The sequence below is a fragment of the Pteronotus mesoamericanus genome, unplaced genomic scaffold (assembly GCF_021234165.1).
Source record: "Pteronotus mesoamericanus isolate MK-2021 breed Mesoamerican mustached bat unplaced genomic scaffold, CSHL_Meso_final contig_25, whole genome shotgun sequence".
In the NCBI taxonomy this organism is placed as follows: Eukaryota; Metazoa; Chordata; class Mammalia; order Chiroptera; family Mormoopidae; genus Pteronotus; species Pteronotus mesoamericanus.
This window is the reverse complement of record NW_026555105.1, coordinates 24,189,097-24,261,185: the sequence shown is the minus strand read 5'-3', so window position 1 is coordinate 24,261,185 and position 72,089 is coordinate 24,189,097.

Genomic DNA, 72,089 nt, shown 5'->3' with positions numbered 1-72,089 from the left:
AGAGAGACTGAGAAGTGATGGCCAGTGGGGTAGGAGGGAAAACAAGAGGGTTCCAGAAGCTGAGAGAAGAAAGTGTTTCAAGAAGGTGGGAGTCAACTGCTGAGAGACCAAATCCAGACAGGAAAGAGCTCACTGGATTTGGTGACATGGAGGTCGCTAAGGGCACTTGATGGGAGTAGTTTCAATAGAGTTGCTGCAGATAGAGACGAAGTCCAGGGTTTTGGTGGTTCCAAACAGCGAACTGAACGATTACATAAACAGGGTTAGGTGAAGCATGCAATGTTCATTGAGAAAAGAACATTCCCCAAGATGTGGAAGTGAGCTATTCTTTGGTAACAGAAAATGTTCTCTTCCCCCCAAAAGATGCAGGTTTTATAGGGGGTGGGCTTTTTCTGAATCCCTTTATTTCATGGGCTTTTTATTGGTTATGAGTGAGGGGTAAATTCTTGTTTTGCCGGCTTTTTACTGTGCATGAATGACTGGTTATATAACCTCTAAGTTTCTGCTCATGTACTTTCCCATAATTCCTTTTGATTGCCCTCTTGGGATAAAACAGCAATGCTAATTTATTATAATAGCATGATAACTAAGTGGGATAAAACAGAAGTTAACTACAGCAACAGCAAAGGTGCACAGGTGTGGTCTCTAGCTAGGTGCTGTAAGGCATTTCTTGATAACCAGGATGCTGGCTGACGACAGCAGAATAGCACGATGTCTCAGGATTTCCTCATTTCCTAATCTATCTCCTGCCTCAAGTGATGGCGACAGATATGAATTGAAGAGGGAACGAAAGGTGAAGGAGTAGAGATAACTTTTCTGAGTTTTACCCTGAGGGGAGCAGAGTATTGGGCAGTAGTTGGAGGAGAGAGTAGGCGAAAGAGAGGCTATTCTGACCTCTCTAACAATGAGGAGCCTCTTCAGGGTGGGTCGCTTCGATGGGATATTCATGTTCTCAAAGACCTCATTCCTTCCCTCTGTCCACTCTGCCCTCCCAGGCTGGGGTCTGATGGCTGCAACAATCTGAGGTACCATGCCAGAAATCACTACACACAGAGGAAGACAGCCAGCTTGTGTTTGTGCTCTTCACTCTTAGGAGTGAAGAACATTTTCTCTAAAGGTGTGTGCTCGTGAATTTAAAGAGAATACGCTGCTGCCACGGTACAGGGGGGCTCGTGTCTGTCCACTCTTTAACGTTTCCTTGATGGTTAGACTCCAAGGTCTGGGATTAATGTTATGTGAAAGGGCTCTGACCACACTTTGGGCTGCGGTCATGCAGGCCACTTGTTTCTGCTTTAACTGTCATCTTGAGGCTCCACTCAAGCTGTTTCATCAGCCCCAAATTTCTTCACCCTACCTCTCTTCCGTGGGATTCTTGCTCAGGTGGGTCTTCCTCTGTGAAATCTTTCCATATTGTCCCACCAAAACTCAACCATCTCACGCCTGCTCCGGCAGTAACTGGCTTGTACCATCCAGCCCCATTTGGCCAGCCCCGTTATTTATCAGTCAGTCTCTAACTGGGTTGTAAATCCCTGGGAGGAGAGCCGCAGGGCTTTGCAGATGGTAGGTGTCCAGGAAAATCAGTTGAAGATGTCCTTGCTGAGTGTGGTTACCTCCTCCAGCCTTTCGTTTTGCTCTTGTTCCTAACTGCCCCATGGCTCCATCAGAATTTTTCCTTCTCTCTGTGTGTCTAGTTACGTGTGAGGCATCCCAGCTCCCTCTGTAACCACAACCAAATGTTCGGCGTCGTCTAGAACCTTTGCCACACTGGGGTCCTTCACTTGCTTTATTCTGTGTCACAGGTTCTATGGCACAAACTGTTTGATTTTGTTAGCATTCTTTTGTCTCCCACCCAGGCTTGGCTTCTGACTTGTTCCATTGTTCTGGAAACTGGAGCCATCCTGTATTTCAACTGGAAGTTCCTGCAGCATTAGTAATTTTTTTTGTCTTTGACTAAAATGATTCTAACACCAAATTTCAACATGGGTTTGTGTGGTTTCCGCCACTATTGAACAGTGCTCCAACGCTAGTTGGGTGTCCTATAATTCAACTCAATTCTGACATCAGATTCCACAGGTTAAAGGTTCAGTATCACAAGACTTTGCTCTCCCTTCATCCCCCACTTCAGATGCCATTTGCGAGCTCAGGCTGTCACCTGCGCTTTCACCTGGGCTTCTGACCAACTGCTATAGATCAGAGGTTTCATTAACCCCCTCCTGGGTTTGAATAATTTGGTAGAGTGACTCATGTAACTCATAGCAACATGTTACTTACTGAATCAGTGGTTCATTATAAAAGGATATAACCCAGGAACAACCAGGTGAAAGAGATGCATAGGGCCAGGTATGGGGAAAGGGTTCGGAGCTTCCAAGCTCTTTTCAGGCATGTCTCTCTCTCCAAATCTCCATGTGTTCACCAACCCAGGAGCTCTCTGAACCAACCTCCAGTTTCCTCCCTGGAAATTAGGGGGTGGAACTGAAAGTTCTGGCCTTCTATTCATAGTTGGTTTCCTCAGCAACCAGCTCCCATCCTTAGGGGCTTTCTAAAAGTCATGTCATGAATACAAACCCCCTTGTAAGAGAAAGGGGTTTGTTCTGAATAATGAGACATCTATTTCCCCTCTATGCCTCTGAAATGATTTCAACAAATGAGGACAAGAGACCAAAGTGTTATAATAAAAGATGCATTGACCTTGTCGTACAGGAAATCCCAAGAGTTTTGGGAGCTGTGAGCTAGGACCCATGGATGAAGACCAAATAGATATGAGAAATATATTTTGGCCATCTGAATGATCAAATATACATTTCCTATAAATCATAATATCGCACAGGTGAATAGTCAGCAGCCACCCACAACCCCTACTTGGCATGTACAGCTACTTTCTTTCTTTTTACATTGATTCTGCATAAAGCATATCAGATACAGCCTAGGGAGGGGCTTTTCCTTTCATACTTTATTAGACCCAAATTAATAGCAATACATGATGCACCTAACAGCTTTAGCATATGGTTCAACACCTGGTAGAAGAAATATCACTCATTATCCTCTCTTTGCTTCAGAATCTGATATTTTTACTGTCTATGTAAGAAAGGGCCAAACCTGTAGAGAATCTTTATGAGTTTGCCTGAGCCGAACTGATGACAATTGGTGGGAAGCAAAATCTCAATGGATGGAATAAATGCTCTGGAGAATGGCAGATTTTGAGCTTATTTTATGCACTAAAACAGGTATTTTCAATCTTTTTTCACTTTATAGCACACACAAACTAATTACTAAAATTCTGAGACACACCAAAAATATATTTCTTGCCAAGCTGACAGAAAAATAGGTATAATTTTGATTCATTCACACCAGATGTCTGCTGTTATGTTGGCAGTTGTCATTTTTTATTTGACAATCTAAGGAAAAAGAGGTCAGTGCCCCAGAGTAGTAGTCAGGTATTGCATGTTTTAAAAATGTTTGCAACACACTTTTTGCAGCACATCAGTTGAAAATTGCTGCATTAGAATAAAAGGAGAAGATGTAAGGAGATTTACAAAATTCATTAATGGTAGATTAAAGAGGCTGGAGAAAGCCAGATTGGGAAATCTCTGGGTTTGGATAAAAAGGCAAAATAGAGAAACACATACTTCTTTTACGTTGGTGGTTACAGGATAGTTAATTAACATGTATAGCACATAGAGATGGTATTCAGGGAACAAGATAACAAAGAAGGAGTTCCATGATCTCATGCTCTCATGGAGGCAATTGTGCCCCGAAGGGTCTGGAGAAGCTTACTCTGAAATTTCAAAGGTATGTTATTTTAGATGCAAAAAGATAACAGACAGGCTCACTTAAGGTAAAGGTTGACCTTTGTCAAGGAAGAGACAGGCCTTGGACATGACTACCCACCATGAATGTTCAGACCATTCTATGTGGTTACTTTCAGTCTCTGAGTTTGTAAGACCACCGTGCTGGCCCCCCTTGAGCTTGTCAGGTTTAGTATGTGGCCCCTTTTTTGTCCACATTACTCCTCCTTCCAGATTAATTTTATAATTGTGTTGAATTCCAAGAAACTCATGGTTAGGATTTTTCTTTTCTTTCCTTTTTCTTTTTTTTTTATCGGAATGGCATGGCAATCATGAATGTCTGAAGGGCTGACATCACTATGTGCTACAGACTAAATGTGTTAGTGTCCCCCCCACCCCAATTCATATATTCAAGCCCTTATCCCCAATATAATGGTATTTAGAAGTGGGACCTTCTGGGAAGAGATTAGGTCACAGTGACAGAGCCCTCATGAATGAGATTAGCAACCACTGGAAGTGAGATTGTTGATCACTCCCCAGGGAAGTGAGGACACACCAAGAAGGCAAATCAGGAAGACAGCTCTCACCAGGGATTGGATTGGCCAGCACCTTGACCTTGGACCTCCCAGCCTCCAGGACTGTGAGAAACAAATTTCTGTTGTTGAAACCGCCCAGTCTGGGGTGTTTTATTACAACAGCCTGAGCTGACTAAGACATTATGTAAAATACATTGCTTCCAAATCAGGAAAATACGAATCTGTTTACTCAGGTATTTCTGTGTACCTTCCACTAGAGTCATGGCAGATGCTGTTGATGCTTTGTCCTATGTCCGTTTGGCCCACCTAAGTTCACCTGTACAGGTTTTCAGAGGACTTAAACCTTCCCACCTCAAAACCTGCATCTCTCTTCTATGCCTAAAGTCTTTCTCTGGCACCATGTCAGCTTTGCCTTGCCTTCAACAAGAGCAACCCCCAAATGTGGGAAGTTGGGGCTCCTGGGCCAATCCACACTACTGGAAGCTGTGAGTCGGTGGGCCAGTGTTTCAGCCTCCCCATCTTGTGTTTGGATGACCTGAGCTGTGCTCCCTTCACCTTCCAGAAGGTTCCCATTGATGTAGCCCCAGTAGCCTACAGTGGTAGCTGCCTTCCTTTTTCTGGCTTTTCTCCCTTCCCTGTCTCATGTTTCCCACTTCTTTATTTGCTTTCTAAAATCACCTCCCAAGGAAACCACCTGAGTCTCAGTGTCAACTTTTGGTGGACCACAAACGAAGACTACAAGTTTCGCAGTTTTCCTCTTGGCAAGTTGTTGTGAAAGGCTTGTCATTGATGTGTTTGCATTGTCCTCATCATGAGCTTTGCAGTTGTAAGGCACCACTTGCTCCAGTGTGGTAAGATGTGTGGCAGGGGCCTGGTCCCTGAAGAGACCCTTTGGGTTGTAGAGGGGAGACCATGACCCTGGCGGCAAATGCCATTTTGACTCCGGCTGAGACAATAACAGCTCTCTTTCTCTTCTGTAACCTGCTTCGTGCCAAAAGCCCTGTAGAATCCTTCCTACTTAAGCCAAGCATAAAAGGACTGCAAGATTGTGATTCAGGGCCCACACTTTGTGAGGTTACTCCACCGGGCCCGCGTGCGTTAATAAAGTTTACCTTCCTTTTGCTACTCCTGGTGTTGACTGAGTCCTTTCCTGATCTGCCGCAACAGGGTTTCACGAACACTCCTGGCTCTGGCTGCTCGAAGTCACTCTGGTGGAAGGTACCTGACAGTCAGAATGTAGCTGGTGAACTCGCTACAAGAGTGAAAGTGTTTGAATGTCGTTTTCCTGAAGCTGTTCTGGGAAATGGTACAGTGTAGAGAGTCTGGCATTTTGTTTCTGTTTGTCTTTGCTAAGAACCCCCTTGTCTTGTTTTTAAAATATATTCTGTACTGAGGTCACTCTTCTCTGAGAGCAAGACTTTCTTCTCAGCTGTAGCCTAAGAAGCTAGCCCCCTGGCCCTATGCTTGCTTCTTTCTGTCCAGTTCTATGAGTCCTCATGGCTATAGGTTTAATTTCTGTGCATCTGCCCTACTCGGGGAAAGGCATGTGTGAGAGGGAAGGGCTGCGGTGGGTTGGCTCAGCCTCAGCCCGAGCTGTGTCCTGCTCCAGATCACAGTTGGGTCAGTCAAGGTCCTGACACCCCAGTGGGTGATGCCTGCTAAGAGCCCCCAGGGAGAAAGCTTGTCTAAGGGGGAGAAATGTCAACCAGACAAGCTTGGCCTGGTAGCACAGACAATTTGTCTCTTGCGTTTGTCTCTCTTGGCTGGGGGTGCTATGAACAGTAAAATGGAAAGTAGTTTTACCACATGAAACTTAAAAGTCTTTGGGATTCTAGCGAAACAGAAAAGGAGGAAGAACGGGTATTCTTCCTTTTGCTTGAGGCACTGTGGGGCTGTGCATTTGCAGGCATACCACAGCTTCCAGAACCTCAGCAGCAGTGACGGCAGGGGCCGTGGAGGAGGCCCTGTTCTCACCGCCCTGGAGCCTGAGAAAGGAATTCAGTAATCACGAATACGCATGAACATACTTGCTGTATTCCTGAAATCCTTAGGCCGACTAAAGGTGCTTTGCAGGGGACTAGATCCTGTATTAGTAGACAAGGAACACAGATGTTTCCCAAATCTATCTTTAATGCTCCAACTTTTTTTTTTAAAGAAAGATTTTATTTATTTTCAGACAAAAGGGAAGGGAGGGAGAAAGAAGGAGAGAAACATCGATGTGTGAGAGAAACATCGATTGGTTGCCTCTTGCATATACCCCCGTCTGGGGACCTGGCCTGCAACACAGACATGTGCCCTGACTGGGAATCGAACCAGCCACCCTCTGATTTGCAGGCTGGCACTCAAGCCACTGAGCCACCCCAATCAGGTCAGTGCCCCAATTTTTAACTCACATTCAAGACTGTCAGCTCTTTACTTGTCTAAGTGGGGACAATAAAAACAAAGAGGCATTTATAAAGGAAGCATATTTCCTCATCTGTTTTCTCCCCCTACCTCTGCTAATAAAAACACTTTGCTGTCATCACACTGAGCTTATTTTCAACAACATTATGTGTGGCTTTTGCTCTTGATGGGTTTCTGAAAATTTGCATTGTAATTCAAGATATTTTTGAAATAAAAGTGTGAAAATATGTCAAAATGGTATTACCTTTTCAAACATTTTGTAGGGCACATCATCCCTGAATATATTTTGTAGGGCCATATTCTCAGGTATTGGGTTTACACGTTTCAGTCACTGTTCATGCCACTCCTAGACCAATGCCAGCACCCTGTGCTTCACCAGGACACCGGCAGCCACCCCTCTGCCTTCCCCCTCCGCTGGAACTTTCTTTTTGCTTTGAGTATTGCCAGCCAGGGTCAGTTTCTGGGCCTGCTGCTCTGAGCACACTGTTCTTTTCCTCAAAGCCCATGGTGTGACTCACACACATTACAATGCTAACTCTCCCAAATTCTATTCTCGAACTTGTTCTCAGAAATTCTGTGTACTCATCCTGTGGTATTTTCTTGAAAGGTACATAAAGATTTGAATTGTTTTAATCTTCTGATGGACTGTGATTTTATGCCAAGACTAAGCTGAGAACAAGATTGGCTTTTTTTTATTTTTAAAGAACTTTAAATTTTATTTTTCAATTACAGTTTATATTCAATATTATTTTGTATTAGTTTCAGGCATACAGAGCTGTTAGACAATCATACACTTTACAAAGCGTGCCCCTGATATTTGCAGTATCCGCCTAGCATGATAGATAGTTATTGCTATATTATTTACTATAGTCCCTATTTTGTAATTACATCACCGTGACCATTTTGTGATTACCAATTTGTACTTCTCAATCCCTTCACCTTTTCCACCCAGCCCCAGCCAAACCCCCTCTCCTCTGGCAACTGTCAGTCTGTTCTCTGTGTCTATGTATTTGTTAGGACTGGCTTAATATCAGCTGTAATTGCTTGACTCGGGCAAAAATGGAAAATGCCAGAAAAATTTTAAATGAGTGACATCTGGAAAAAAAGTTAACAGCATAAAGTAGAAGCAAAATTGAATGGCAAATTAACAATTTGAATATAAAAATAGTTGGAAGTGATGTCAGAGCCCATACTCAGTAGCGTTTGTTTTTCATTCTATTGAATAAACTAAATGAGTCAAACCAGGATTGGAAATGCTGCATTTAAAGCAATCTAAAAAGTCATTCTAAAAATTCTGGTATATACTTGATCGTATTTTGCTTCTGGGTTTTCTGCCTGGGAGCAGCGCCGTGAGACTGAAAAAGGAGGGTGAGCCCTGGGGCAGGAGGGACCTGGAGTCTCACGGGTTAGGAGGGAGTCACAAACTCTCCTTTGTGTTAAATGCGGTCAGGTTCACACCGATTTGAGTCATAACTTAGGGAAGGAGACTTGTGCATGAGAGTGGAATGTCATCCCTGTGGCTCAAACTCAAATCCGAACCTCCACGTTTTTGGCAATGGTCTGTTTGAGATGGCAAAGAGGTCCCATTTAACCCTCCTGTAGCAATACTGCAGGATAGTCTTTAGCATTCCAGATGTTGAAAAGTGGAGTTTGTCCCCACAAGTCTTAAAGATTTGGGTGGTGGAGGTGGAGGTTCTGGACTACTACATATCAACATTTGCTTTTATTCTTTGTTAGTACCTCTGGATGATACGAAGTTAAGATGGAGTATTAGTGAACAAGGAAAAGAAACACACAACTCAGCAGAGCTCCAGTGAAAGAGGGTTTGTTATAATGAAACAATAGATGACAATACCCACAAAGGAAGCAGCCAGACCTCCTGCAGCAGCATTTAGAACAGTTACTTCTTCTCCCCCCTCTTTTTTTTTAAAAAAAAAATTATGATCATAGATTTTAAAATAATTTCTAATAATTAAAATTTTCTTGTAAAAGCAATAATGCTGTCTGTATACCCAGAGAAAATAGAATTTTTATAGAGGAGATAAGCATAAAGAAAATAAAAATGATAATTCTACCCCTTTCAAATTACTTTTACATGTACGTATATTTTATATATACCCAAATATAGTCATAATTTTTGAACTAGTAACCTCTCCCCTGCTCCATATAACAACATACCAGCATTATGAAACAACATTTGTCATAGCATTCCATTATGTGGCAAGAAGAACAATCTCGTAGCTAAATAAGTTGCTAGGGATAGAACATGCACAAAGGGTCAGCACTTTTTTTAGCTGTTTAAGCATGCAGCCAGAGTGGTTTTTACCAATTTACACTCCCAGTAAGGTCTGAATCTCCCAGCCTAGTATTACGTTTTTTCTAATCATTGCCCATTTGATCAGTGAAGTGATATTTAATTATTTTAATTAATGATTAAATTTTGTTGATTGTTATGAAATTAAAATGTGAAATCCTGGTTTTTATATAGACCCTCAAGAGACAAACGGAGGAGGATGCCTTTCCTAAACTCTTTTAAGACATTGTGTTGTTGGTCCCTTGGTTCTGTTTTCTTTTTCTTACTTGTTAGGGAATCCAGCTACTCCTGTTACTGAATTTACCTCCTATGTTTCTGGTAACCTCTGTGAATGCTGTTGTATTTACCTGGAATATTCTAAAGATATTTCCTTTGCAGGTGAGCCAGAGAAATATGTGGAATTTCACAGAAAAAGTGGAAAATGTAGAAAGTTGAGAATTTTTTTTCTGATCAGAACTTGTGTGTGAAATTGTTTTCATTCTGTGGACTCTGAAAAAGAAGATAACTATCAGGAAGGACTCCTGGTGGTTAACTGGGCTCAAATTTAAAAACCGAGCCTAGCAGCCACTTCTACATAGGGAGCTTCTGACAGACACCACACTTCAGGGGGAAGCCTGCAAGGCACTGCCTGCCCCATGCCCTGAACTGCGTGCCCACGCGGTGCTCCTGCAATCTGAGTCAGCCCTTTTTAAAAAATTACTGGAGTTGTACCTCAACCAATAGGACTGAGGCTTTCCCTGTCCAAACAAAGTTGTGCAGATACATCCAGAGTCTTCACTGACAAATCAGAGAGGTTCCATTCTGTCCAATCAGGACAGTGCTTTTTTGGATCAATCAAACTGTGAGGACTTGAAGTTCCCGTCCTCCTTTGCAGAGAAGACCAGCGCAGAGCAGAGTCGAGGAGACTGGCACGGAGCGGGGCGCCGCAGAGCTGAGCTGGGTGGGGCGCCGCAGAGCTGTCTAGCTGCAGCGGGGCCTGGCTCCAGAGCCACTTCTCCCCAGGGTCGCCTCGCCCCAGGGCTGCCTGACAGCAATGCTGTTCCACGGCGCTGCTGCTTCATAATTGAGCTGAAGCGCTATTGAGCTGTTCCACAGCAGTGGTGGATCACGGAATACAATTTCTCTCTTCACCGCACCCTAAACTGGGAATTCCTGTTTCTGTGTTGAATTGACACCGATCATCGACCATTGGTTGACAGTTATCTCTTTTCTTTTATATTACAAACTCCACAAAGATAACACTCATATTATTCCTCTTTCTGTCCTCAGGAATGTATTAGGCAACTTTATAAATTTTAAAAAGTCATTTTGTTTTAATTTAACTTCCCATTTCTACCAAAGTTATTACAGAGTCAAACAGTGTCACTTCCTAACTCTGAGGAAGTTAGCAGTCTTCTGCCAACCTCTCTCTCCTAGAAGCAAATCCTTCTTTTAGCTAATTATTTTTGTTATTTATCCCTATATTCCAAATAGCACACTTCCATTGATAGCCCTTGATCTTTCAGTTATAAACATTGTCTTCTTCTTATAGAAGATAGACATTTAGCCCTGGCTGGTGTGGCTCAGAGGACTGAGTGCTGGCCTATGGGCCAAAGGGTCGCCGGTTCAGTTCCCTGTCAGGGCACATTGACTGGGCTGGGAACTGGTCCCGGGGTGAGAGGGGAGGCCACACAATAGGCAACCACACATTGATGTTTCTCTCCCTTCCTTCCTCTCTGTCTAAAAACGAATAAACAAATCTTAAAGAATCTAAATAATTATTTTTAAAAAAAGTATCTTTGTCCTTCCCACATCCATCTTTACTCTTTCTGACCCCACCCTATCATTCCAATGAAGATATATTATAATTTTATATAGATCAATATCTAGAGTTAACATTGCCATGATCTGAAAATACTACTCACAACTGAGTCACGTAATAAACTATGATTTTTTTTTCCTGTTTAACTTTTGTTTTCCTAGAGTTAATAATTGCTTTGTTGTTGTTTGCTTCTGTTTCTGGCATTATGAATCCAACCCAAACTCTTCTTGAATTGTCTAAATCTGTCAATGCACTTAGGTGCGTCTGGAACTCATTTCCTTCTTCCTTAAAAAGGAAGTTTTTTAACTTCCCCCGCAGTTTTCCGCAGTTTTCTGACTGCTCCTGTCACAGAGCCATCGTCTTGAGATCTCCCTTTGCCTCTCCCATGCTGGGTCTCCTCTTTTTGGAGCCCCTTGCCTTCCCCTTGGTTTATGCTCTCATTTTCGTGGGGTACATGGTAAGGACAAATAAAAATTAAAAATAGAAGGCTAATCCTTTCTATTGAAAATGAGGGACTTTCTTTTTAAAAATTTCTTCTATTATGTGTATGTAAACCTCTTTACAAACTAAATAAATCTCTGGTCAGCTTTATGACCCAAGGACGTTTTCGCAAATACTTCTCTTTGAAACATAAATATCAAGGGAGATAGCATTCCTATCTCCCAGTTTCTGTGGGAGGGGAGGAACCTAACTTCTATGGGTGTCACTCTAAGCTGCAAAATGAGCTCCTGTCATAAAGATAGGACAGCTTAATTTTTCCTTTGGGTAAGCTAATTAGTACACATAGATATCCAGCCCAATTACCAGGTGAATTGGAGACGAACTTTGTGTGACAAGTGGTGCTGTGAAGTGCTCTTGTAACGGGGCACAACCAGGGCCCCCCCAAAGGGTATTTGTAACGGGGTCCAGAAATTGGAGTGTCCAAGAAAAATATATTCTCCTCACCCCAAGGCAGGCTGCCATGGAGGATGGGAGCCTCAAGCAGGGCCACTGAGAACTACTTTGTGTATCAGTAACAGGCCAGCTCCTTACCTGAAGTGGAGCAGGGCCATTGAGAGTCATTTTGCATGTTGATAACAGGATAGCTTCAATCCTCATATGCAAAGAGGGTTGTTTTACATCTCAACAAGGCTAACCAGGAAGGTCTGAAAAACTTTTAATACAGAATGTAACTGAGAGAGGGAGTGGGAGAGACAGTGCCTGAGGGAGAAGACAGAAGTACACAGACTCTGGGGAACAGTGTGAAGACCACGCTGGAAGAAAGAGGGGAGAAAGGACTCTTGCTAGTGGGCCATGAGAAGGTGCCACATGGTTGTGGATTAAGAGTTGGAGATCATGGCAATGCAGCAGGTGGTGCTGGGAACTGTGAGAGGCCTGCCTAGCCGAACCCCGGACTTCTGTTCTTTCTCTTCTGAAGGATGGTACCCCTGATTGGCCTGACTGGGCAAAAGGCGTAAGGCAGGACTGTGTGTGTTGGTGGGTGTTTTAAAGGGATTTTGATATTTAAGAGTGACATTTAGCCATTAATCAAACCTGTGTAACTTTTGAATAAATAGTTCCTTTCCTTTTCACCAAACTGCCATTCAGAGCCATAATTCCAAGGGCTGCGGGCAAAGGACCTACAACCAAGGGACCCCAGGGAAGGCGGGGTATCATTGTTTCGGTAATAGCATCTGGGCAACCCCCCGCCCCGGTTCCATTAGTTCGGTAACACTCCTGAGGACTAATTGTGTTTATCTTGAAAACATGTATATAACAATTTGTATCTCCTCAGCTACAGAAAAGAGTAAGATTTTTTTTTTTTCCCTATCTTTGCAGTCTCTTAGTGGATTGCCTGTAATACACATTACATTTTGGTTTAAGGCTCATTCAACACTACCTTTGTGGAGAGGTTTTCTAGGTGGAGAGAAGATTCTGTTTTTCATTATATTTCAACAACATTCACTAGGTATTTCCTGGGATGTGGAAGCTTGGAGGTAAATTTTCTGAGTTATTGCATTTCTGAAAATTTTTATCCTAACCTCAAACTTAATTTTTAGTTTTACTAGATATAGAATTCTAGGTTAGATATATCTTTTTCCTTCAGAATTTGGTAGGCATTGATTGTTCTTATTGTCTCTAGTTTCCAGAGTTGCTGTTGGGAATTCCGAAACCATTCTGATATCTGGTCTCCCCTAAGGGACCTGTTCTCCCTCTGGAAGCTTGTAGAATGTTCTCTCCATCTCCATTGTTCTTAAATTCCCACAGTAATGTGCTTCGGGGTGAGTCAATTTCTTTCTTTGTGTTGAGTACTCACAATCTCAAAACTCAATTCAGTTCTGAGAAATCTAAATCTGCTTAAATTGTTTCTTTGATAATTTTTTCCCCTCTAGTTCCTCTGGGGGTTTTTCCCCCTCTTTTTTTAATGAGTGCCGATTAATTAGACATCGGGCCTCCTAGGCTGCTGTTTTTTTGTTTTTGTTTTTTAATCTTTCCCCCCATGCTTTCCATTTGCGTTTTTCCCTTTACCTTTTGGAGGTTTCCTCAACTTTATCCTGCATTTCTTCTCTTTTGTGCCTAAGATTTGTTGTCATGATTCTAACCGCTAAGAATTCTTTTTGTTCTCTGGAACAAAGCTCTCCATAGCATTCTATTATCATTTTAAGTATAGTATCTCCCAAAGAGTAGTAACGATAACATTATTTAAAGTTGTTTTTATCCTTGCACAGTTTCAGTTTCCTCCAAGAGTTACTTTGAGTCTGTTTTGGATCTTTCATGGAAAATTCTGCCTGGCTGTCTGTTCACATTTAAAGTGAGCACTCAAGAGCTGACTAGAAGCTCTGAATGCACTTTAGGTACTGGCGGGTAAATTTCAGCTGGCTGAGTCCTTTTACTGGAAACCTTTTTCAGTTTCACGTTTGGTTGGTGGCAGGCATTCTGGGAACTGAATAAGAACTAAGTCTGGGTGAGGGCTGTCTCAGCATTCAGAAGGCCCACATTTGCACAACTCTTTTGTTATCAGTGTGGCAGCCTTGTTTTCCACTGACTTGGGTGTCTCTTAACAGACCCTCCAGTCTCCCTCTTCAGGAAATACATGTCCGCCTTCTGCAGGGGAGATGTCAGTGGCTTAGGTAAACAGGGTAGGGAGGACAAAAGATCTGACCACTTCTTGAATAGTATTTCAACCAGTTCTCTTTACTTTCAGTTTTTGTTTTGTCTCCATTCCCAGGGGGACTGAGTGTCTCCAATTTCTCAGCCTTTGGAGACTCAACAGTGTAAACAGGGTAGGCTTTCTGCTTCCCCAATGTAAGCTGAGGATTCGATTTAGGATCAAAGACTTTGTGTACTTCTCATCCATCTGCTTTCTAGTTTCCAAAATGCTGTTCTGTGGTCTCCTCTCCCAATCACCCTGTTTGCCTGTTCATGCTTCACGCTGCCGATTTGACCTGACTGTGCTGCTCATGCAGTCCTTCGGCCGAGCTCTTCCCGGGGCTTCTGCAGCACCGCATTCCTGGTCCTCATCTCTCAGGGGCCCCTGTCCCTCTCTGGCTGCCCTCCTCTCTACTGGACATGGTCGTGTGCCCAGGACTACAGCCAAGGCTGCTGTTTACTTTCTCCAAGTTGTCTCATCTAGACTCATGGCATTAAACAATACAGTACTTCCATTTGCTGGTGACACCCAAATGCACAGCTCTAGCATGGCTGTTCGTCTCTAGATGCTGTGGGGCTGTGTATGCGGCCTTGCTCCAGAGGGGAGCTTGTACTTTTGAACATTTGCCAGTCAGGCGCAGATGGGGCAAAACAGGTGGCCCGAAGACGACATATGTCCTTTGATGTGTGAATTCTCATAAAATTATTGTGTGAGATAGAGATTTTAAGAAAATCCTCATTCTCTGAGGTTCCTTCTTCCACCCTCCACATAATTATGACTCAGTTTCTGGTCAAGCCCTGCCGAAGTGCTGGAGAGATGGGTGGGGACGCCATACCCCGGGTGTTACTCTAACATCTGGGGAGAGTCTGTGGCCCCTGGTTTCTTGTCACATGAGATGATCCCCAGTTGAGGAGACAAACTACACAAAAGAACATTTCTGTGGCCCCTGGCTACTTCTGAACTCGGGAGGAGGATAAAAATGAGGTTGCTTGGGAGGGAGGGGCTCCCGCTCACCCCCTCCTCTGCCCATGAGTTCTGAGAAGTGGGGTTTGTTCCTTCATCTGGGGGCTCTCCTGGGCCCTCTTTCTTGCCCTCCCCAGCCCTTTCACACAACCTCTCAGGCCTGCCTTTTACTCTTGGTCCCTGAGTAGTGTTGGAGCAAAACTAATGGCTACAAGGAAATAATTAAGAACCGAAGTTTACATGTTTGAAATTCAGACCCAGCAGAGCTACCCATTTTGACTCAGAATCATTTCACTTTTGCAAAAGGGATCCTTTAAGGCAAATATTTATATGGAGTGAAGGGGGGGCAGCGGGGGGGGGGGGGGGATAGTGAGGTCAAAGGGAAGAGGGAGGGGAAAATAGGAAATTCCTTGGGGATTAAGGAATAATTTTACATAGCATAATTAGGGTTAGAGACATTAGCTTTCTGAATGAAAAAATGCATGTTTGTCAAGCCCAAATTGCAAGCTGAGACCCCTTCTGCCACCAAAACACCAAACTTCTACAGTTTGAGCTGCGAAGGTAGAGGGGAACCTGCAGCAGCAGCAGCCACCTCCCAGTATCCTGCACTGCAGGAGACCAGATGGTGAAAACTGGGAAACAGGTATAAGGCGGTGGGTGCTAAGGTAAGGGCTTGATGAGGCTGTGGGGCCTCTGTAGGAAATGAGAGTGAAGGGAGTGATGCCTACAGGTTCAGTGGAGAAGCTATGCCTGCAAATAACCAGGTAAAAAGCAGCGTGTGATGGCCTTGCTACTCAGACCATGGTCCACGGACCAGCATCATCAGCATCACTTAGGAGCAGGTTAGAAATGCAGAGTCCCCAGCCCAACCCGGACCACATTGGCATTTGCACTTTATCAAGATCTTCAGATGATTCATGTGGACATTGAAGTTTGAGAAATGCTGTCTTAAGGGCTTCCGAATGAAGTGCTGTTGGGCACTGTAACGCAGGAGCTCCACACCGGGGAGCCGTGCTGTGTTCGGTGATAATTCTGTTATAACCACCTGGAGGCCCAGCAGACTTGGACAAGCTATTACTCACATTACAGGGAAGTGCACCAAAGACGGTGGGTGGAGGAGAGAGACCGCCTGTCTCCAGCCTTGGTGTTACTTATCAGGTTAGGGAGGAAGCAGTGGCAGTGTGTGTGGGGTCGGGAGGAGCGGCAGTAGTGTGTGTAAGTGCTACCAGTTGTGATAAACACAGGGGGAGGGGCCTTGAGAAGTCTGGGAGGCCAGATACAGGATGTTTTCCTTGCTCCTCATGGCAGCTGGCCAGGCAGCCACCTGTTCTCTGAAGTCGTGGAGTGACCACGTCCTGAGCTACCCAATAGGCACTCAGGGGAGCGTGGGTATCCAATGTTTGTAAGCTTCTGAAGATACTCTTTTCATGCCTTGAAGGGGTCTGTATGTTGTTAAATTATACAATAGTTGATCACAGAGATCTAAGGAGCATGTTGCTGGGCACCGCTGTTCTAGGGTGGACTCAAAGTTTGGACCAGATGCTCCTCGCGTTCCCCTTCAGCACCAAGGTTTTGTGCTTCTGTACAATAACCCTCCTCATTCACATATCTTTGGCTACTTTTCCTAGTATTTCTTTTGGGCAAATTCTTACAAGTGAGCACACTTAAAATTTTAGTAGATATTGCCAAACTTCTGAACAAAAAAGAATATCCACTTGTCTTTCTGCTACCAGTATTGAGAATACATGTTCTCCACTCTTTTGCCGTTATTTTTTATTAATCACTTAAATTTTGACATTTGGACACATAAAATCATTTAATCATAACTTAAATTTATATTAGTGGAAGATTGAACTTCTTTTTATATTTAGTGGTCATTTGTATTTGTAATCTGTAATTAATCTCTTCATATACTTTTCTAATTTTTTAATGAGGTATTTTTTCCATTATTGATTTGCATCAACTTTTTGTATGTTAGAAAGTTAATTTTGGTCTCTTTTATGTGTTACAGATTTTTTTTTTTATTTAATGCAAGACATGCATATCTTGACTATATTGAAATTTAAAATTGTTACATAGTCGTATCTATTTATCTTGCCCTTTGCGGCTTCTAGGATTCATGTTCATATTTAGGAAAGCCTTTCTCTGCTCCTAGCTTGTAAAAATATGTGTACTCATGAAAACAGTGCTTTTCATTTGTGTTTTAAAGATCTAATGCTTTGCTTCATGTAAAAGAAGTTTTGAGAAAAAGAAAAGAAGAATTTACTCTGTTTTCTCCCAATGGTTAACAGATTTTCTCATATAACAGATTTTCCCCAGTGGTTTGAAATGTCGCTTTTAAATAATATACTGAATTCTCATATGCACTTGAGTTTAGTTCTGTACTATTTATTCCATTTATCTGAAAGCTAATTCCATGTTGTTTTCTTTTAAGTAATTATTAGCATAGCTTTACAGTTTATTTTAATATCTGGCAGGGCTAACCCACTTATATTGCCTTTTTCTCCCCAATCCCACCCCAAAATTGCCTGGGCTCTTCTCATATGTTTATTCTGGTAGACAATAATAATACTGCTAACATTTACACACTACTCGATGCCAGGTGCTATTACAAATACTTTCCATGTGTTAACTAATTTAATTTTTTATTATAAGAACTTTTATAAATTTCATTTTACATATGAAGAAACAGATACAGAGATGGTTGAGCAACTTGCTGTTTTAATTGGGATTGCATTTAAGACAATCTGTGTTGGGGAGGATTGACTTTTTTAACAACATTATGTCTTCCCATGATAAGTGAGATAAAGCTGCTTCATTGGCTTAATTGGAGGAGTGACTGCGACAGCCCCTGACAGAGCCTAGCAAGGGCTTGGGCCGTAATTACGAAAAGAAGGAGGTCATTAGACTGGTACGGTCTAGTTCCAAATAGCGGTGACCTACATAGGCACGCTAAAATCTAAGCCCACAAATGCCTGAAGATTATGAAATCAAACACTAAAGACAGCAAATCGCAAACAGCCGGTTGTGTTTCAAGCTACAGCCAATCAGTAATTCCCTTACTTTGATTTTGCCTTTTCTCTATATATCCCTCCTCTAGCTCACATCGTTTGAGTGCTCCTAACAACTTCCGATTTGGCATTGCCTCCCAATTTTTTTTGCTCAAATGAGCTCTTAAAAAATGTTTAATATGCCTCAGCTTATCTTTTAATAACTATTAATACTACTATTTATTAAAATATTTTATGTTTCTCAGATTTTTTTAATAGTTACTTTTCTCTGGATCATGTATATTTCTTATCAAGAATTTGTCCATATAAATGATGTTTGTTTTTATCGCTCTTCTACACAGGATATTTTCTGTCATTGTATTTTAAACTGGTTTTTGTTTGAGTACAGAAAAGCATTTGGTTTTTGCATGTTCATTTTATACCCTGTCACTTGATTAAGTTCTCTCATTGTTTCTAAAACATTTTTTCAGTTGATTCTTTCAAATTCTAGGAATGCAATCATAACATTCACGAATTATAATGAGGACCTCCTTCCTTGTGTATCGCGCTTGTCATTTTGACCTCTTCTCTAATTGGACTGAGGCTTTGAGAACCCTGGTGAGTAAAGCGGTGAGAATGGCCACCCTTGCTTTTCCCTGCATCTAATGGGAGCTGTTTCTAGGGCAGCATCACGAAGCACAGTGCAGTGGGATGTGTTGTGGGAAATGTGCATCTTTTGCCGTTACTAAAGATTAAAAAAAACAGGAACGGATATTGGATTTCATCAAATACTATTTTTTGTTTATTCCTTTATTAACACATGCTTTTTAATACATTTCCAAGTATTGAGCCAATTAACAAATAGTGTGCTATTACTTTAACGACTGCTGGATTAGTTTGCTGATATTTAACTGGGAAATGTGTTTCAGTATTGCTAAGGGTGCCTGAGTTGCAGAGTTCATTTCCTATACTGTCTTTGGCGGGTTTCATTGCGGATATTTTGCTGCAAGAGACTACTTAGCATGAAAAAGAATGAATTCACTCTTGGCACTGACAGGGCTGACATTTCTTTGTGGTTATGTCTTTCACAGCTTTCTACACTTCTGTGGTTATTGGTCTGTTTTCAGTTTTGAGTCAATTTCTCTTGAAGAAGAGATCATCTATGTTCTCATCGAAAACCATTCATATTGAAGAAGATTCGAAGTAGTTAGGAGTGGTGCATAGTATTCTTATAATTGTTTGATTTTCTTGTTTATCGTTTATTTCTCCTTGTTATTTTAATTTCGTATATTTGTGCTTCCTCCTGTTTTGATGATTAAGTTAGCTAGGAGTTCTTCTTTAACAGCAACTAAATTTTGGGTTTACTTGTGGTTCTTTTTTCTCTTTTCAAATTAATGTCTAACTTTTATGATTTTATGACTTTCTCCAAATCTTGTAGTTTTTTTCTTCAGTCATCTTTAAGTTTATTGCCTAATTTATTTTTATTCTTTCTGTTAGAAATGAAAGCTCTAGATGTAGTCTATAGATTTTTGATATGTAATATTTTTATTTTCTAGGTAACATGAAAATGAAGCATTTGCTCTTTTTTCTTCATTGAGGTATTCCTTACATACTGTAAACTACCAACTTTAATTCCATAGTTTTGATGAACTTTGGTAATTGTACATATTTGTGTAAACACCACCACAATCAACCAATAGAACAGACTTTTATCCTAAGAAGTTTCCTTGAGCACTCTGCCCCATCCTTGCCGGTTCCCCAGTCCCAGGCGATCACTGATCTGCTATCACTGATCTGCTATCACGAGTTTATCCTTTTTAAGACTTTCATGTCAATGGAATCACGCAGTACATACTCTTTTGTTTTTGACTTACCATACTGTCTTTGAGATTTATCCGCATTGTTGCTGTCTTTTAATATTTCATTCCTTTTTGCTAAATAGTGTTGAGATCCTGTAAAACCTGATTACTTAGCCCTGGCTGGGTAGCTCAGTTGGTTAGAGGACCGTCTCAATTTAAAAAACAAACACACAACCTGGTACTTGGGAACCCAAGAGGGATTTGGAACATGAAATGAATGCATTAGGTTGTCTTCTGTGTGGAGTGCAGCATAAGCTCTCCCTTCATTCTCCCCACAAAATCTCATCTATAATCTATTGCTTACCAAAGCTCTGCAGAGCATTTACTTTTTGGTAAGTCAACAAGGTACTGAGTTTTGCTTTCAAATGGGTGTGAGGTGAAGACAGTCAGTTTCCTGGAATGTAACACCTTGCTCTTTCTTTGGTTTTCTTCATTTTGCTCTGTGGCCTATATTTTATTTTACCTTTTGTCCTCTTTCTCATTAGTTTGGAAAAAAAAAAAAAGAGTCTGGTTTTAGTTCCACTAATGGTTATTTGTATATTCTAAATAACATCTTAAATCTCCTTTAGTTTATCAAGTTTAGTGAAGGGGAGCTGAATACGCCACCCCAAATGAGGCACTTTAGCATGTGGATTATTTTGAGATAAGGCAATAGAGACCCAGCAGACTCAGGAAAATTTTTACCTCTCTTTTAACTGCCTTCAATGAGTTTAGATAGGGTGCCTGTCCCCAAGAAAGAGCTATTATCAAAAATAATCATTTTATCTGACAGTCTTACCTACCTGGCAGGGCAAACATCAGATAACCAAGCTTCTGCTCTTAGCTCCCTGTGAGTGGCCCCCCTCTCTTGTAGCATGTGTTCCATTCCCGAGCTCAGGATGGCGTATGGGCCTCGATTGCCTGACTGCCTTTGAGTCTCATGTCTTTGTGGATACTCATATATATATGAAATTAAATTTGCTTCCCTCCTGTTAATCTGTCTTTTGTCAATTTAATTATTGGACCAGTCAAAGAATCTGCTTTATGTGTTCAAGGAATAACACAGAGAACAATGAACCAAGGCAGCGAGTCAAAAGGTGAGGTCAAATATTAAGGGGTAAGGGAAAGGGCCGGGTCAGATTTCAAGGTCCAGAGCATGCAGAACTAATCTAAGGATTTTTTGGCTTCAACTCTGAAAGAGACAGGAAACTATTGGAGGATTTTGAACAGAGCAGCAACATGATAGGACTTGTGTTCAGAAAGAATAGAATGATTGCTGTGTGGTGAGTAGACTGTGGGGGTGGGGTGGGGGAGCAAAGGAGGAGCGAAATGATGGTGGTTTGAACTGGGGTAAAAGTGTTAGACGTGGAGAGAAGTTGTAGGATTCTGGGTATAGCGATTAAAGTATAACCGACAGGAATGACAGAGGCATTAGATTTAGTGTTAAAGAAAACAGTGAGTTAACAATGACCACAAGGAGTTTTGGTCTGGACACTTATGGAAGATGTTGCCATTTTTTATCTCAGAGACACTAAAGGAGGCACCAGTTTTGGGGACGGTGGGGGACGATGATTCGGAAGTTCAGGTTTGGAGCTCTTACATCTGAAATGTTCATTAGAAACCCTGGTAGAGGTGTCGGGTAGTCGGGTAGAGGAACATGTCTGGAGTTTAGAGGGGAAGTCCAGTCTGGGGATCTAAACATGGATATTGTCAGCATGCAGATAGATGGTATTTATAGTCCTGAGACTGGATGAGGCCACCTATGGGGTGAGTATCTGGATTGAGTCCTGGGGAAGACTGGGGGTCAGGGAGATGAGTAGCAGCCTGGAAAGGAGTGACCGATGAGTAGGCAAAAAACAGCAGGCAGATTCCAACACTAAGCGCAAGGATGTTTCGGGAAGCTGGGAGAGATCAACTGTGCCAAATGCCACTGAGAAGTAGAGTGAATGAGGTCTGAGAAATGCCTGTTGGCCTTGACAACACAGCCTTGGCTACTGGAGACCTAGATAAGGTCTGTTCGGGAGGAGTGGTGGGGCCCAGTCTGACTGCAGCTGGTTCATGAGAGGACGGGAGAGGAGCGGCGGAGGCGTCATGGACGTCTCCTGAGGGGCTTCCTTGTAAAGAGGGTCAGAGGAGTGGGGCAGTGGCTGGGGAAAAGGGATAGATGTAGGGTCTAGGAGGGTTTCTCTTATCAGAATGTTTGTACACTGATGAGGATAATAATGATGTATGAGAGAGAGGAATGTCTTTGCGTAACTGAGAAGGAAAGAGATGGGGCATATAGAAAGGGAGGCTGGTCTTTGCTAGGAGTGTGGACAGTTGATTCCAACTCATAGCAAAGGAGACAGAACACATGCCCAGGCAGAAGCAGGCTGGCAGCATATGGAATGATTCTTCTATTTACTTCTACTTTTTCTCTGAAATGGACACAAGGTCCTCAGGTGCCACTGCAAAGGGTTGACTTGACTCTCAGTGAATTGACTTCTGGCAAATTGACCCAGAGCCCCCTAGAACCAGCTCTTGGGTGGATTTATTAGTTTACATACTTTCATTTTATTAGTCATGAGTTGCTATGTTTGTCTTTACTAATTTCTCCAATCAATCAATCATTTATTTATTTATTTATTTATTTGAGAGAGGGGAAGGGAGGGAGAAAGAGAGAGAGAGAGAGAGAGAGAGAGACATCAATGTATGGTTGCGTTTTGCACAACCCCACCAGGGACCTGGCCTGCAACCTGGGAATGTGCCCTGACTGGGAATCAAACTGGCAACCCATGTGTTCTTAGGTCGGCACTCAATCCACTGAGCCACACCAGCCAGGATGTGGCTGCCTTCATGGACGTTTTCTGAGACTGAGAGTTCTTTTAATCCAAATATTCAGATTTGTTATTTTTTTTCCTGTCTTGGGACAGTTTCCCTCAGTTATGCCTTTGCTCATTCTAGTCTAATTGTTCTTGCTTCTCACTTGGGAACCCTCTATTCTTAGGTTTTGATCTCTGATCTCTGTACTTTTATACCTATCATCTTTCTCATCTTTTTCATCTCTTTGTTTTTTTATAAGATTTTATTTATTTTTAAAGAGATGGGAAGGGAGGAAGAAGGAGAGGGAGGGAAACATGGGTGTGAGGGAGAAACATGGATCGGTTGTCTCCCATACACGCCTGAATCAGGGATCAAACCTGTGACCTAGGTATGTGCTGTGACCCGTAATTGAACCTGCAAACTTTTGGTGTACAGGACAATGGTCCAACGAACTGAGCCATCCAGCCAGGGCAGTAAGTTGTTCTTTGCCCCTGTAGATGAGACCTTTGTTAGGAATAAGAGTCTGGGCAAGTTTGGAGATGCTTCCTCTTCTCCCATCCAGACTAGAGGGGACCTTTCTCAGATTATACCTGTGGGAACATGATGGGGTTTCTGGGGTGACAGCCTATGTAAGCAAGATTCCCCCACCCCACAACTGCAGGCACTCAATAGAGTGTCTTACTCTTACACAGGTCTGCACTCAGATGCCTGCAGTTCATAAAAAAATAATGATTTAACTGCTCCTACAAGCTTGTTGAGTCTAATGATTTCTAGTCCACGTAAGCAAATATTTCTGGGTACATCAGTCTCTCCAGAGTTCAGGACAATACTTTGCCTGTGACCTCAGTTTTCTGATGGGTCCAAGAAGAGTCCATTGTTTTCCATTTGTCTAGCTTTTTCTTGAACGGATAAGTATGACGTCTAAGCTCTTTACATGTTGGAACTTGGTGTTTGTTTTTTTTCTTTTAGTTGCCTGAAGAGATGACTAATCGTGCACTTGGAGGCTAGAGAGCTTTGTGTGCTTGCTTCGCAGGCTGAAAGCCCTGTGTGCGGTGAGTTATACCCAAGTTCTAACCTCAACTTCTTCAGCCATGGACTCTGTCTGCTTTTTTCTCTCATATAAGTATTGAAATATTAATCAGCAGGTGAGAGTTGGAGTAAACCAGGGCTGGGCTTTTGCCAGATGAGAAAGGGGCAGAGAGTTGAAGGTATACGCAAGGGAGTGATTATAATGGTGAATCACAAAATCTAAGTTTAGTAAGTAGGGGAATGAGGGATGGTGAAAAACAGACAAACCTGTTGTCAGTCCTGGTTTCCCTATGTAGCTATTTCTCTGCTCAGAATTATTAATGACTTCTCATTACTGATTTAATATTTTCAATAAAAATTGACAACTATTTTGAGACACATATCAAGGAGGCAAATATCTTAACATTATACTAAAAAATAGGTGATTCTGAAATGAGTCTGGACTCCTCAATTGACCAATCAAAAGTCTCTGCAATGGGCCCTGGTTGGCGTGGCTCAGTGGATTGAGCACTAGCCTGAGAACCAAAGGATCGTCAGTTCGATTCCCAGTCAGAGCACGTGCCTGGGTTGCCGGCCAGGTCCCCAGTAGGGGGTGCACGAGAGGAAACCACACATTGATATTTCTCTCCCTCTCTGTCTCCCTCCCTTCCCCTCTCTCTAAAAATAAATAAGTGAAAACTTTTTTTTTTAAAAAAAGTCTCTCTCTGGCTGGTGTGGCTCAGTGGATTGAGTACAGGCCTGCAAACCAAAGAGTCACCGGTTCGATTCCCAGTCAAGGCACATGCCATGTCCCCAGTTGGGGGTGTATGAGAGGCAAACAGACGCTGATGTTTCTCTCCCTCCTTTTCCCTCTCTCTAAAAATAAACACATAAAATAAAATCTTTTTTTTGTTTTTAAAGTCTCTGCAATGGGATGCAAGTCCACTTTTTGGTCTTAAACAAATCCAGTGTGAATCCACCATCATTTCATGAACATGCTTCCCCTTTCTCCCTCCTCTGCATCTTTGCAAGCGGATGACGTTCTCTTTGGAAAGCTTACCTGTGTGACCTCCCTCAACAAAATTCAGTCATCACCCTGAAGGCAGAGCTCAAATGAGGATGACAGGAAGCCCTCCTGATATCTTTAGCAGCAAGTGGTCTTTTCTCCTCTCAACTGTTCGCATGGCACATATCACACACTGATACTTCTCTCACCTCTTCCAGCAGGCAGCATGGATATTTTTCTCTCTGCCTGTGTAGCAGTGTGCCTGTCCTTTATATAAAGCACTAAAGAAAGCCCTTGAGGGGAAAAAAGGGAATTTAAAGAACAAAGTTGGAACCAGATGGTTAAAATCAGCCACTGCCTTGAGTTTTCTGGTTGCCATGGACACGGTATTCTCCATTGTTTCTATGGTGAACCCACACTCTGAGGTAGTGGAAACATAAATGGAAACGCATGCCACATTCATGGATTGGAAGTTTCATTATTAAAATGTCAATAGTTCTTAGAGCTAGAACTCTAAGAAAGGCTAGAGATGGGACTGGATGTGACTCACTTCATATTTCAGTGAAAGGGGAGGGCAGGTATGAGGAGGACAGACAAATGGGAAGAAGACTAAAAATGAGTGGGTAGCTTTCAAATGGCTTCCCTCCCCCAACAAACACTCCAGTTTAAGTTAGTTTAAATCTTGTTTTAGAGCTGTTCCATCCATTCCTGTTTAGACTGCAATATAATTCTCTCCACCATGTGATGCCCTCCTCACCACCCTACAATCGTGGCACCTCTTAAAATGACTAAATGGATTCTGAAAGTGAGGGGAAATGAACTCAACAATAAGGGGATAGGATCCCATGCTAGAAATTTCAGTGAATGTGTGCTACCTTCGTACGTATAGTATAACACAGAAAAGGAGACTGGGGTAGGCTCTCTGCTCCCCTTCCTGGTAAATGGATGAGACTCAGATGGAATCCTTGAACTCATGATAAAGCTTGGAGGCAAGGATGTTGGGGGCAAATGCAAGGCTTTCAAATCTGGTCTGCCTTTTTCTTAGCATTTATAGAATAGGCTTTAGTCAGCATAAAGCAGTGACCTTGGGAAAGAGGTAGGGTATGGTCTCAGCTGGAACCTGGCATAGCAAACCACCTGAATTTGCCAGACTGCCAAGTGTAAAAACAGTCTTCACATGTGACTACTTTCACTTCTGACACCAATGATAAATTTGAGGGTTCCCCTAAACCACCCTCAAGTTCTATAATTTATTAGAAACACCCGTAGAACTCGCTGCACTGATGGTAATAGATAACTGCAGGGAAAGGATACAGATTGAAATCAGCCAAGGGAAGAAACGCAGAGGGTAGAGTCCAAGAGGGTTCCAAATGTGAAGCTTCTGTTGTCCTCTCCCTGTGGAATCACGTGGCCCTGCCGGTATCAATGTGTGACAATACAGAGTATTGCTAATCAGAAAAGTTCACCAGAGCTTCAACGTCCAGAATTTTTATTGAGACAATTAAATAAGCAGGATTGATGGATTGATTGCCCATGTGGTTGAACTCAGCCTCTGGTCAACTGCTACTGTGTACCCCAAAGCACTCACGCTAAACCACTTGGCTGGTCTTTCCAGCATGGTCAGTTCTTATCCTAAGACTTTTGGGTGTGACAGCCTCCACCTTAAACAGACACTTCCATCAATACGGAGTAGATTACCTCCGAAAGCCAAGGCAAAAGCCAGAACTCATTTTGGGCAAGACCAGATTTTTTCCTATATGGCCACATAAGTTAGAAACAGAGTTCTAGGGATGGTGGTTTTTCCCACCAGAGAAAAAAATCCCTTGGCAGGAGAGTGTATGAGTCTGGCTTTCTTCTTTCTCCTGCCAGGTTATTGGATTGTAAAACTGCAAGTTTCTATCAACTGGCCCTCAAGCCTAAGAACTGAGAGAAAGATACTCGTATCAAAGGGTCCCATAGTGAGGAAAAATGCTTTCTTTATCCACAACCCAGGATTAAATTGACTGTTTCTTGTTCAAAAGTTATTTAAAAGAAACAAGCTAATATGGTAGCTAAGAAAATATTTTATAGCTAAGAGATAGAGAGTCAAGATATAGAGGGGAAAGTTCTTTGGAAAAATATATAATTCAAGAAGGAGCACCCTGGTTGGGTGGCTTGGTTAATTGGAGCATTGTCCCGTACACTAAAAGGTTGTGGGTTCGATTCCCTGTCAGGGCACATACCTAGGTTGCAGGTTCGAACCCCATTCGGGGTGCACAAGGAATGCAACCAGTTGATGCCTCTCTCTCTCTCATCCTCTCTCTCTATAAATCAATAAACAAATCCTCAGCAGAAGATTAAAAAAGGAAGCAAGTTCTAGAGAGCACACATAATGTATTCTTGACAATAGTTAAGGTGAGGATTCAAGGTAAGAGATGAATCATGGGTGATAGTGCAGGACAGATGACAAAGTAGGTGGATGGCAAATAGTCATAAATGGGGGTTAAAAGATAAAGAGTTTAGTTGTACAATTTAAATCTTCAAAAATTAGTAAAGGAGAATCAAACCTGCATAAAATCAAATCAGTGATGTAGAGAGAAAACTTGAGGAAGTTTCCCGGAATATGGAGGAAAAAGAGTAGGATGAAAAACATGAGAGAAAGTGGACATTAGAGAAGAGGAAAGAGGTCCAACATTAGAAACTTAGTGAAAAAGAGTAGCCACAATGCTCAGGGCTATCAGGTGACAAAAGAGAAGAAACTTTCTTGATCCAAGGAAAAAATGTAACACAGGAGCCCTGGCCAGTGTGGCTTTATTGGTTGGAACATCACCCCATAGTTGAACGGTTATGGCTTTGATTCCCAATCAGGGCACATACCTGGGTTGTGGGTTCAATCCCTGCTTGGGGCACATATGGGAGGCAACTAATGGGTGCTTCTCTCTCGCATGAATGTTTCTCGTTTCCTCTCTCTCTAAAAACATTGAAAAAAAAAATGTTTTCAGGTGAGAATTAAAATAAAAAAAAACAGCACAGGAAAAATAAAAATTAAAAAAATATGTCCATCCTCTTCAAGATGGCCCCCAAGGATTTTTGCCTGTTGATATTCACATTGTATCAGAGTAGGTCTGTGTGACCAATGGAATATGGCAGGAATGGGAGTCTATCACTTCAGAAATTAATTTATAAACATCCTGTAGCTCTCTGTCTTGGCTGTTCTCTCTCAGATCACTCTCTCTGGAGGAATCAAGCTGCAATATGATGAGCAGCCCTATGGAGAGGCCCACAAGGGGAGGACCTAAGGTCCTGTACCGACAGCCATGTGAGGACCCGCCCGCCCCAGCAAACCTTCAGACGGCCAGAGTCCCAGCCGACATCTGGACTGTCACTTTCTTGACAGACCCTGAGCCAGACCTATCCAGTTAAGTCCCTACCGCAGTTCTAGAGAGATAATAAATGTCCCTTGTTTTAAGGTGCTAAGTTTTGGGGTGATTTGGTATGGAGCCATAGATAACTGATGCGGCCATGGAGTAGAGGAGGGTGATGGGGAAATTAAGAAATAGCCGGAACAAGAGAGAAAATCTAAGAAGTTAGAACATGTTTAAATGCTAACAGAAGGCTTCAATAGCCAAGTTAAAGGTTGGGGATCCAGTATGGAGGAGGGAATGTGTAATAGCATGAGGTTCCTGAGGAGGGGGTGGGGTGGGATGCAGGGGCTGGCGTAGGAATTGGCTTTCAATAGGAGCAGGGCACTTTTTTTTAAGGGTCTCACACTCAGATACTTATTTGTCTGTCCACAGAGGCATTTGAGTTTGAGATCGCATGGGAGGAGCAAACCTCTGACGAGCTTAACTGAGAAAATGCAAATAACATTAATAATAAAAAAATGGATATTATCGACGATACAGATGAGATCCAAACCACTGTAAGCAAAATGATGCACAACTCAAAGATGAAGAATTTGAAAATTCTGAGGAGACTTTTTTTCTAAAACAATTATTAATTGCCAGATCTGTTTGACAGAATAGAAAAGTCAGACTAACAGCCACAGGAGAAGTGGAAACAGCTGCCAGAGAGTTATATCAAAAAAAGGTATTGGACACATATGGTTTCGCAGATTATTTAAATTAAACTCTAAAGTTGCCTTGTCCAGTATAATAAGAGACAAGTCATATGTGGCCATTTAAATCTAAATTAAAGTTAAATAAAATTTAACATTTCTCAGGTGCATTAGCCACTTTTCAAGCACTCGATAGCCTCAGGTGGCTAGTGACGGCCATATTGGACAGCACTGATATAAAACATTTCTGTCACAGCAAAAACTTTTATGGGTCAGTCTGAAGGAGTAGATCATTTTTCTCTTGTATTACCTGTTTTCAGGCATATAAAAAAGCTATGAACCTCCCATTTTATTTTGTGGAACTATAATAACTTTGATGCTGAAACACAGCTAAGATACATCATAAAAGTTAAAAACCAAGCTTCTATATAAACAGATGCAGACATTCTGAATAAATCTCTGGTACTTCCAATGGAGACCCTCACTCATAAATAACCCAACACTGACATTCTGGAAGTGCGAGGATATTTTAGTAACAGGAAATCCATTAATGGACTTGAATACATCAGTAGAGAAAAGGAGAAAAACATTATTTTCCTCATGGGTATAAAATAAGTGTTTGATTAAAAATTTAACAGTCATTTCTGAATAAACAGACAAGAAAGAATTTCATTTAGTGTGCTAAAAATAACATTCTTTGATATCAACATCATGCCAAACCTCATCCTAAACAGCCCAACTAATTCTTAATGATAAAGTACTACAGACATTTCAACTGAGGAATGAGACAAGACCAAACGTGTTATCATTTCTATCATTTAATATCGCTCTAGAAATTTCAGTTTGCAATAATATGAGTAAGAGGTATAAATAAATGAAAGGCAGAGAGAATGTTTATCATAATTTTTAAAGACAATGTGGATAATTACCTAGAAAAAGTCCAAGAGAATCAATTATAAAGTCATAAGAGAGTTCAGTGTGATGGTTAATTTTATGAGATAATTGACTGGCCTAAGAGATGCCCCAATAGCTGGTAAAACCTTAATTCTGGGTGTGTCTGTGAGGGTGTTTCTGGAAGAGATTATCATTTATTTCACCAAAGAGTAGAAGATCCACTCCTCACTGGTGTGGGTGGGCATCGCCCATTCCCTTGGGAGTCTGAATGAAACAAACAAGAAGGCAAAGGGATTGAGTAAAAAAAAGTGCAAAGGGCTCATGGACATGGACAACCCTGTGGTGAGTGTTGGGGGGAGTGGGGATAAGGGTATAAGTGGTAACAAAAAAAAAATACAATAAAGTCTAAGTTAAAAAAAGACAAAGGGCACATTTTTTCTCTTTTCTTGAGTTGTGAAGTCCATCTTCTGCTCACAGACATCTGAGCCCCTGGCGAGACAGGACAGCGAGAAGCCAGGAAAATCCCTTGACGAGCGGAACTGAGACAAAATAATTAAACAAAGCCAAACAATTTGAGCGGTTTACAGCCAGCTAATGAATCACAAAGTTTTATCTTTCTTAACCAAGGACATTTAGGAGCAAATGTTTTACACATTCCAGACTGTCCTAGGGCAGGCAGGCCTCAGTCCTGGTCCCTCTCCATAACGTTCTTTAAAAGTAAAACTAACCAGAAAAATAACCCTGATCCCTTTATACGCACATTTTGACGAATCAGCACATTGAAGGACACACCCGAAGAGCTGATGAATACTCTGTTAAGACCCTCCCCTGAGGCTTCCGCTGCGATTCCTGCAGGCCAAAGAAAGATAAAAAGCCTCAAGACAATCCAGGGCTCGCTCTACCTCCCAGAAGCTCACCTGAACCTTTCCCTCCCCCCACTTCTTCCCCCATTGCTTTTCCCATAGGCACTGTCCCCAGCTTTAACAAACTAAATTTCCTTGAGCTCTCCCTGGAGCACACCCACCCCTTGTATCTCTGTTCTCCTCCTGAGCTTTGTGGGACCCCGGAGACTTGCATGCAGGGGAGCAGTGGGCAGCAACAGTCGTCCCGGGCTGACCCCCAGAGCCTGTCTTTTTCTCTGACTTCCCAGTGAGCTCACTTCTGCCACTGTGACTTTTATTTCTCAGTGAGCCAAAGCAGCCCCGCCTAGGCTCTCCACTGTTGCTTCCAGCTTAAGCCCTTCCTTTGTTTCACTCTCCCCAGCTTTGATAAACCTACTCTGAAAATCACCTGGACTTCTGTTGTGAAATCTTTCCTACTTGAAGTCAAGAACCCACACGCTACTGAGGCAGACCCGCTCTGGGTCCAGACCCTTCCTGGTAACAGTGGTTCTCTTGATAAGGGCGAGATGACTTAAGAGGAGCAGCCTAGCCAGAGACCCCTCCCAGGTTAACTGTTAATCATTGCTTATCTGTTCCTGTAGCCCGTTTTCACATCCCTTCCCCCGCCAGGGTAGCACATCAATCTCATCAATCTCCCACCGGAATGCTAATCCCTTCCCCCACCTGGGAAGCCCATCTGTTTCCCGCCGGAATGCTAGGGCTTATAAACCCCTATCTAACCCCGATTCGGGGCTCAGAATTTGGAGACTGCCTCCTCTGAGCCCGCGCGTGTGAATAAAGGCTTACTCCGTTCCCTGAATCGTGTCTTGAGTCTGGCTTTCCGTAACACTCTGGCCTTCAAACCCTGGGACTTACACCAGAGGCTCTCGGTTCTCAGGCCTTCCAACTTCCACTAAATTATGCCACCAGCTTTCGTGGTGCTCCAGCTTACTGCAGACTGAGACTTCTTGGCCTCCATAACCATGTGAACCAATTCCTGTAGGAAATCTCCACTTATCCCGCTCTATATAGCCTACTGGTTCTGTTTCTCAGGAGAACGCTGACTAATACATTCAGTGATGCCTCAGAAAAGTAAAACAGCCCCTGACAGCCAGGATAGGCATTCTCCTGTTAAACAGAAATAGGTTATTTCATTTGAGACAAGGCCACTCTGAGACTTTGATGGATCAAGACAAAATGTAAATCTCTCCTTAATCATGTCTGAACCCAGACAAAAACATATACATCTTTTAAAACACAAAAATGGCCAACCAGCCTCTGTTTAGGCTAAGAGCTGTGACTGCTTCTTCTCCTCATATTATCCTCTTGGCTTCTAAGTAGGAAAGATTCAAATACCTGACCACAAAACTGCCTGTTTCCAGACAGCATCCAGTCCTGAGCAAAGCCCTGCTTCCTTGAGTCTTCCCCAAAATTACCTCATACAACCCCACTTCTGTCAGTCCTCTATAACACCTTCCTACACCCCAGGGATCTTGCTGTGTGTATTCCCTCATTAAATTAGCAATAAACCCAGTTTGGTAAACTACAATTGTGTTCCTGGAGGTTTAGGTTGGTGGGCATTGACAGGTGACTATTAAAGAGAAAACCACAGGCAAAAAATGGTGTCATTTGTGCTGAAGCCATGACATCAAACCTAGATTTAATACCTGACCTAATTGCTCTCCTAGAAATAGAATCTTAATCAACCAATCTGAAATTTTCTCGTCAATATGGATGAGGTATTTTACCACGTGGGTCCTCTACATCCCATCCCCTAAAAAAGAGGCAATCTGCATGATAAAAAACCCTTTCTGCTCCTTTCCTTCCAAAAGATGTTTTGGTCTGAAAACAATCCTTTCTTTTCTTTTGTTAATAGTTCTCTTGTTCCCCTGCTTCTACTTCTAAAAACATTCCATTTTGTACAATCCCCTCCAGCACGCTCCTAGTTGCTAGATGGGATGCTGCTAGATTAATAAATCATGTAGTAAAGCCATTAGATTTTCAAGTACTTGGTTGAATTTTGTTCTTGGACAGAACTAACAAGGGTATAGGAAGTAGGATGCAGAGCTGAAAGAATCCTCCATATTGTCAGTGTTCTCCAGCTCACAGGGAGCTCATGCCTGCTCCCAAATGGATGAAACTGGGGAGGTGGCAGAGAAGGTCATGAGTAAAGATGCTGTTCCAGATGGTGATGGGGAGGGGGAACTCAAGAGTTAAAATTTTTTAGTTTTAGTTATAGTTAATAGGCTTAGTGATTATTTCATGTAGAAAGCTGTTGTTCCAGGAACTGGAATGCATGACCAAACCTAATCTGATTCCAGGATGCCTGCAAACAATTCAACCTTTGTGCTCTAGGAGGACTGCAAATGATCAAGATGGTATCCGAGCCATTGTTCTTCAGGGAGAGAACATCTGCTGACCAGGAGTAGGTAAGTAATCACTGGTCAGCAGATGAGGGGATGCTGGAAAAATCAGTGGACTGCAACTTTTATCTGATTAACCTTTTTCCCTGAATTCCAAACACCTTATTTACCTTTTTCTTCTCCGTATGAAAAGGTTGGTTTGAGATGAGATGTTAAGACAGTTTTTACGGTACATCAGCTGCTGTCTTCTCAGATCACTGGCATCTGAATAAAGCACCATAAAGATTGAATCCTTGTCTCTATTTATTGTGACAGGCAGCATGAATGCTGACTTTTCTGGTTTCAGTGGGACAACCCTATCCACTTCTTCTGTCAGTTCAGATGCCTTTCTGCTCTGGACCAGCAAAGCATCACATGGTGTGTTTGGTCTTCTTGGAGTCTGGCCTTGATGTAGCCATTGACAATGTTTACCCAAGCCCTGTGCTCCTGGAAAACAGTGATGGTTAAAAAATCCTCCCACTTTTTGTGTTTGGTGCTTACTATAAAGGACCACCCTTCCCATAAGATTTAGATAAGACTCCTGGATGCCCCCTTTTGCTTACCTTTAGATTCTTGTTCTTAGTGTTAACAGACAAAGGCAGTGAGTTTGACGCCCACTGCTAGAGGAACCAAAAGCCTGAGGCATCATGTTTTTGCAAAGAAAAAGAGATTTATTCTTGGGCTGGCCAAAAGTGGAGGTGAGAAATAATGCTCAACAAAAGCTTGGAATCAGTTTTAAGAGGTGAGGACAGGGAGCAGTTATACGTACTTATTAATTTTAATTCAGGGGATCTGATTGGGTAGTCTTGGAAGTAAGCCATCTAAGGTTAGGAATGTGGAAGAGGTGAGACAGAACAAAGGAATTCCAATCTGGCCAAGTTTATCAGACCTACATTTAGCAGTGACCAAATTTGGTCCCTGCACTGACCTCTTTGCTTCTCATTGGGCTCCAGGTAGTAAAAGTAGCATCTCTACTACTTGAGTTCTGTGAATTTTGGTTCCATTGTGCTCTCAAGGTCATTTTAGGGTTATTTAGCTATTAACTGAGCCTGTTTAAGCTTCTGGAACCAGTCTGATCTGGCTTGGTTTTGTGGTCTCTGGAGTGCTTTGATGAGGCCCGTAGTTATCTCCCAAAAGACACTTAAAACAAGAAAAAAACTGTTGGTTCATTTCCAACGTTAGTGTTCATTTGCTTTCTAAATGATTGGCTGACCTGCTTGTTCCCACTCATCAATTAGAAAAAAATGCATGTTAACCAAACGTTGGTTATGATTCTCCTTCTCTCAAGTCCCTGAAATTTGGCCCAGGATCAGCCCCTCCTCAAAGGTCCCTTCTGATGTAACCACAGAAGCAGCTCAAAACGTTTAATGAGATACTGAATTGCTTTTCATAGAGAGCAGACCAAGACTGCATGTCATGCAGACCTGGCAGGCGCAGAAGGGAAAACTTTTGAAACCAGGGAACCGGCCCACAGGCCTGGCTGCCTGCCCCCATGAAAGTCAGTACTCATGAGACGAATATGGTGAATAAGGAAAGAGTTTCATTCAGGTGCTTGCGGAACCAAAGTCTTGCCTTCTCCATCCCCCCACCCCTGCCGCAGAACCAATGAACAATGACATAACCAGATTTTGAACACTGGAACATTTTGAAAAGCCAAGAATCTGTTGTCCAAGAAATTCTGGTGGTAATGCTTCTTTATCATAAATGGCCATGTTTCAAAGTCCTTCAATTAACATTCACCCCACCAGCACTTCTGAATACCTGGTCTGATCCTTAAAAATCCTTAACCTAGTCCAGCAAGCAAGATGGATCTGAAGCACCATTAGGTGTTTCATCTTCTCAGTTGGTGCCTTCTTGATCAATAAACCTTTCCTGGGACTTCTGGTCAAGATGGTGGTGTAGGCAGACATAGCTTGCCTCTTCATGCAACCACAACAAAATTAACAACTAAAATATAGAACGACCATTGCTCAAAACCAACAAATTAACTTAGATGGAAGTCTGACAATTACAGAATTAAAGAAACCACATCCATACAGACTGGTAGGAGGGGCACAGACATGGAACAGGCTGGTCCCACATCCACGTGTGGTGGATAAATATTTGGGATGGATATCTTAGGAACAAGGAGTTCCAGCCCCACACCAGGACCCCAGCCCAGGGTTCCAGTGCCAGGAAGATAAGTCACCACAACTTCTGGCTGCAAAAATCAGTGGGAACTGAGTCAGTGGAAGAAACTCCTGGGGCCCCAAGCAATTCCTCTTAAAGAACCCACACACAGACTCATCTACTCAGACTCTCACTCTGGGCTCCAATGTCAGGGAGTCAGTGTGAGGGGCACCAGTGATGTCAAGGGCGAGGCTGAGGTGTCTGGCATCAAGGCGAGCAGAGGCCATTGTCCCTTTTCTGCCCCCACCCCCCAAACCTGGAAGACTGGTGCCCTATCTAGGATTCCATCAACCTGGCTAACACTGTTTGACCTGCCTTGGAGATCCCCAGAGACTCTACCCCACCCAACTTTGGGGCCCACCCAGGCTGCTTTTCCATATGAATGGTTGGTCTTGGTTCATGCTCCACAACTTCCTAAATCCTCTCCAACAAGCAGCAGCTGGCCTCAGTGAGCCCTAGGCCTGGAACTAGCAGCCTAGACTCACAGCTGGGCTCCTCCTAAAAATCTCCAAGCCCAGCACAAGTAGCAGCCATCTCAGATTGCTTTATAACTTAAGCAGGGTGGCCCCAGGCAAAACACAAGTGTGGGCTGAACTTAGCCTGCACCACCCAGGGCCAGAACACCCAGTAGACAGCCACAGACTATGTCGGAGCTATACCACCCTGTCCCTACCCTGCTGATTCTCCACAGAGGGTAGAGTTCGTGGTCAGTGGTCACAGCCAATCCTTGCAGCTGACTGGCTTGGCTAAATCCCTCCCACTGACCTGCTGACAACAACCAAATCTCAGCTACAAGAGGAGGGTGTACTCAGCCCATATCAAAGGTACCCACCTTGAGTACCCAGCTTGAGTGAGAGGGGAGACTGTGCAACTGGACCCTACAGGACACCCACTGCTTTGGGCCACACTACCAAAACACAAGAGTTAAAGCAGCTCTACCTAATACATAGAAACAAACACAGGGAGGCTGCCAAAATGAGGAGACAAAGAAACATGGCCCAAATGAAAGAACAGAACAAAACTCTAGAAAAAGAGCTAAAGGAAATGGAGATAAACAATGTATCAGATGCAGAGTTTAAAACACTGATGATAAGGATACTCAAGGATCTTAGTGAGGACCTTAACAGCATAAAAGAGATCAAATCAGAAATGAAGGATACTCTAATTGAAATAAAGAAAAATTTACAGGGAAACAACAATGAAGTGGATGAAGCCAAGAATCAAATCAATGATTTGGGACACAAAACAACCAATTAGAACAACTAGAAGAAAAGAGGATCCAAAAAAATGAGGATTGTGTAAACAACTTGAAGGACAGCTTTAAGCAATTCTACATTTGCTTCATAGGGGTGCCAGAAGGAGAAGAGAAAGTGCAAGAAATTGAAAATGTATTTGAAAAAATAATGAAGGAAAATTTCCCTAATTTGGTGAAGAAAATACACACGCAGGTCTAGGAAGCACAGAAAGTCCCAAACAAGATGGATACAAAGAGGACCAGCCCAAGACACATCATAATTAAAATGTTAAAGGTTAAAAAGGAAGAGGGGGTGTGTGTGTGCGGGGGAGAATGGGTGAGAGGTGAGGGAATTAAGAAGTACAAATAGGTAGTTACAGAATAGCCATGAGGGTGTAAAGTACAGCATAGGAAAGGGAGCAGCCAAAGAACTTATACACATGACCCATGGACACGAATGAGAGCGGGGAGGGCAGGGGGCTGCCTGAGGGAGTGGGGGATGCTGGGTAGAGGGGAGCAAAAGGGGAAAAATCAGGACAACTGTAATAGCATAATCAATAAATATAATTTAAAAAATAAATACATAGACCTTTCTTTACTCTGCCCTGGCTGGTGTGGCTCAGTGGATTGAGAGCTGGCCTGGTCACTAGTTTGATTCCTGGTCAGGGTACATGCCTGGGTTGTAGGCTGGGTCTGCAACTGGGGGTGTGCAAGAGGCAACCAGTCAAAGTTTCTCTCACACATAAATGTTTCTCTCTCCTTCTTTTTCTCCCTCCCCTATCTCTAAGAATGAATAAATAAAATCTAAAAAAAAACCCCAAAACAAAAAAACTTCCATTACTCTAAACTCTGATATTCTGAATTTTGGCCTTTTGAAACATCAGGTATATGAACTTGGGTTCAGTATCACTGAGAACAGGCTGGCCTTAGGGTACAATATCTGATCCAATCATGCCACTTTCTTTCATTCTATGTCCCCACATCTGGCTCTTTATAGTGTGGTTTACTTCTCCCTGTGAAAGAAAACTCCTTTTTGCCTAAACCTCGAGACACTTACAGATCTCATGGTCAAAGATAGCCTCAGTTGCAATAGGCCCTTTCCCTTCCCTTCAGTATTCCTGTTGAAAAAAATCTCTCCTTACTATGCAAAGATTTGTTTTTCACTCGACACCATAGAAACATGCAAGAAAACAAAACCGAAGTAAATGTCCAAATTTCACTCAGGTATAAGGAGAAGAGACAGTGTGAATACCCACCCACCAAAAGGAGTCCCTGAACCCAATGCGTTGCTAAAATGGGGCACCTCTACGGATGAAACCAGTAGCAGCAACAGCCCAGGGGGGAGAGGTGTGGGATGTGGGATGAAAAGCACCGCACTGCAAGGCGAAAGCAAACAGGGCGTCATCTCCACAAACCCAGCTCTAACTGCTGTCAGGAAAAATGATAAAGCATGCTGAATAAAAAAAGGGTCCATTCTATATAAGCTTAAATCTAGAAAAAATAATTTCTTTTGTTCTAGGAGACAAGCTTTGTTGTTGTAAAATATGTGTAAGATTTCCTTGGTTTGCTAGTTTTCTTGGGAACAACATGTTTTGTGCGTGTTTTTACTTCCAGCCCTGCATTTTTAAGCTCGCGGTGTTTTGGTGAACAAAAGCAAGACTCTAATTTGGTTTGACAATTACGCAGAACAGAATGCCAGCAATTTGGATAAATGGATTGTCCACCCGGAAGAGGATTATTAAAAGGCATAAAACTTTATTACCATTAAGAAAAAACAGGCTGATAGTTATGCTTATTAAGGATAATTATAGCATTTAAACTTAAGAGCATAAATTGGTGAAGTGGGTAATTTAACCTGGCAGACATCAAAATTATATTTAAATATCAGAAAAAGGAGATAAAACACGCAGAGTTGGTTGGTGGATAAGGTCAAGACTTTTTGAACACCTTTCCAAGGCTTGTAAAAAAATTTTTTTCATTTCTTACTCCCTTTCCTGTTTTGAGTTAGGTTTGCCTGTGGATTATGTCTTCTGGAGAAATTGAGGACTGTTTCTACTCGAGTGTGATTATAGTCACTTTGGTTTATTGTCATCCACTGTGAATATCTGAACTCCATAGCCACTCCAATTCCATGTGTCTTCTTCCTGTAGATGAGTACAATGGGGAGGAATTAAGTGACTGCAGCTATTTCCTTCGTCTCTGGGTCATAGAGCTTGTGCTTCTGAAAACTGATCAAATAAAGAACTACTTGTCTAAGCAGCACTGACACTTGCTTTGAGAAACAAACTGCAAGGCCTTACAGTAGCTGAGCCTCGTTTTTCTCATATGTAACATGAGGAGTTTGAATTAGATACTTGTTTAAGACAGAGAATCCCTAAGCAGTAATCGAGGACTATGAGCCAGAGTCAACACATAATTATTGGTAATTAGACTTAGCCATGATCAAGCTCTTCCCTTCTGGTCTCAAGTTAGTCAAAATCTACCCATCTCTCTGATCTCAACACATGTCATTTTCTCAGGGTTGCAGTTTTACATACTGTCATAGGTTTATTTTATTAATGTCTTGGCTCCACTAGCCTTTGAACTCCACATAAGTAGGGATATTGCTGGGTTTTGCTCCCCTTACTTCCCCTGTTACTAGCATGTGCTTGGCCTATAATATGTGCTCAATGAATAGATATTGAATACTGAATGAATGAGAAGATAAGAGGTCTAGGGGGAGATTGATAAAGGAGGTCCCTAATAGTGCAAACATAGGAACAACCAGATTGGAGAACCTGTTACTAGGGTTTTGGGGTTGCTCCCGTTCAATGGCTGTAGTAGAAAGAGCTTTTCCTCAGCTCTGTCCTACACTTCTCACCCCTCGCCCTTCAAGGTCATCAATTTAGAATGTACTCACTGACATCAGCATAACTCTGGTGGTGATTTCGGTCCCCTAACCTTACTCCAGAATCTCTAAGCTTTAGAACATCTCCAACTTCAAAAACAAACTTTCATCATTATTTCCAGGCATATCCCTTAGGAATTAAGATGCTGTTTTCTCTCTTCAACTATTTATTATAAAACACTTGAAACCTATAGAAAAGTTGAATAGTCTAGGAATATCCTTCAGCTAGATTTAGTAATTATAAACACTTGGGCGATTTGTTTATACCCCTCTTTTTATATACATATTTTCTTTCTTTTCCTTAACCAATTGAAAATAAGTTATAGACTTGGGATATTTTGTCTCCTAAGAACAAAACAAATTCTCCTACATAACTACAATACAGCTATCACAGCCAAGATATTTGACATCAATTCCAAAGTCTAACATACATGTATATTTAAATTTCTACACATCTCAACAATGTCCATTACAGTTTGATTTCTTTATGTTTTGTGTTTTAGTCCAGAATCTAAGAAAAGATCATGTATTACATTTAGTTGTCATGTCTATTTATTCTCCTTTAATCCAGAACCTGTTGGTTTAGTCTTTTTAAAGACTGAACATTTTTGGAAGGTCCAAGCTATCTGTCTCATTGAATGCCCAAGCCCTTATTGATTGTTACGTTAGCAGTTGAAACCCGGCAATTTTTCAAATTCTTCCATTCTTTCTGTATTATTTAGCTGGCATTCTTCTGTAAAGAATTACTTTCCTTAGAACCTTTTGTATTCCCTTCTATCTCCTCTGTCATCTTCATCTTCTTTGGATAATTAGTATGCTTTCTTTTTTAATTCAATGTTTTAGGACATACTACTGTGCTCATTTATTTATTGTTGATGCTTGAATGGTCCCAAATTTGTCTGGTTGGAGCCTTCTTAAACTGGGTCTCATATCCTTTTGATATGACCCTACTTATATCATGTCCTCACTTTCTGGTGCAAATTGTTCTGGTATCACCTTGATCTTGCCCACACCCAGCCCTGGAATTCGGCCGTTTCTCCATGTATCCTTGGGTCCTTTTAACGGAGAATGGCATTTAGAAACCAAGAATTGTGTACTAGGTATGCGCATTGGTGTCTATTTGTTTTGATATATAAAGTGTATAAACAATTTATAAACATTTCAAAATATGAGCAATGTCTGTTTATATGTAGAATTTTATAACTTAAGTCACAGATAGAAAACTAAGAAATACGAAAACATTTTGCCCTGTTTTTTCATCTCTCTTTTCTTAGTTACCTGTTTCTCTAGGCAATTGCAATCTGATAAACTCAATCATATTAAGTTATGAATCATTTATAAGACCAAACATGTTACATAAATTTGTATTTTATATTCCAACTTGAATCCCTTTTTCATGGTTATATGCACATTTGACTTTTGGGGATTTAGATGTCATCACTATATATTGGGGAGATCTGAGAAGGACCCAGAGAACCTCTCCTGGTTCCAATCTGATTTTTGGGATGGGCTCAGGGGATGGGAACACTTAGAGAAATATCCTGCTTTCAGACTCACTGGCCAAGAGCTGGAATTTAGCTTCTGCCCTTGCTTTGCCTGTCTCAGCTGGAGACAGGGACTTGCCATCACATGCAGAAGAGCCCTGTGCCTTTGGAGTCTCATCCATAAATGGAATCCATCATTCCTGCCCTCCACTGCCAACTTTACCTCATTCCCAGAACAACAGGAAGATCACGCCACTTAATGCTCTGAGCTCTTCAAAGAGAGAAGCACTTTCATCAGAGTGCAATTTAAATCAGCTCAAGGCAGAAACATCCTGGTGGGGGAGAGGAGAGAGAGAGGATGGTTAGATAGATACATGATAGATGAGAGATAGATAGATAGATAGGGTTGGATGTTGTCAGAATCAGGGTTTTTTAGTCCTTTTGAACTTTTCTTTTCCCTTTCCTTGTGCCTTCTACTCTCCTCCTTCTCAAATCTTCATCCTGCAAAGTGATCTTTACAGAGAAGGCCTTGTATTGTTTTCCAGAGCTGGAGTTCATGTGTGACACTCTATAGCTTGGGGCACAAGCTATTTACTCTCTGGGCCCAAGAAGCATGCTTAACCGTTGGCTCTGCAGTGACATGCTAGTCTGTCTTCTGTCTTAGTTATTGCCAACATAATGCTGCATAGCATACCTCCCCATAGCTCAGTGGCTTGGCACAACAGCCATTTACTTCTCACCCCTGGGTCTGAGGATCTATGCAATTTGGCTGTGAGGCTGGAGTCCAGGCTCTGGGCAAAGGTTGCATCCAGGTCTGCTCTGCGTTTTCCATTCTCTTTGGATCTGTGGTTACCTGGGGTGTGTTCTCCTTTCTCATGGTGAAGTTCAGAAGCTCCCAGAGGGACAAACAGAAATACATGAGGCCTCCTAAGGCCCAGGCCCAGAGCTGGCACTCTGTCATGTCTGTTCACACTCCACAGAGAATGCCGGTCACATGGCCAAATCTAAAATCAGTGGGGAAGGAATGGGTGTGACTATTTGTTGAATAATCATTCAAGCTCTCACAACCATCAAAAGTCTCTGGCACTGTAATACTAATACTTTCCATCTGTAGCATGGGAGGAACATCATCAGTTTAATTCTAAGGGAGGCAGTGGGATGATTAACAGTCAGTCAGGGCCACAATAGGTACAACGGGGAAGTCAGCATGACTGCAAGAAGCTATGAGAAACAGAAAAATGCCATTTGAAGATTTTTTGTTCTCCAGTTCTGTTCAGACCTGAACTCTGAAGGATGGGGAGGGGGCAATTTTTGCATCCCAAATTCATTATGTATCGATAGCTCCTTGCTCTATAGAACATAACTGCCCAAAGTTTAAGGGTAAGTCTCCTTTGCTGACGATAGTTGACAAAACCAATCTGTCCAGAGATGAGGTCGGGGGTGGGGTGGTGGAGTCTTCAGGGTTTTCTTAGAGAGATTTGAAAACAAACTTTTGTTTTCCTCTATATGAAAGCACTCAAGAAGGGTTCTCCAGCAAATTGGGGAGAGAAAGGGAAGCTTAGAACTTCAGTTCTTGTTACAGAAAGATGCCTGTTGCCTCGAGGTTGAGAAGAGAAGCAGGTGCTTTAACCACTTTTAGACAAGTCAGACATCTTAGGGCATCCATCTTGGAAGAACCACAATTGTTTGGACAGTGTGTGTGTGTGTGTGTGTGTGAGAGAGAGAGAGAGAGAGAGAGAGATGAGGAAATGAACGTGAATTCATGGAATGGCGTGTTGGAGGCAAACGTACTGTCACAGGAGAGAATTGATGAAAGCTCCATGCTCATGGTGTTCTTTTTCCCTCTGCTTTGGCATATGCTGGCTTTAGTGACTGCATACCATTTGCCATCTTTTCCCAGAGAACAGCTGTCCTGTGTCTCTGGAGAGAAAAGTGAGATGTGGGCTTAGCAACTGCCTTCCTCCTCTGAGTCTGGTTTTGCAGCCTAATCAGAAATCCCATCCTGTTCACCCTCCTCTTTTGGACTGAAGGAAAACTCCAATTTTGTTGGGTTTTGTGGAAGAAGATGTCACCCTCAAATGTGACAAATATCACACTGCATCACTGTTAATTTCCCCAACAGTTTGAGTAGGTGGACTCTTCCGACAGTGCTGGGCAGAGAAGAGGTGTTAACCTCAGATCTGATATAAGCAAACTCGGAAAGAATGTACACAAGCCAACAGGGTCACGTGTAGGCCACATGGGCACAAACTCCTGTTCTTTGGAAGCCTCTTTGCCCAGCATGTTCTCAGCAGGATGTTGGTTCTTTTGTCCATAACTGTCCTTTGAGTTCCCTGAGTACACAGCTTAGCTGCCTCCAGGTGTGGGCTGGTGGGAGACATCTCATCAATGCATTGTCTTCCACTATTTATCAAAAGCCTGGCTGAAAAAAATAGTTGAGGAAGGACTAGCAAGAGGATGTCTGGGCTGGTCCTTTTCCCAGTTTCTCTCTGATTAGGTCCAAGAGCCATGTTCCGAGTCTGACCTGTTACAGACCCCAGGAGGGCTCTTCCCAAACTTCATTCCATGCAACTCCAATGTTCCTCCCCATCCCGTGATGCCTTAAAAAACAGCCCAAGAAACTCATATCCTAGTTTTCCTAATTGGTATCTAGAGACACATGATTAAATATAGGTTTTATGTATTTGAAACCACAATTTCATGGGTGGTATTGTGTGCTTTCATCAGGAAGTCCGTAATTCTGGTTGTCCCATTTTCTTTTTTCCCCTTTCTTTTCCTTTCCTTTTCCTCCCACCCTTCTCCCTCCCCTCCTCCCTGTCTCCCTGTCTCCTTCTTTCCTTTCTCTCTCTCTCTCTTTCTTTCTATGGCCATTGCCTAAGATTTATGTACGAATTTAAAATCTATTTTGACTGCTCCATGCAGACAGGTTTGGAGGGGGCAAGAATGAAAATTGAAAAGGCTCTTGTAGTCATCTGATGAAGGAGGTGGTGGTAGAGATCAGATGAATTTGAGATGTGTGAAGGCAGAATTGACAGGACTTAGGGATGGGTTGGATGTGGAGAGTTAGGGAAAGGAAGGAGCCAGAGAGGACCCCTAACTTCTGATCTCGGTAACTGGCTAGATGATGATGCTATTTCTTCAGATGACTGGGGAAGGACCTGGTGTGAATGTAAAATAAAGAATCCTGTTTGCATGCTCTTTTGAATGCTATTTAGGATATCTCAGTGGAGGTGATGAGGAAGCAGTTGGATTTGCATGTAGAGCCCAGAGGAGAGTTGAGGTCCACAAGAGAACATTTGGGAGACTTTAGCACAGATGGTGTTTAAAACCATGGGGTTATGAAATCACCTGGGGGAAATGGGGACATAGAAGGGAAGAGATTCCAGGATAGAGTCGTCTGAAGGAACCACAGCATGTGGAGGGCAGGAGGAGCCAGAGAGCCAGGAGATACCGATGAGGATGATGGTCTAATAATGAGCGCTCAACCAGGGGAAAAAGTGTCGAGAAGTCAAATGACGTGGGGACAGAGAAATGACCACTGGCCATTGTATTTGGCAACAGGGAGACCATAGTGCGCTTGCTCAGAGCACCTCCTGTGGTCTGATGACACAGAAGCCAGACTGCAAGGAGGTCAAAGAGAGGAAGTGGGAACAGCATATGTAAACAACCATAATTCTGGTTTTCTCTTTTTCTTTTCTTTCTTTCTATTTTTTTTTTATGACCATTGCCTAGATTGATGTTTGAATTTAAAGCTTATTTTGACTGTTCCATGGAAAGAGGAGCAAGGAGGTAGACACAGTGTGTGTAAACTACACTTCAGAGAAGTTTGACCATGAAGAGGAATGAAGAGTATTATATTCCTTCCTAGTAATTGACCTCTTTTTATTGTGTGAGAATGAAGAGTTAGTCTTACTTAACTGGGCTTTATTCTCACATTTGGCTACTAGAATGCAGCACTAAATTTGTGGCTAACCCATGACAAGAGTTTAGGATTTTACAGTGTGCACTTTTCAACCCTGAGTCAATTTTATATCCCTGCTCCTGATTTTCATTCTCTTTTGACTCCTACTTTAACTAAGTCTTCTTGTTGATTTTATACACCATGTTAAGATGCTTTAAATATTTTCCAGAGAGGCCTGAAAATTTAATTACTTTATGAGCTTGAAAGCCTGCATGACAAGAGATCATAACATAAGTGGCAGGAAGAGAGGGAGGCTAAAACTAGCGAAGAATGTGAGGAAGAAGTAGGGGAGGAAGCAGGTGATGCTGATGCCGCTGGTTCAAGAACCTTACTTTGAGTAGCCATTAAGGGCTGCCCGCAAGAACATTTTTGCCACCACCAGGGGCTGCCTACAAGACAACACACCGAGCTCCTCAGGATTTCTCAAATGGGCCTTAATCTCAGCTGATTGACCATAATCATCTGGGAGAAATGAAAGCCACCAAAGTTAATCTGTGAGCCCACTTGAGTTTGTAAAAGTCTATTCTGAATTAGAAGAGACAGACTTATTTTTGAGAACTACATAACTTCCTAATCTTGTTTACTTAAAATTATCTTGGGTTCCCTGGTTAGATTTGCATCAGTAGCCTGTACCTTGAGTATTTTCCTTCCTTTAAGGAATCACATGCTTGACACTATTAATCTTTTTGTGCTGGGTGTTGTTAACCAGTTGCTTCAAAGGATCTTCCAGCTAAGAATTGCTTGGTGTTTGGGTAGCTGTGAGGGTTAGCTCATTGATTATGCAGAGATTCAGGCAGCATGATAACTGGCAAAGCCTCAGATAAAAGAATGACAAAGTTTGACAGTGACAAGCTTTGGGGTTAGGCACTCCATTTCTAGAGGTAGGACTGACTCAGGCAGGCCAGAGCCCCCAGGAGATGTCCTCCTAAAATGAGTGGTGGCTGCTTTCCCCCATCACCTACTCTAGCATCCACTGGTCCCAACTCTGTCTGGAGAGGGCTGTGTAATTTCCTCTGTCCCCCTTAGGCAGAGTCTCACCTTGTTAAAGCAGTTTGGCTCCAGGAGGATCTGTAAATTAATCTGTAGGCTGTGTCACCATGGCAACGTATTTAAGTATCTCAAATGCCAGGAGCCCAGCAGGTCAGGATTTGAAAAACTGCTTTACCCAGTGCCCTAGCTAGTGATCAACAAAGGATTATGTTGTAGAACACAGGGCAGACAGGTTGGTTTCAGAGCAAAGAAAGTTTAGGGACCTAATACCCAGTTCTCTTTCTGAAGGACTGAGATTCCCTGAAAGGGTTTAGGGATCAGCAGCCTCCTTCTGGCCTCCCAGGGACACAAAGAGAAATCCAAAGAGACTGGAGAGTGTGCACGTGCATACATCCCCTGCAGAGCAGCTGGGGAGGGGAGGGGGATGTGGGGGGAGGAGAGGGAGGCTCAAACTAGTGAAGAACATACATGAGAAGTAGGGGAGGAAGCAGGGTTCTCCTCTCCCCTCCCCACTGCCCTTTTCCCCCTCCTTTCTTTTTTCCTTCCCCCCTCATCCTTCAGGAATTTTTGGGAGGATCCAAAGATGCAAAGAATTGATTCATCCACCTCAATTCCTGGATATGCACTTATCCATGCAGGGCCTCTCCCTTGTTTCATTTCATTTTTCCTCCTCATCCCTGACTCCACAAACACTTCTCTTCCCATTATTGGTGTTTTGTATTTGGTTTCCTAGAAGCAGAGCTTGAGACAGAGATTCTTGTTCAGTGGTTTATCAAGGGGCAGCTCTCAGGAAAGCCTGGTTAGGTAAGCATGCTAAGGAAGGTGCTGAGGGAAAAACATGGATTCAGATGATGTCTAGCTTCTGCTTGATCCCATGGGACGTTCCGGAGCATGAATGGCATCACAGAATGTTGCTTTCTCTCCTCTATTCTTCTTACTTTATTTGGAGGCAAGGGGGCAGACCTGTGTGCTCTGGGGGGTTCAGGGTGACCCAAGAGCTCTCCTCAGCAGAGGGCAATTCTCCAAGGAAGGGGGCCATCGTGCAACATTAGCAGCCAGTACTCAGTGCAGTTGGGGCTGGAGGAAGGTGGAACTCCACAGGGTAAAGGAACTGGGTAGGATGCCAAGGGCTACAGCAGGTAATTAATCCATGTCCTTGGGAGTGTGTGTCTGTTTATTACTGCAAAATATTTAGTGTTCATTCAAAACACATTTGTTGACCCCCCTGCTCTGTGTCCAGTGCTCTGTTAAGAGCATGATTCTAATAGTTGTTATGAAAACAGACAGGCTGACTCCCCTTAAGTCGAAAAAATAGATATTAAGTAACTATTCATACAAATGTGGTAAGTGCTGAGAAGAGGTTCAGGAGTGACAAGAGATCATAACATAACGCCAGATGCATGCTGGGGTGGAAAGAAAGGCCCCCTTGAAGACAGGTATTTATGCCTGGGAGCAAGAGATGGGTTGTCCTTTACCAAACGGAAAATGGGAAGGCAGATGCTCCATGCAGAGGAAAAAGCATGTGCAAAGTCCTGAGGTAGAAAAGAGCTCTGTGGCCCTGGCCAGTACTGCCCAGTTGGTTGGAGCATCATCCCATAAACTGAAAGGTCATAGGTTGGATTCCTGGTCAGCGCCCATGCCTGGGTTGTGGGTTTGGTCCCTGGTTGGGGTACATGCAGGAGGCAGTCAATCGATGTTTCTCTCTCTCCCTCTTTCCCTTCCTTCCCCTCTCAAAAGTCAGTTTAAAAGAAAAAAGAAGATAGAAAAGAAAGAAAAAGGCTCTGTGAGTTCAGAGAATAGAAAAAGCTCAGCATCGCTGGCGCACAGTGAACAGTGGAAGAAGGGAACACACAGCACAGGGTGACCGGTCATGTTGAAGACTTAGGGTCATCATTGAAGCTCAGTGGAAATCCATTGAAGGGGTTCAAGAAGGTAGGAGCACGATCTTTATGGCAGCTCAGGGGAGGTGGCCCATTTGGAGAAGGCAGCTGAGGGGCTCATGGGAGAATTCCAGAGAGAGATACTCATGACTTGAACTAGAGAGGGAGCAATTAGACATGAGGAGATGCAGCAGGGCAATAGACTCTAGAAGAAGTAGCCACACATTTTGCTGCTGACTTTGGTGTATGGGGTGAGGAAAAGGCAGGCCTGGAGGTCAATGCCCCTGTGGATGTAGGTGCCACTTTCTGAAGGGGAGATGTTGGCAGGCAGTTGGGAGGATGCGTTGAGAGCTCAAGGGATTGGACTGTGCTGGAAATTAAAGTCTGGTGGGCATCAGCACATAGATGATACTTGCAACCAAGGGACAAAGCATAGCTGGGGGGTGGGGTGGGGGAAAGGGTGACAAGGTCCAGTCCAAGGCTGAGGAGGGACAACTGGCAAAGTTGCAGAAGGAGAAACCGGACAGGCTGCAAGAATACAAAACTGTAGCAGCAGTGAACCTATTAGAGGAGCTTCATCAGACCCACCTGCGGATGTGGCCCCAGGAGAGCGCCGTGGAGCGGTGTGGGCCACAGGTAGCTTTCCAGGGGTGAAGCCAGGCTGGGAAATGACCGAATGCAGTGATGCAGATAACTCATTTAAATAAATGTGGTTATTTGTGAAGAGAAAGGGAAGCTTCAGGATTGGGAATCAAGGAAAAGATTGTTTAAGATGGGGGAGATGTTTTAATGCCAGGAAGGAGCTGGTTTATGGGGAGAAGATGAGTGTTTGGGAGAGTGAGGGGTTAATTGCTAGAGGAAAGTCTGCAGGGGTGGGAGGCAGACCATTGTGTCCATTATTTGGCCAATGTTGGGCACATCCATATGGGGGTCCCATTCTAGGGAAGGCAATGAAGAAGCAGTTGGAGCATTTAAAGTGGCATCCAGGCCCGAGACTAGGATGGCTGCCCTCTCGCCCTCCGCATGGCCCTCTGGGTTCTCAGTCCTGTTCTTCCCTGGTGACCTTGGGCAAAATGTCGTCACTGCCAGCTAATCCCTAGGCCCACTGCCCCCATCCTGCACCCTCTGCCCCTCCCAGGGCACAGCCTCCTCAGGCTGCCCTCAGCTGCCTGCTGTCAGGATGGCTGGTCCAAAATAACTCTCCTCTAAGTTTTCCCTCTTTCCTGTCAAATTAAAAAAACAAATAAATCTGCACTTGGTAAGGAGGGACCTTATTGGAAAGGAATATGAAGAGAGGGAAAGGTACTATCATTGCAAGTGCAGGGGAGCTAGGCGGATGGGTTAGTAGCAACAGGGAAAGTGCCAGACCCTAAGAACTGCTTGTCTCGAGGTTCGGTAAAGAGGAGTTTTCTTTTAAAGGGAGAAGGCTAGAAAGAGCAGGGTGTGAGGACTTGGGATGAAGGGTGAGATAGGACAGTAGATCAGAGGATGTTTATCCTGGAGCCAGCCTGTTCTCAAGAGGGACTATTGAGGAGAGGCTGTGTGCTGGCTCAGGCTGATCCTGGGCCCAGTTCAGGGACATGAGGGAAGGAAATAACCTTAACCAAGTTTGGTTAACAAGCATTTTGCTCCAATTGATCAGTGGGGGCAAGCAGTTCAGCCCATCATTTATGAGGCAAATGAGGCAAAAATGGGAATCTGGAGAGTCTGTGTCTGGCTCTAAGTAAACAATGTGGGGACCCATGAGTCCTATCTCAGTCCTATGGGGGAAGGTTGGTTCTTTCCAGTAAGTCCCTTCCAGAACACAAAAGGGTAGGAGGATTTCTTAACCACCACTGCTTTCCAGGAGCCCAGGGCTCAGGTAAAGTTCAACATTGTCCCCCCTTAGCCCTGCTCTCTCCATTAAAAATCCTCATTGCTTAGAGCAGCAGATTTGTGCTAGATGTTAGAAAATCTCTCTCTCCATTTATAACCTCTCAAAAGTGTGGAGCTGCTATTCAAAACTTGCTTAGACTTTCCTGCCCTATGTGAGGTTTGAGGAACAGCAGCCTCTCCTGGGGTTTATTAGAACCGTCCAGCTTCCAGGTCAACTGTGAGCCAGTGGGGGCTTTGGAGGGTGGATGTCACTTCTGCAGGCCCCTGCTGCCCCAGCCCTGTGCCTCTGAAGGTGGGACGTTGGTTCCACAGGGAACCTGGCTCTCGGGGGATCAATGTCCCCAGCCCGGCTATGGGCACTGGGCCATCTTCCCCTCCCTGTCCCACTTAGGCCCGCTCAGTTGCTAAGTTAGGGTTGGAAAGGGCTGGGCCGTCAGTGTACCGCACGCTCTGCTGCCTTACAGCCAACTCCTATCACAGCTGCCTGCACTGAAGGGCGAAGCAGCGGACCCGCCCCTAAACCAACAGTGGCTTCAGCAGAGAACACTCCTTTTTAGTGCCATTAATTTTATAAAAGAGGTATTGTAGGCAGAAAGGTTCTAACAACCCCTTTAGATGATTTGGGGCTTCTACTTGCTGTGGAAGGTGGGAACAGAGAATGGAGAGAGGCCGGTTGGAGCACGCCCATTCCCGGCCTCGGATAAGAGAGGCCTTTGAAGCTGCAAGTATCAGATAGCTTTGATCCTTCTAGGGCCAGAGATAAAGACAAGAGGAGGGAGATGTTATTCGTGTTATTATTTATACTTAATGTAACTTATATTTGGGGCTTCTTTTCTAAAGCATTTATGTGTAATTTTACTTCTCATAGCATCACTTCTGGGCAGAAAGTAAAGGCTTTAAGTGGCTCTGGAAATTATCACTTTTCTCCAAGTTAGAGTGCTCATTAAGCCAGGCCTAATGGGAACATGTATTCTCTTGACAGTATAGCTTTTATGGGAAATTATATCTTCAGCTTCTAGTCTTCAGTGACCAGGATGGTGGTTTTTGAAAGATTTTTTTTATCATTTTCCTCTATTGAAAGCTTATATAATATATGGAAAATGTATGGGTGGGAGTCACAGGGAGCTTGGAAAAGAGAACAGTGCTTCAGGGAGGTGGTACAAAGCAGTTTTGCCAGAGGGTCTACACTAGGAGCAGTGATTAAAACACAAAATGTGATCTATGGAGGACCAGTGGAGTGCTGGCTTTCAAACCTGAGTGTTCATCAGCATATGTCCTGGGGGACTTAAAAAATTTTTTTTTTATTGTTCAAATACATCTGTCTCCATTTTCCTGCCACCACTTTCCCCTGCCCCTCCCCGACACCTCCCTCCCTCCCTCATCCTTCCCCACTTTGGCTTTGTCCATGGGTCCTTTACGCATGTTCCTTGATTTGACCCTTCCCCCTTTTTTTTCCCATTACCCCCTCCTTCCTTCCCTCTCATTACTGTAGGTTTCTTTTTTCTTTTAATGTTGCTGGTTATATTTTCCTTGCTTGTTTGTTTTGTTGATTAGGTTCCACTAATAGGTGAAATCATATGGTATTTGTCTTTTACCATCTGGCTTATTTCACTTAGCATAAATGCTCTCCAGTTCCATCCATGCTGTCACGAAGGGTAGGAGCTCTCTCTTTCTTCCTTCTTTCCTCCCACCCTCCTTCCCTCCCTCCGTTTCCTCCTCTCTTCCTTCCTTCCTTCCTTCCTTCCTTCCTTCCTTCCTTCCTTCCTTCCTTCCTTCCTTCTGCATAGCATTCCATTGTATAAATGTACCATAGTTTTTTTATCCACTCATTTACCGATGGCCACTTAGGTTGCTTCTGGTACTTGGCTATTATAAATTGTGCTGCTATGAACATTAGGGTTCATAGGCTCTTTTGATTTGGTGTTTTGGGATTTTGGGGCTATAATCCCAGCAGTGGAATCACTGGGTCAAAAGGCAGTTCCATTTTTAGCTTTTTGAGGAAATTCCAAACTGTTTTCCACGGTGGTTGCACCAGTCTGCATTCTCACCAACAGTGTACTAGGGTTCCCTTTTCTCCACAACCTCACCAGCACTTGTTTATTGATTTGTTTATGATGGCCATTTTAACTGGTGTGAAGTGGTATCTCATTGTGGTTTAATTTGCATTTCTCCGATGGCTAATGATAATGAGTATCCCTGCGTATGTCCCTGGGCCCTGTGTATGTCCTCCTTGGAGAAGTGTCTGTTCAGGTCCCTTGCCCATTTTTTAATTGGATTGTTTGCCTTCCTGGAGTGGAGTTTTGTGAGTTCTTTATATATTTTGGAGATCAAACCCCTGTCTGAGGTATCATTGGCAAATATATTTTCTCATATGGTTGGTTCCCTTTTCATTTTGCTGATGTTTTTACCAGTGCAGAAGCTTCTTATTTTGATGAAGTCCCATTTGTTTATTCTTTCCTTTATGTCCCTTGTTCTAGGGGATGTATCGGTGAAAATATTGCTGTGTGGGATAACTGAGTTTCCTGCATATGTTCTCCTCTAGGGCTTTTATGGTGTCATGACTTATATTTAAGTCTTTTATCCATCTTGAGTTTATTTTTATGTATGGTGTAAGTGGGTGGTTGAATTTCAATTTTTTGCATGTAGCTGTCCAGCTCTCCCAGCACCATTTGTTGAAGAGGTTACTTTTATTCAATTTTATCCTTCTTCCCCCTTTATTGAATATTAATTGACCATAGAGACATGGGTTTATTTATGGCCTCTCTATTCTGTTCCATTGATCTATGTGTCTGTTCTTATGCCAGTACCAGACTGTTTTGATTACAGCGGCCTTGTAATATAGTTTGACGTCAGGTATTGTGATCCCTCCTTTGTACTTCTTTCTCAAAATTGCTGTGGCTATTTGGGGTCGTTTGTGGTTCTATATAATTTTTTTAAATGTTAGTTCTATGTCTGTGAAATATGTCATCGGTATTTCAATAGGGATTGTGTTAAATGTATAAATTGCTTTGGATAGTATGGACATTTTGATGATGTTAATTCTTCCAATCCATCAACATGGTATATGCTTCCATTTATTTATGTCTCCCTTAATTTCCTTCTTCAGTGTTGTATAGTTTTCTGTGTAAAGGTCTTTTACCTCCTTGGTTAGGTTTATTCTTAGGTACTTTATTTTTATTGTTGCTATAGCAAATGGGATTTTTTTCCTGATTTTTGATTCTGCTATTTCATTGTTGGTGTACAAAAATGCCTTTGATTTCAAAATATTGACTTTGTATCCTGATGTTTTGCTAAATTCACTTATTAGGTTGAGTAGTTTTTTTTTGTGGAGTCTATGGGGTTTTCTATGTACACTATTATATCATATGCAAACAAAGATAGTTTTACTTCCTCCTTTCCAATTTGGATGCCTTTTATTTCTTCTTCTTGTCTGATTGCTGTGGCTAGGACTTCCAGTATTATGTTGAATGGAAGTGATGAAAGTGGACATCCTTGTCTTGTTCCTGATCTTTGTGGGAAAGCTTTTAGTTTTTGCTGGTTGAATATGATGTTGGGTGTAGGTTTTTCATATATGGCCTTTATTGTGTTGAGGTATGCCTTCTTTACTCCCATTTGCTGAGTGTTTTTATCATAAATGGGTGCTGTACCTTATCAAATGCTTTTTCCGCATCTATTGATATGATCATGTGATTTTTGTCTTTCCTTTTGCTTATGTGATGTATTACATTTATTGATTTGCAAATATGGAACCATCCTTGTATCCCTTGGATGAATCCCATGTGATCATGGTGGATGATCTTTTTAATATATTGCTAGATGCAGTTTGCCAATATTTTGTTGAGAATTTTAGTGTCTGTGTTCATCAGCAATATTGGCCTGTAGTTTTCTTTCTTTGTTGTATCTTTATCTGGTTTTGGGATTAGGATGATGCTGGCCTCACAAAAAGAGCTTGGGGATCTTCCCTCTTCTTGGATTTTTTGGAATAATCTGAGAAGGACAGGCATTAGCTCTTCCTTAAAAGTTTTGTAAAATTCTCCTGTGAAACCATCTGGTCCAGGGCTTTTGTGTGCTAAGTTTTTTGATTACTGCTTCAATTGCACCAGCTATTATCGGTCTATTCAGGCTTTCTGCTTCTTCTTCATTCAATGTTGGAAGGTTATATTTTCCTAGATATTTGTCCATTTCATCAAGGTTTTCAAATTTCTTGGCATATAATTGTTCATAGTAATTTCTTACAATCCTTTGCATTTCTGTGATATCAGTTGTTATTTCTCCTCTTTCATTTCTGATATTATTTATTTGGGTCTTTTCCCCCTTTTTTGATGACTCTGCTTAACGGCTTGTCAATTTTGTTTATCTTTTCAAAGAATCTGCTCCTGTATTTGTTGATCCTTTGAATTGTTCTTCTAGTCTCTATGTCATTCAATTCTGCTCTGATCTTGATTATTTCCTTCCTTCTACTTGCTCTGGGCTTTGTTTGTTGTTGTTTCTCCAGTTCTTGAAGCTGTAGGGTTAGGTCGTTTATTTGAAATGCTTTTCTCTTTTTTAGGTAGGTCTGTATTGCTATGAACTTCCATCTCAGGATGGTCTTCTCCGTGTCCCATAGCTTTTGGACTGCTGTGTGTTCATTTTCATTTGTTTCCAGAAATTTTTTGATTTCTTCTTTGATCGCATTATTGACCCATTCATTGTTTAGTAGTGTGCCGTTCAGTTTCCATGAGTTTGAATGTTTTTGAGTTTTTTCCTTGAGGTTGGTTTCCAGTTTCAAGCCCTTGTGGTCTGAGAAAATGCTTGTTATGATTTCAATTTTCCTGAATTTTTTGAGGCTTGTTTTGTGTTCTATCATGTGGTCTACCTTTTAAAATATTCCATATGCATTTGAAAAGAATGTATATTTTACTTCTTTGGGATGAAAGGTTCTATATATGTTAGTTACATCCACTTGATATAATGCGTCATTCAGTTCCACAATATCTTTGTTGATTTGTTTTTTAGAAGATCTATCCATTTTTGACAGTGGGGTGTTAAAACCCCCTACTATCAGTGTGTCGCTGTCAATACATCTTTCTTGAAGTCCTCCAAGATTTTCTTATATATTTGGGTGCTCCTATGTTGGGTGCATATAGGTATACAATGTTTATGTCTTCTTGATGGATTCTTCTTTGAGTATTATAAAGTGTCCTTCTGGGTTTCTTTTTATGGCGTTTGTTTTGAAATCTATTTTGTCTGATATGAGTATTACTACCCCTGCTTTTTTTCCCCTGTCCCTTTGTTTGGAATATTTTTTTCTATCCTTTTACTTCCAGTCCATGTAGGTCTTTTTGAGGTGGGTCTCTTGTAGGCAGCATATGTGTGAATCTTGTTTTCTTATCCATTCAGCTATCCTATGTGTTTTGATTGGGACATCAAATCCATTTACATTTAAAGTTATTATTGATAGGTACTTATTCATTTTTTCCCTTTGCACCTGTGCTCCTCTCTTTCTCAGTCTTTTTCTTCATCTTCTTAATGTAGTCCCTTTAGCATATCTTGCAGTACTGGTTTGGTGGAGGTGTATTCTTTTAGCCTTCTTTTGTCTGGGAAACTCCTTATTTTGCCTTCCATTTTAATTGAGAGCCTTGCTGGGTAGAGCAGTCTTGGTTGCAGGTCTTTGCTTTTCATGACTTGGAATATTTCTTGCCATTCCCTTCTGGCTTGTAATGTTTCTGTTGAGAAGTCAGCTGCTAGTCATATCGGGGCTCCTTTGGATATTACCTGTTTCTCCCTTGCTGACCTTAGAATTCTCTGTTTGTCTTTGATATTTGCCATTTTAATTATGAGGTGTCTTGGAGTGGGCCTCATTTGGTTCCTCTTGAATGGGACCCTCTGTGCTCCCTGGACTTGTGTGAATTTTTCTGTCTTCCAACTAGGGAGGTTTTCCATCATTACCTTTTCAAATGGGTTCTCTATCCCTTGCTCCTCTTCTTCTCCTTCTGGTATCCCTATTTTATGGATATTATTACGTTTCAGGTTGTCCCGCATTTACCTCAATGCTTCTTCATTCTTACTGAGTCTTTTTTCATTCTCTTGCTCTTTCTGGGAGCTTTTTTCTACCTTGTCCTCCAGCTCGCTGATTTGTTCCTCTGCTTCATCCAGCCTGCTTTTGATTTCTTCTACTGTGTTCTTCAATTCAGAAATTGTATTCTTCATTTCCTCTTGTCTCCTATTGTTAGTTTCTACGTCCTTTTTCATACTGATATAGTTTGCAGTACATGCCTCGTAGTTTCCCTGTAGTATTTTGTAGTTCTCTCTGAGCTTACTGAGCTCACTCAGCTTCCTTAGAACCATTGTTTTGAACTCAATATTTGATAGTTTACTTGCGTCTATTTCATTTAGTTCTCTTTCTGAGGATTCTTCTTTTCCCTTCGATTGGGGGGGCATTTCTCTGTCTCCCCATTATTTGTGAGACTTTTCTTTTTTGCTTCTGTTTCTTAAATTGATCTGTCTTGACTTCCTGATTTTGTGGTGTGAACTTCTATGGTAGGAGACCACTCGTTTTTTTCTCTCTCTGGATCTGCCTCTGATGATGTCAGATGTTGACCCTGTCTGCCCTTAGGCAGTCTGTTTGAGACTTCCAGGAGTCTACTCTCTGTGGTTGTCTCCTCCAGTTGTTAATCTAGTCACTCTGCACTCAGCAACCAGGTTTAGGAAGCACAGGGTGAGGCAAAGTCCCTCCTGTGGGCGGCGTTATTGTACCCTTCCACACGGTTGCCACTCAGGGGAGTGGTCTGCCTAAGCAAGATGGCTGCTGCCATATGGGGGATAAGTCAGCATCCCACTGGCTACCCTCTCAGTTCTCTCTCCAAAGCCTCCTTCCCCAGTCTCTCCTCAGGCATCTCCAGCCCACTCCATCTCCACCTTTGTCGGAGACCAGGCTAAGTGGCTGCAAATAAAAAATTTATGTGCTGGCCCTTTAAAAGGCTCTTTGTGTCTCCAGCCACCCAATTCTGGCAGAGAGCAACCCTGCTGCTTTTCACAGCTTGTTGTTATCTGTGTACTTTTTTGGCTCTGGTGCTGTAGGCTGGAGATCCCCATCTATGGGTTAGACTCTGCTCTTCTCAGAGTGATCCAACTGGCTATTTCAATATCCATCTGGTGCTGCTGCCTGTGGGCACCTTGCCTGCCTTCCCGCGTCTCTACCACACTCCTTACCAGTTAGGTTGTGCTAATGCTGATTCTTCTGTCTGTCTGAGGTTATAAGACTCCTCTCTTGCTATTGTTCAGTTGTTTGTTCCAGGTGATTTCTCCACAATTTAGGTGTAATTACAGATTGGTCCTGGGAAGAGGTCAGTGTGACTTCCATTCATTTCTCAGCCATCTTGATTTCTCCTTGCCCTTCAATTCTAAATGCTAGCTTTTCTGGGTAGAGCAATCTTGGCTGTAGGTCCCTGCCTTCATAACTTTGAATGTTTCTTGCTAATCCCTTCTAGCCTGCAAAGTTTCTTTTGAGAAATCAGCTGACAGTCTTATTTTTATTATCAAAGGACATACTCTGTCTGATTTCATGTCTCTTACTCTTGTTAAGGTTAGTTTTTAACCCAGGATGTCATCTGTGAATATTCTAGAGGCACTTGATAACCATGTGTTATTCATTGAATAACACTGTTATTCATTAAAGTGTTTTATAAAAGTAAATTAAATCCTTTGGTTGAAGGTGTTGTTCAGTTTTCCTATGTCTTTGTGGGTTTTCTCTCTAGTAGTTCTATCAGTTACTGAGAGGACAGTGTTGAAGTCTCCAACTGTAATAGTGGATTTCTCAATTTCTCCTTTCAGCTCTATCAGTTTTTGCTTTGTGTATTTCGAAGATCTGCTTTTTTGGATGTGTGCATATACATGAAGGATTGCTTTCTCTTTTGGTGGACTGCGCATTTATAATTATGCAATGTTCCTTTCTGTCCCTAATAATTTTCTTTGCTCTGAAGACTATTTTGATATTAATGCAGTCACTTCTTCTTTTCAAAAGTTAATGTTTACATGATGTATCCTTTTCTATCTTTTTACTTTCAACTTACCTATGTTATTATGTTTGAAGTGACCACATGTAATTGGATCATTTTTTTAATCCACTCTGCTGATCTCTGTCTTTTAATTGGTGTATTTAGACAACTTACATTTAAACAAATTATTGGTATGTTAGATTTAATTTGTTTACTGCTTGTTCCCTATGTTTCTTGTTATCCTATTATCTTCCTCCTGCTTTTCTATGGTTATTTGAACATTTTTTAGAGTTTTGTTTTGATTTATTTATCATTTTTAATAGTATATTACTTTGTATAGTTTTCTTAGTAGTTGCTCTGGCTATTCTTGCATACCTATATGTAAGTCATCCCAGCCAACAAGTATCAATTTTTACCACTGTGAGTGAAATGTAGAAGTATGACTTTCTTTTAATACTTTACCCTCCACACTCCAAAAGTTTTGTCTTAAATGTCTTCTCTGTATACACGTCCGCTGGTGCTATTGCATTTGCTTCAATAATAAAATATAATTAAAGAAAGTCATGAGTTGAAGAATAGTCTGTTATGTTTACTTCTACTTTTTTTAATTTTCTTATTTTCTTTCTGAAATTTCCAGCCTTTTATTATTATTTTTTCTGCTTTCAGAGCTTCCACTAGCCATTCTTTAAAAATAGATTTGCTAGAAACCAATTTTTTTAAGTTCCTATTTGCATGAGAATGTCTTTATTTCTTCTTCATTGTGGAAAACAGTTTTCCCCTATGTAGGATTGGTGGTTGCCAGGTCTTTCATTCAGGATTTGAAGAACGTGCCTCTTCCTTCTGCACTCCATGGTTTCTGAAGAAAAACCTGCTCAAATCAGAGTTCCTTTACAGGTGATATGTTGTTTCTCTCCTGCTGTTTCTAATATTTTTCTTTCTTTGTCTTAAGTTTTCAGAAGTTTAATTATGATGTATTTTGGTGTGAATTTGATTTGGTTTATCTTATTTGACATTTGCTGAGCTTCTTGTACCTGCAATTTTATATTTTTAGTTGAATTTAGGAAATTATTTCTTTGAATAGTTTTTGCAGTCCCGTGTTCTATCTTCTCTCCTGGGACTTTAATGATGTGAATGATGGATCTTGTTATTGCCCCACAGATCCCTGAAGTTCCGTTAACTTTTTTCAGTCTATTTTATCTTCATTGTTCAGATGGAATATATTCTTGATTTGTCATCAAGTTCACCGATTCTATCTTTGTCAATCCCCACTCTACTGTTGAGCCCATCCAGTAAGTTTTTTAAATTTTGATTATTGTATTTCTGAGTTCTGTAATTTCATTTGACTCTTTTTATAGCTTCTATTTCTTTTCTGAGATTTTATTTTTTTATTTGTTTCAAGGGAATTTGTAATTCATTGTTGAAGTGTTTTAATTGTGACTACTTTAAAATCCTTAGCAGTTAACTCCATATTTGGTTCTTCTTAGTATTAACATTTGTTGTTTGTTTTTTAAATTGCTGTTTTCCTGGTTTCTGGTGTCATGGGTAAGTTTTTTTTAAAATTGTCCTAGATATTTTGATTTTTAAGTTAGGAGAATCTTAATCCTAAATCTTTTTTTGTGAGCAGTCATGTGCAGTCACCCTGGTTTGGTTTGGTGTATAGTTCCTGGTTTACTTTTATGGGCATTTGTATCAATGACAGTTTAGTTTTCTGAGCACTGTGGATCCTATTTTTATCTGCTTTGTTCTTCTGGTGTTGCTGGGACTCCTGCTCAATCTCACCTGGCCACCTCTAGGGAGGAAGCACTTCCATGGAATCCCTGGTGTTGCATCACTACCTCGCCACTGTAAGCATGGAGATGCAGAGCTCTGGTGGAACAGGCTGCATCCAGTGGCTATGGTTGTGGACTTGGTCTTGTTGGACCTAATTGTCGCCCAGGTCTCTGTGGGCTCCCCCCTTCCCCAGAGTGCAGGCTTTTCTTGGTGTGTATTGTCTATGTCCCTTAGTGGTTCTGAGTTACAGCCCTCTCCTGTGCCCAACATGGAAGTACATGGGAGATAAAAAGAACCCAGTGGACTCACCATGTTGTGGTTCCTCAAGTCTTGAGGCTTCCAGCAGTCTGCCTTCTCTCTTCCACTTTCTGAGTCCTTTTAATCATTGTCGGTTGAATACTTTCCAGAATATTTAGCTGTATTTAGAGGGGAGAAGCAGGGGAAAGTGATTCTAAGTCATCTTCTGGAATTGAAAGCTGGAATTTGGTGACTTAGATGTATAAAAAAAATCCCAGGAAAATGAGTAATCCCTAAATTTATTTTGTTTTGGTAAACAAAATATTTCAAAACATGGAGACTAACAGAGAGAAATAACAAGAAATCTATAGTTGGTGTGATGGGTTAAATTGTATACCCCCATCTCCCCAAAATATATTGATTCCCTAATCTTCGTACCTCAAGATGAAACCTTATTTGGAAACAGGGCCATTTAAGATGTAATTAAACTATGATGAGGTCATACTAGAGTAGGCTGGATCCCTAATCCAAAATGACTGGCATCCTCATGAAAAGAAGGAAATTTGGACACCGACACAGAGGGAAGACAAGCTGCATGAAGAGACTGTTGGTAAAAATAGGGCATAGAGATTGGAATGATGCATCTATAAACCAAGGAACCCCAAGGATTGCCAGCTATCACAGAAGCATGAAACAGATTCTCCCTCAAAAGGACCAGCCTTACTGACACCTTGACTGTGGACTTCTGTCCTCCAGAACTGTGAAAGAACAAATCTCTGTTGTTTTAAGCCACTCAGTTTGTAATACACTATTATGGCAGCCTTAGGAAATCAATGCAGTTGGGAACTAGTGACCTAGTATGCTCAGACACTATGGATTTAGACAAAAATACAGACTTGAAGTCAAAACCCACCATGTAGGTAAAAGTTCTTACAGTGGGACAGAGAATTAAATAGCAAGACTGGGGGGTGTGGCTGCTGACCTGAGGGAGTCCAAGAAGGCCAGGCTACAGGGACCTAGTGCCCAGACACCATGGGCATTTCCCTGTAACTATCATGGACTAGGAACACACATCTTCTTTCAGTTTGGTGGGCAAATTGTAATCCCCATAGATTCTTGTACAACCCTCAAAGTCTTGAGGTCTCCCCTGCCAAATGGTTGGGATGGAATTTTCCACCATTTGACGTCATCAATACCTCAGTGTGGGGTTATAGCTTAAGACAACTATTTCCTCAGGTAAGATGATTCACTTGGACCAACTTTGCTCCCTCAGCTCCCATCCTGTTTTGGAAAGTAGCTTCAAAGGAAGAAATAGGACAGGAAAAAATATCTCCCTTAACCACCATCAAAACCAGAAGAGTATGTCTTTTCATTATCCTTCACATTTTTTCACAAATACTTTCACTTTGAATCCTCACTTTAGTAATGAATATGCCCAGAAGTTTGGGGACCTTTCAGGTCCACTCTTGGTTGACAAGTGAGGATCTCTCACAGTTGTATTATTTTTCCTGATTAAAAGAGTCAAATGAATAAATCACAGATATTCTTAAAGTTGCTACAAAACCAGGGCATTTTTGGAGTCTAATTTGGAGAGAGGAATTCAACAACACAGCCTCTACTTTGATGTTAAGATTTGCTTGTAATTTGGATCTGATTTGGGAATTTTCAAGGCCATCTAGGGCAGACAGAAGAAAGTATTTAATGACCGCCTACTGTATACCAGGCTCCATGCTGGGTACTTTTCACTGAAATCACATCTGTTACCCTGTAGTCCTATGACAGAAAGATACAAAGGAATCATTAAACAGAAAATATCTACTTAGACTACAATGATCCAAACGTAATTGGAAAAACACATGGTATTTCCTTCTCATACTAGAAACCCAGAGCCCACTTTGTTGGAGTCTAATGAAATGAGCCCTTTTTTGGGGAAATGCAGTGATGCTGGGGGTCTCGTAGGCAAGAATAAAATCCTAGCTCTGTTTAGATCTTTCATTCCATATAATGGATTCCTCAAGCCCTGCCAGCCTGCAGAGCCACCCAGCCCTGAGAGGCTTGTTTTCCAGACAGAGTTCCATTGTATTCAACACTGTCATCTTCTTGCCAAAAGTCCTACAAACTGCATCTTGAACAACACCCCTGGTTTCAGCCCCTGAGTCTGACCACACTCCAGAACTTGGAGTTGGGAAACATGGGATGAGGGCATCTTCTGAAGTTGCCTGATTCAGGACTGATGCGTTGAGACCACACAGCCCATTAAATAGCCAAAAAAGGTGAAGGGATAAGAAGTACAAATGGTAGTACCAAAATAGTCACGGGGTGTAAAATACAACATAGAGAATATAGTCAATAATGTAATAATTATGTATAGTGTCAGGTGGGTACTTGAAATATCGGGGGATTACTTTGTAAAGTATGATTGTCTAACCATGATGCTGTACATTTGAAACTAATATAAAATAATCCTGAATGTAAATTGTAGTTAAAAATTTTAAACATACACTAAAAAAATAAAATAAAATAAATGGACACTCGGCTTTGCTTCCTCCTTTGGGATTAAGCAACACCATGTCGTTTCTTAACAGACCTCCGAGTGTTGTGCTAGCTGCCCAGGTGGCCAGCTCGCAAACCCCACGTACTTCCAGGGAAGTGGGCAGGTCATGACTCATGCCTGGTTGGCTCTCAGGGTCATTGTGTGATTATCTGAAGGATGATGGTAAGACTTGGCGAGCTGGCCTGGGTGAGGTCATCTGCTGAGATTAAATGCTCAGCAAGCACCCTCCAGTGGTTGTTATAGTAGGCGAGGCTCTGCGGCTTCTCAAAAAACAGTTTCTATTTATATGTCCCCAGTCTTCCAGCTTTATTTGTGGGAGCTGCTGGTAAGCAGCAGAGGGGCTCTCATCTGAAAAATCCCAGCGGCTGCCTGGGTCTGGCTCGCTCCTGCAACAGTCCCCTCCCCACCCCTCTCCTTTGTTCCCCCCACTCCAATTGGTAGAAGTATAAGATTTGAGGCTTTGCGTAATCTTCTCCTTCTCCTCTCTTTCTTTCTCTTTCTCTTTCCCTCTGTCCGTCTCTGTCTCTCTGTCTCTCTCTCTCTGTAAAAAACCTCAACCTGAATTAGTCTCTGGAGTGACTGAGTCATTGAAATCTCAACAGGGGAATTTTAGGTCCTTGTGAATCAAATTCTACTAATATTAACCTGGGCGGGTGTGGTACACTCACCACAGGTGCACTGGGCATCTGCTCTGCCCGCCCCACCCAGATACATCATCCCAAACCAGCACCAGGATGTCTCCTACTCAGTTCCCCCAGGTTGTGTAATTGTCTAAATATAAAATTCAGATCCCCCAGCCAGGCATTCAAACTCATCCACTCCCTTGGACTCCTCCCCAAAGGTGACTTACTTTTCCAAATGTCTTTCCCACTTATTCCTTATTGTAAAAATCACATTGCTTTCTCGAAAGTTCTTAGAGATGTGTTAATTGCCAGATCCCAAATACTGTCCTAGAAACATCTGCACAGCCTGCCACTGGGCACCTGCCCAGCAGTCCTGCTTTCCTAAACGCCTCCCTTCTTTGCTTCCCACTCTACCCCTCTCTGCTGGTTTCTTTTTAAACACCAGCTCCACTCTATTTATCTCTTTCTCTAGCACCTCTTCCTTCTTTTGTCCATTTAGCTCAGATTTCATAATAATTACAATGATACTATTATAATTATTATAATACCATTGCTTGGGCTCCACCCTGGAACTGGGCATTATAATTGGGGCTTTACAAACACTAACTGATTTAATTCTCTTAACTCCTCTGCATGGTAAGTTCCATTGTCATTCTGTTTACAGATTAAGGAATTGAGGCACAGAGAGATCCAGTAATCTACCCAAAGTCACACAACTAGTTAGTGGCAGAGCAGGGCTTAAACTCAGGTCTGACACTGTACCCAATAATATTCATTACCAGAATGAAAACTGTCCTTACCTTCTTTTCCCTCCTCTCTCCTTCTCTCCTAAGGCTTCTTTTCCTCTTTTCCCTTCCTTTCTCCCCCTTCCCTCCCCTCCCTCTCCATTTGCAACCCCCATTCCTTTGGGAATCTCAGTGGACCTTGGAGATTTTGCTCTCCTGCCTGAGTGACCGCTCCTCAAAACCCAACCTTGTTGAAGTTAGAAACATCCAAACCTGTAAAGAATTTTTGTAAGAGTTTATTTGAGCCAAATTGATGACATATGCCAGGGAGAAAGAGTTAAAATGATTTGGAGAATAACAGTTTTGCAGCTTCTTTTATTCATTTGGCATTAAGGACGGAATGTGCATGGAGGTAGGAGAAAGCAAGGTGGGAATTGGATTACTGGATAGTTAACAAGGGCACGTGCTTTCTTGAGGGTGGTTGTCCCTTATTTCAAAGGTGTGTTAACTTAGATGCAGAGGAACAATGGTCAGAGCCTGCTAAGGCAAAGATAAACCTTTTACTAAAAAGTTTTATGCCTAGGCCATGACTACCCCATGACCTGCCTAGTTAGGAATTTATAATCAGCTCACCCTGTGAGTTACTTCCATGGACCCCAGTTTTGGTCCACAGCCTGCAGCATTCACCTCTTTCTTAAGTTCTAAGTGCACCCCCACGTGTGTACCTCCTTGATGGCCGTCTCCTCCCTCATGAGCCCTTCTAGTCACTTAGACTTCAGGCCTCACTTTCCTTTGGGCCAGCCCCTGACACCTCTGCTCCCCCAAACCAGACAGAGCCTTCACCTCCCCACTCAATGGCTCTAGAGACTTCCCTCTCCTCCAGTCTCACCTTCATCTGGCTGGGTCAGGCAATTTCACCTATTTCCATTACTCTCAGGCCTTTGGGTTTAGAGCCCCCTGTTTCCCCAACACCATCTAAACTTCCATAGGGGTGTCAAATTATTTTTCATGAGCTCAAATTCAGTTAATAAACACTAACTCTAACATTACACTCAATGCCAAAGCTGATTTTATAAAAACGCATTTTACTAGGTTTTTTTTAAAAAAAATTATTTATTTATTTTCAGAGCAGGGGGAAAGGAAGGAGGGAAATATCAATGTGTGGTTGCCTCTCGCGCGCCCTCTGCTGGGGAATCTGGTCTGCAACCCAGGTGTGTGCCCTGATTGGAAATCGAACTGGTTACTCTTTGGTTCCCAGGCAGCACTCAGTCCACTGAGCCACACTAGCCAGGGCACCAAGGCTAATTTTAAGGGCTTTACCCACTTGGTCCCCACAATAACTCTAGGATATTAATAATATTATTATCCACATTTAGCAGATGGGAAACTGATGAAGCTCAGAGAGGCATCCTAATTTGTTCTAGATTATACACCTAATGGGTGGCAGGGCTGGGACTTGAATCCAGGCAGTCCAACTCATAACCACCACATTTCACTGCCTCATGTACACTCTTGCTCAAAAGCATTCGGTGGCTCCTCACCGCCCATGAAGTGCAGCACAAACTGCTTTAAGGACCTCTATGAACTAGTCTCAATTTACCAGTCCAGCATCAGATCCTCTGACCACCATTTCTGCTTCCAACACTTCAACCAAAATACCCTCCTTGCTGCCCACCACACCGCTCCCTGAGAGTTTCCACCTTTGGCATTTGTTAACACCAGCTCTGAGCCGAGGATGTTCATCCCCCCACTCCCTACCCCCGTCTCCATAGCCAAACCATGCTCACCTGCTTTATTCTCCTCCCACGTGGGCAGGAGCCCCTCTACCTCCTCTGAACTTCCTGTTTCCCCTCCTGCCCTTGCCCCATGGTTTCAGGCACTCCGCCCTCTGCATGACAGTTGCTTCTTTTCCTGAGTGAGCTCTGCCATTAGATTCTGGGATATAGGAGTTAATCTGGGGCTTCTGTGCATCCCCTTGTGCACATACTTTGTGTTGTCTACATACCTGGAACCCAGGCAGCAAATGACCAATCAGAGTTGGCCTTAGGAATGTTATCTGTATCACTTCACTGTATCCATTGAGGTGGTTCTTATAAACAACAACAATGAAAGAACATGTATTGGTGAGAAGGTAGAGAAATTGGAAGACTTGTGCATTGCTGGTGGAAATGTAAAATGGTACAGCTGCTGGAGAAAATGGTATGGCAGTTTCTCAAACATTAAAAAGAGAATTTCCATTTGATCCAGTAATAATTCCATTTCTAGGTTTATATTCATAAGAATTGAAAGCAGGGACTCAAAGAGATATTTGTACACTCATAATCATAGCAGCATTATTTACAAGAGTCAAAAGGCAGTGTTACCATACGGGTCTGGGCCCTGAAAGGGTCTGCCTAGGGCCCGCTGGTAGGTAGTGTGTGGTTTCTTGATGTTGTATAGGAACGATTTCACAGCATGAGTTCAGATGACTTTGAGAGGATGTTTATTAAAGCTGGGGACAGCGAAACAAAGGAAAGGCTGAAGGTAGAAGGAGCAACAGGAGAGAGAATGTCAGGCAAAAAGGGGGCCTTGGAGACAGGGTCAGGGGCTTAGCCCAGGATGTGCTGCCACTACTAATACTTCCCTCATTTCAAGTCTCATAAGGTTCGTTAGAGTTTAGGAGAGAAAACAGCAGAAATACAAAATGTAGGCTTGCTCTAGCGAGAGCATGCTATGGATCGAGAATGTTGGTTAAAGCAGGAGACAGCGACTGTGGGGGAAGAAGCCGAGCAAGGGAAAGGTGCTGGCGCGCTCCCGGGAGGGAGCGTGAGCGTACCTTGTATCCTTGTCTGGAGGTGTTTTTGGCCAACCTAGCAGAGGTCTCATGGGAGGGCCTTAACAGAATATTCATCAGCTCTTTAGGTGCATCCTTTAATATATTGATTCATCAAAATGTGCATAAAGTGGAGTCAGGTTATTTTCTGGTTAGTTTCATCATTAAAGGATGTCATCAAAAACGTCATTGAAGAGAGACCAGGACCGAGGCTGTTCTGTCCCAGGACGATCTGAAATGTGTAAACCATTTGCTCCTGAGTGTCCTTGGTTAGGGAAGATAAAACCTTGTGATTCATTAGCTGGCAGTGAATTGCTCAAATTGTTTGGCCTTGTTTAACTATTTTGTCTCAGTTTCCCTTATTCCACTTACCAAGTAATTTCTTTAGCTTCTCACTGTCTAGTCTTAGTAAATGCAACAAATATCTATTGCTGGATGAGTGGATAAAAAAAATTGTGGTGTATTCATACAATGGAATCTTATTCACCCTTAAAAAACAGCCCTGGCTGGTGTGGCTCAGTGGGTTGAGTGCTGGCCTATAAACCAAAGAGTCACTGGTTTGATTCCCAGTCAGGGTGCATGCCTGGGCCTGCAGGCCAGGTCCCCCATAGGGGACACGTGAGAGGCAACCACACATTAATGCTTCTCCTCCTTTCTTCCTCCCTTTCTCCCCCTCTTTCTAAAAATAAGTAAGTAAAATCTTTTTTTAAAAAAGGAAATTATGATACATGTTACAAATAGGTGAACCTAAGTGAAATAAGTCAGTTACAAAAGGACAAATATTGTATGGTTCTACTTCTATAAGGTACCTAGAGTAGTCAAATTCATAAAGACATAAAGTAGAATAATGGTCTCCAAAGGCTGGAGAAGGGGGAATGTGGAGTTATTGTTTAATGAGAGCAGTTGCAGTTTTTCAAGATTAAAAGTGTTCTGTGGGTGGATGGTGGTAATGGTTGCACTACAATATAAATGGCCTTAATGCCACTGAATTGTACACTCAAAAATGGTTAAAATGGTAAATTTTACATTACATATATACTGCCACAATTAGGAAAAAAAGAGAATGTTATCTTGACAGCAGATTGCATTGGAGTGGGGGGGCTGGGGAAGAAACACCACCAGGGGGTGCTGCGCACATTTCCAGGCAGCATGAACGGGCTAGGCCGTACCTGTGATCCGTGATAGCGGTTACAGACGGTAGAGCAAAAAGACAAGGATTTGAGCGAGCATCCACCATTTCCTAGCCTTGGAGACTCGGACAAGTCATTTAACCTTTCTGTTCTTCATCTGTAAAATGAGTCATCCCAGTAAGAAATATTTAGCTCAGTGCTAGGCACAGAGCAAGGGCTTAGCGAGTGGTAGCTCTTAGCCCCTCTGCATAGTCAAGGGCTAGGTCGCTCCAAGTATGGGTGGAGGGCCAGCCGCAGGAGCAACATCACCTGGGAGGTTTAGAAATGGACATTTCTAAGTCCTGCCCCCAACCTGCTGTATCAGAATCTCCAGGAGTGGAGTACAGGAATCTGTTTTAACAAGCCTTCCATGTGATTCTTTTTCCCTAATTTAAGTCTGAGGGAAAAAACCAAAGAGTCTAGGCTTATCAATAGCTGGTTCATTTAGACTATTCTTCCAAGATCCAAACTTACCAAAGGGAAGGCTGTGGCCCCCACAGTAAAACTGGACACAAACGTGGTTTTGTTTTAATTCTTCTGCCGGCTGGCTGTGTGGTGGGCGACTTCTCAGTGCAGCGAGAGGAGGACTGACTAGTGGAGCAGTGTGCACGTGACACAAGCGGAGGGTTCCTGCAATGTGCCAAGCACTCAAGCGAATCGATTGTCCCCACTGGGAGGAGAGAGACAGAGATAAAGTGTCCATTCCCCCTTTATCTCAGAGAGTGAGAGCTGCGATACGGTCTTCTTGCCTGAGAAGGACAGAAGGCTGAGAAGGACAGAAATAACAAGCCGACAACATTGGACACGGGTGCAGGCCTGGGAAAGTCGGCTCAGCGGGGTGATATACCTGAGATGCATGTTGCCTTTTGAAGGAGCACCCTGTCCTCACAACCTCCCTCGTTCAGGGACGTATACCTGGTAGAACAAGAAGGCCTGATAGTAAAGACACCGAGTTCACGCCTCCGTGTCTCGAGAAAGAATCTGTTACAGCTGCTCTTGTCTCCAGCGGCTGGAGATGCTGAGACAGTAGGAAGCAGGTTACTTAGGAACAGGCACAAGACTCCAGATCCTACAAACCCTGCTCATTTAAAGCAAGGGGTGTGTAGCCCACTAAGGAAGGCTTAGAGGCAGGTCTGTAGTTACTGGAGGAGGGTCAAGTATCCAGATCAGACCACCGGGACTGAGGGGCTCCTGGAGGGACAGCTCTGTCCTCTAGCCTGGGGTCCTCCAAATGCTGGGGGAAGGCCTGCCGCTTTCTCCTGGCTAGACTGTGATGGACTTATCCATAATTTCCAAGATATTTTCTTCTTTTTAGAGCCTGGAATGTGGTGTCAGAAAACCCTGTTTTAGAATCTAAACACATAAATGGTGAACTGGGTAAGTGACATCCGGTAGGCCTTTCAAGCTTCTTTTTCATCTTTCTCTTGCCCAATACTTTTTTTTTTTTCAGAGAGCTGGGAATATTGATTTTCATATGCTTATGTGTGTGTACACATGTGTGTGTGTGAACAGTCCTGGCCTCCTCAGCTTAGAAACCAACGGCTTGTGCCCACATGTTGCAAGTGTCAGGGCCTCTAGAAATCTCTAAAAACCATCATCCAAACTCAGGGAAGGCTTAAATTCCCACTTCCTGGATCCCTGGCCAACCATAACACAGTAAACATCGTGACAATTGTTACACCATCACCATCTCCACCGCCGGCACCTGCCTCCCCTGCCTCCATCGTCCTACTCAACCATCGCCACCCACGGTACCGTTGCCCCTTCTGGACCTACCACCTCACCACTCCCCGTACCCCCTCCCTGCCACCGTACTTGTCACCATCATTACAAATACCACGGCCATCGCCACCGCCATCACGACCGTCATCAGCACCATCCCCTCACTACCGCCATACCACCTCCACCGTTACCACGACGGTCGCCGTCGCCATTGCCACCGTCACCGCCGCCGCCACCATCACCACCATCAACACCCCCCATTTCCACGCCCCCCATTACTATTACCACCGTGCACTCAAGCAGTCACCAAACACCCGGCCTCTCCTTTGTGCCAGACACTGCTGTGGGCACTTGGGATACATCACTGAACAAAAGAGACAATGCCCCTATAAAGCTTACATTCTAGGGAGGGGGATATGCTGGGAACACAATGAACCATAAACAGAATAAAAAGTTAAATGATCTGATATGTTGGACTTGATAAATGGTAGGAAAATAGGAGGAGCGTGCATGGTAACGGGGTTTGGGAGCGGGAGGCGAGTGGACAGGCTGCATTTTCATATAGGGTGGTCCCTGGCAGCATCTGTGTGAAGATGAGAAGGAGGAAGGGGAGTCAGCTGTTCCAAATCATACCATTTACTGAGAGCTTACTATGTGTTTTGTATACAGCCACAAATTTATAGACAGGCCTCTGAGGAAGGCTGAGATGGTGAGGATTAAATCCTTGAACAGTATTTTAACTCAGACTCCAATCAGGTTAACGTAACTACAGGAAGGCCTTGCCCAAGTTACTTTTGCAATGCTGTCCCCTTGTGTTGAGTAAAAGCAGTGCCGTCAACGTATTCCAAAAAACGGTCCAAAATTCAAGAGCCCACGGCTTTCATCTTGGGGAAGAATTCCTTACATACTCCCAAACATCAACATAGTAAATGTCCCAAGATATACAAAAAATATTGTTTTAAATCTCGAAAGCTAACATGGGTAAGACCAATGTAAAATAATCTCACAATTGGCAAACATCTAAATAAAATTTTATTTCATTAATTATAATTATTGTATGTATAACCATATTTGTATAGTTTTCTATAAACACAGTTTATACCTTGGATACAAGGAAAATAATTATCATTATGATCACATTAAGGAGAAAACTCAGAGAGGGCTGCATTTTTAATGAGAATTGAGGGAACTACCACTTATTGAGCATTTACTGTGTATCAGACAGTGATTTCCATTAACTTCCAATTAAAATTTTCAGTATTCTATGGAGGAAGTATTATATCCATTTTATCAATGAGTTACCTGAGATTCATGCAATGAGAATTTGAAGATCCTATAGCTTGGTAGATGTGTATTGAACTAAGGTTTATCTAGTCCCAAACCTAAAGTTCTGATAAAATAAATGTGATGGGTTCTTTCTTAACCAGATAGAAAGTGTGCACTTTATACCAGGAATCAATTTGCTACTCACCATCGAGTAAAAAGAAATAGCTGCGCACATCGTTACCAGATAAACTGCATGCATTTCAACCCAGGCCTGAGCATTAGGCTTCATGGGAAAACATGGGAAGAAGCCTTGTTCAAGTTAAGGAGGAGACAGGTCATCCATCAGGATCATATTTAATGTTCTTCTAGAGGTCAATGCAGTTAGATAAGAGAGTTATTTTAAGAATTAAAAAATTTGAAAGTAGGCAGTGAAATCATCAATATTTTAGAAATGGTATATAATTGTATAACCAGAAAACCCAAGGACATCAAATGAAAATATATGTAGAGAGACAATAAAGTAGCAGTTACAAAATTAACAAACAGAACAAAATAGCCTCCAAATAGTAACTAGTTAGAAGATATACTAGAAGAAGAAGCCCCATTTACCACATCAATTAAAAAAGATGAAAGGTAGAGGCTACATGTAATGTGAAAGAACTATCTGAACAAGTGTACAAAATGCTTCTTGGAGGTACAGAGAAGATTTGAACAAATGGAAATGCAGACCATGTTCCTCAAGAGGAAAACTTGACAAATTAATTTATAAATTTAAGATGACTGCAATAAAGAGCTTTGGGGGTAGTGGATTAAATTAACTGATTTCAAAGTTCATGTGAAAAAATAAACATATAAGAATAGCTAGGAAACTGCTGGAAATAATGAAGGAAAGAATAACTTTACCAAATATAAAAATATACTACAAAATCATAATTAATTAAGCAGATTAGTCAGACCAATGGAATTTGAAAAAGAAATTCAATATAATAGACCCATACATATGGAAAATGACCATTTAATAAAGATAAGGTTTCAAATGAAAAAGTGAATATCATTCAAATCATGGCATTTGGGAAATTAGGAGGCCATCTGAAGACAAGTGAATTGGAGCTATACGTCCCTTCTTATCAAAGTAAATCCTAGATGTTTCAGACTTAAATCTAAAAAGGGAAACCCGTAAAAGTGCTCGAAGCAACAGCAAGATCTTTTATAGCCTGTCTTAGTCCATTTGGGCTGGTAAAACAAAATACCAGAGATTAGGTGGCTTATGAACAACAACAGTTTATTTCTCATAGTTTTGGAGGCCAGGAGGCCCACAGTCATGGCACTGGCGATTTGGTGTCTGGTGAGCTGTCTTCACTGTGTCCTCACTTGTCAGAAGTAGCTTGTGGTGTCTCATTTGTTTGTGTCTCGTTTGTTTGTTTGTTCAATAGCATCATTTTATTTTATTCAACTCCCAAACTCTGGACTGCTGAACTTAGGTATTTTTTCTTTCTTTCTAGCTTTTTAATTTTAACTTTTTTACTTGTCGAATTAACTTTTTTATAATTTTTTTTTCTACTGCAGTTGAAACTCAGATGTACGGCATAGTGGTTAGACATTTACATAGTTTACAAAGTGATTCCCTGGTGAGTGTAGTATTGTGGGGTCTCTTTAATAATGGCACTCAATCCCATCCATAGGGCTCCACCCTCATGGCCCCATCACTTCCCCAAAACCCCCTAATAGCATTACATTGGGGCTTAGGATTTCAACATGTGAATTTGGACCAGGGGACACACAAATGTTCAGTCCATTGTAGAACCCAAAGTGACAAAGGCCTTTCCAAATATGATATAAAACCTGGAAGCCATAAAAAAAAAAAAAAAGACTGACAAAGTCCAGTCACAAGAGATAAGTGAGAAGCAAAAGAGAGAACTAAACATGGGGGCCAAGCATGAAAGAGGAGGACTCAGTCAGCACAGTG